At 47.4% G+C, this 72089-nt stretch overlaps 1 long non-coding RNA gene across 1 annotated transcript; it reads right to left on the minus strand.

Moving 5' to 3' along the window:
- Window positions 1-24236: 24236 nt before the first annotated feature.
- On the minus strand, window positions 24237-25702 carry LOC123094960 (uncharacterized). The gene is made up of 3 exons (XR_006446055.1): window positions 25407-25702; window positions 25124-25212; window positions 24237-24943 (listed from the first exon to the last, which is right to left on the minus strand). It is a non-coding gene; the product is annotated as an uncharacterized lncRNA (long non-coding RNA).
- Window positions 25703-72089: the final 46387 nt, after the last annotated feature.

The raw sequence follows: 72089 nt of genomic DNA on the forward strand, positions 1-72089 counted from the left end.
CTTAAGATCATCCAGAGTATATCCAATAGTAGCACGGTGCTTCTTTAGAGTTTTCAATAATCTTTCTTCTTCTTGTTCTGAAAGGTTAGCACTAATAATAATAGGATATATTTTCTTTTCATCAAGATAAGCATACTTAAGATTATCAGGTAATGGTTTGAGTTCAAACACGGGATCACCCTTGGGTGGAGGGGGATCCCGAAGAATTTCAACGGGAAGGTTATGTTTCAGCATAGGTTCTTGTTTAAGGAACACTTCATCTATTTCCCTTCTTTCCTTCATAAACATATCATTTTCATGGTCAAGCAAGTATTGTTCTAACGGATCAGTAGGAGGCACGGCAATAGAATCAAGACCAATAATCTCATCCTTACTAGGTGATTCTCTATCACGAGGTTATCTACAAAACTTAGCAAAATTAAACTCATGTTTCATATCCCCTAAGCCAATTTCAACAACATCCTTTTCGCAATCAATCTTAGCACTAACAGTGTTCAAGAAGGGTCTACCAAAAATAATGGGACAAAAATCATCTTGTGGGGAACCAAGAACAAGAAAATCAGCAGGATATTTGACCTTCCCACACAAGACTTCGACATCTCTAACAATCCCAACTGGTTTAATAGTGTCCCTATTAGCAAGCTTAATGGGGACATCAATATCTTCTAATTCAACGGGTGTAATGTCGTGCATAATTTCTTTATATAAATCATAGGGTATTGCAACTAGCACTAGCACCCATATCACATAAGCCATGATAACAATGATCTCCTATTTTAACAGAAATAATAGGCATGCCTACAATAGGTCTATGTATCTTAGTATCAGGTCTAGCAATATTAGCAGTGTCACCACAGAAATAAATAACATGTCCATCTAAATCATCATCCAAGAGATCTTTAACCATAGCAATACTAGGTTCAACTTTGATTTGCTCAGGAGGTGTATAAGTCCTAGTATTACTCTTACGAACAACAGTTGAAGTTTTAGCATGATCTTTTATCCTAACAGGAAAAGGAGGTTTCTCAACATAAGTAGTAGGAACAATAGGATCACTATAAGTGACAATCTTTTCTTCAACTGTAATAGGTGCAACTACTTTTACTTCAACGGGAGGATTATATTTAAACCACTTCTCCTTACGGATATCAACGTGAGTAGCAAAAGATTCACAGAAAGAAGCTACTATCTCAGAGTCAAGTCCATATTTAGCGCTAAATCCATGAAAAGCATCGGTATCCATAAAAGATTTAACACAATCAAACATAGGTGTCATACCTGACTCCTTACCATCGTCGGAACCCCATTCTTCAGAGTTGCCTTTAATTCTTTCCAATAAGTTCCATTTGAATTCAATAGTCGTCAGCATATAAGAACCAGCACAGGAAGTATCGAGCATGTTGCGATCATTGAGAGAAAGCCGAGCATAAAATTTTTGAATAATCATTTCTCTAGAGAGCTCGTGATTGGGGAATGAATATAACATTGACTTAAGCCTCCCCCAAGCTTGAGCGATGCTTTCTCCTTCGCGAGGCCAGAAATTATATGTGTAATTGCGATCATGATGAACAAGATGCATAGGATAGAACTTCTGGTGAAATTCCAACTTCAATCGTTTATAATTCCAAGATCCAGTATCATCACATAGCCTATACCATGTAAATGCATCTCCCTTCAAAGATAAAGGGAAGACCTTCCTTTTGACAACATCATCGGGAATACCTGCAAGCTTAAATAATCCACAAACTTCATCCACAAAGATAAGGTGTAAATCGGGATGCAATGTTCCATCTCCTGCAAATGGATTAGCTAGCAGTTTCTCTATCATAACCGAAGGAATCTCAAAGTAAATATTTTCAGTAGGTTCAGTAGGTTGAGGAGCAACTCTTTGCTCTTCTGGTCGGGGTGAAGATACCCCGAACAAGCCCCTCAAAGGATTAGTTTCCATAGTAACAAGTAACAGAAACTTTCAGCACACTATATAAATGTTTCCTTACCAAGTTCCACTCACCAAAAGTGCTACACTCCCTGGCAACGGCGCCAGAAAAGAGTCTTGATGACCCACAAGTGTAGGGGATCTATCGTAGTCCTTCCAATAAGTAAGAGTGTCGAACCCAACGAGGAGCAGAAGGAAATGACAAGCGGTTTTCAGTAAGGTTTTCTCTGCAAGCACTGAAATTGTAGGTAACAGATAGTTTTGTGATAAGATAAATTGTAACGAGTAACAAGCAATGAAAGTAAATAAAGTGTAGCAAGGTGGCCCAATCCTTTTTGTAGCAAAGGATAAGCCTGGACAATTTCTTATAATGAGAAAAGAGCTCCCGAGGACACATGGGAATTATCGTCAAGCTAGTTTTCATCACGCTCATATGATTCGCGTTAGGTACTTTGATAATTTGATATGTGGGTGGACCGGTGCTTGGGTACTGCCCTTACTTGGACAAGCATCCCACTTATGATTAACCCCTATTGCAAGCATCCGCAACTACAAAAGAAGTATTAAGGTAAACCTAACCACATCATTAAACATATGGATCCAAATCAGCCCCTAACGAAGCAACGCATAAACTAGGGTTTAAGCTTCTGTCACTCTAGCAACCCATCATTTACTTATTACTTCCCAATGCCTTCCTCTAGGCCCAAATAATGGTGAAGTGTCATGTAGTCGACATTCACATAACACCACTAGAGGAAAGACAACATACATCTCATCAAAATATCGAACGAATACCAAATTCACAAGACTACTAATAGCAAGACTTCACCCATGTCCTCAGGAACAAATGTAACTACTCACAAAGCATATTCATGTTCATAATCAGAGGAGTAATAATATGCATTAAGGATCTGAACATATGATCTTCCACCAAGTAAACCAATTACTATCAACTACAAGGAGTAATCAACACTACTAGCAACACACAGGTACCAATTTGTGGTTTGGATACAAGAGATGAACTAGGGTTTTGAGAGGAGATTGTGCTGGTGAGGATGTTGATGGAGATTGACCCTCTGCCGATGAGAGGATCGTTGGTGATGACGATGGTGATGATTTCCCCCTTGCAGAGGGAAGTTTCCCTGGCAGAACAGCTCTGCTAGAGCTCTAGATTGGTTCCGCCAAGGTTCCGCCTCGTGGTGGCGGAGTTTTGTCCCGTAAGCTTGCCCACGATTTTTTCCATGGTAAAAGCCTTCATATAGCAGAAGATGGACACCGGAGGGCCACCAGGGGGGCCAAGAGACATGGGGCGCGCCCAGTAGGGGTGGGCACACACGCCACCCTCCTGGCTAGGGTGTGGGCCCCTTGAGGTGTTTCTTCTGCTCAATAATTCTTATTAATTCCAAAAATAAGTTTCGTGGAGTTTCAAGACTTTTGGAGCAGTGCAGAATAGGTTTCCAATGTTTGCTCCTTTTCCAGCCAGAATTCCAGCTGCCGGCATGCCCCCTCTTCATGGTAAACCTTGTAAAATAAGAGAGAATAGCCATAAGTATTGATATATAATGTGTAATAACAGCCCATATTGCAATAAATATTGATATAAAAGCATGATGCAAAATGGACGTATCACCCCCTCCCTAGGATTGTAATCAAGAGGAAGATACCTGTTCTCAGGGGGATCCAGAAGGAGAAGACCACTCGTATTTACCCCCTGAGGTCTTCGCTCTAACTTGGCATGCTGATGTTGGTAATATCATGCATATGGTGCCTTGCATTGCTTACTTTATACATCAAATATGTCATCTGCTTAGTTTAGACATGCTTTGTGTGAATGTCGTCTGTTTAGTTTCTATATCATATATGTGAATCATGCAATGCCATCTTGTTTAGCCAGGCATCATATCTGTGAATTTTGCAACGCCACCCTGGTTAGCCAGTCATCTTATATGTGAATTATATCATGCCATCATTCTTTTATTACATATTAAATTTGTCAACAATTTTAGTACATTCAATTACTCTTAATGTGCATCAGCCATTCAACACGGTCATGGAAAAATCTGGAGTGGAAACAAGGTCTTCAGAGCAGACAATGTTATCTGACGAAGCGCATGTCTTGCTGGTTACGGATAGCTCCTTAGAGGAGGATTCAGAGACAGATGACTAGTCCTATTTCCCCCCGAAGGTGCATGCTCTAACTTGGCAGGGTTATATTGCTCATATCAAATATGTCTTGCTTAGTTTAGACATTCTTTGTGTGAATGCCACATGTTTAGTGTCTAATTACCATGTATGTGAATTTGGCAATGCCATCTTGTTGCAAGACATTATATATGTGAATTATGCAATGCTATCTTGTTGCAAGGCATTACGTGTGTGCATTATGCAATGCCATGCTGTTTAGCCAAGCATCATATATGTGAATTATATCATGACGTCCTTTTTTGTATTACTCATTGCATTTGTCGACAATGTTTGTATATTCAACTCCTCTTCCTGTGCATCAACCATTTAAATTGGTGATGGAGAAATCTGGAGTGAAAACAAGGTCTTCAAAGCAGACAATGCTATCTGCTGAAGCAGATATCTTGCTGGTTAGAGATAGCTCCTCAGAGGAGGACTCAGAGGTAGATGACCAGTCCTATTATCCCCCTGAGGTGTATGCTCAAACTTGGCAGGGTTATATTACTCATATCATGAATATGTTGTCTCTTAATGCTTAGTTTTTACATCATATACACAATACTAGATGTCATCTCCTTAGTTGACACATCATATATGTGATTGACCTCTGCTCACTTGCCTAGTATATAAATCATATAATTGAATTATATCATGCCTCCGTCCTGTCGTCCTGGTAGTCTTGGTCTTGTTGCACCAGAATGGAAACCTTTGGTTGATTCCTTGGGACTCCACACCTGTCGCTTGCCTCCTTTGCACCAAAGGGGAAACTGGCGCTCTGCACCCGCTGGTGCCCGCCTGGCGCCCGCTTGGCCTTGGTCGTCATGGCTCACATTAGCTGAGCCTCGCGAGGTGCGCCTTGCATAGAACTCTCGGCCCCTCAGGAGCCAGCCTGAGGAGGCTGATCCCCTCGAGGGTCTTGGCGTTGTCCGCCTGCGAGGCTTGGCCCCTCGCGAGGGTCTTCAGTTGTCGATGCTAAAGTTGCGCCGTACTAGGCTGCCGATGGAGCCGCACAGTGGGCCGCAGGCAGGCAAGTCTGGGTATCCCTGTATCCAGAACGCCGACAAACCTCATGAGGATCAACACCAAGATGGTACCTGACCGAGTCAAGTTGTAGTTGCATGCTCCTTTATATGTACTCTCACACTTTGATCTGCACTAACACTTTCCATATTCATTGTTGAACTAGAACCACGGCGCAAGCGAAAATAGACATCAGGGATAATGCTTGATAGATTAACAAAATCTAAAGGAGGAAGAATGGAGATCCATTTTGAGGTAGGTTTAAAAAGGCCACATGATGCTACAAATTCAGCCAAGTTAGTATCAGAGGCAGCCGTTGCCGTTAGGTGTCATGCACGTATCCTCCCAACATGGATCCAGTACAGGAATGACAAAGAAGATACCGAGTTTAAGACCATCCTTGACCATTTATCTGTAAGTAATGTTATTCATCACAATTTGTAATATTGTCTTGCTCTGTCCCATAATTTCTAGCTTCCTCCTAATAAGACTCACATTCTTTTTTTCAACAGATGAGGTTCAAGTTGGATCCGAAAGATGATGCAACTGAACAAGCATGCACTCATGTTTTTTAGTTTGCTCTGCGGCAGTATCGGTATCACCTTAGAAAACTCACTTTGAAGTCAAGGCTAACAATAAAATCGCCCAAACATCTCGAGTGGAATATATTACAGATGAAAACTGGACAACTCTTGTTAAACACTAGTCTGATCCAAAGTATCAGGTAGGGTATATGTATTTGATCAGATCACATATTGACTTGTATTTACATTTGTGCCTTACAAGTGTATCTTCTTCTAGGCTAACTGTTTGAAGAACAAGACCAACCAATGTAAAGTGAAATTCCAACAGACAACAGGATCTCGTAGCTATATTGCACACCGCGGGGCTCTTGTAAATAGCTGCTACTTCCTTATTTTTTGTGCCATATTATTGTATCTATATTGACTTGTTCCAAATACAGAGGAAAGCCCGTGTGGACCAAAAAGAATCTGAATAGATTGAGTGCAAATCTTCAAGGATTGCCACACGAGCAAGATGAAGGGCATGAGCACACCAGTTCAAGCCGTTGTTGTAAGTCCTTACTCCTCCTGCCTTTGAACTGCTTGTTATTGTGACGTGTTCATTTAACTAGGTTTGCAGCCAATGTTAGTTACTCTATTCACTTTTATACACAGTTGTCTTAACGTATCATTTCACCTTACACGGTTTAAAAGAGATGAAGGAAATTCTTTTGGTCTTGATCTGTAATCTAGTTGTGATGTTCACGTGCCCACTCAATAATACAATAGCCTATTTGTTTTATATCTGTTTGCCCATGATATGAATGATGTCATACTATGTTCATCCTACTTTAAACCATGTCTCTTTATCCTTACATGTCAATGAAGGTGAGGAAATAGACAATACAGTAGGCATGCTACACGGACATATGTTCCGAAAGTGATTTTATTATGTAGTTGGCACTACAATACATGCTAATGTTGTAACGCCCACGATGCGGCTATATCTCTCACGTGTCGAAGCACGACTTAGAGGCATAACCGCATGGTGGTTTTGTCGCAAGAAGGGTCATCTTCACACAATCCCATGTAATGAACAAGAATGGGATAAAGAGAGTTGGCTTACAATTGCCACTTCACACAATACATAATTAAGTTCATACATCATCCAAAATACACTCATAGACCGACTACGGTCAAATCCAAATGAAAAGAAGACAACCCCAAATGCTAGATCCCCGATCGTCCCGACTGGGCTCCGCTACTGATCATCTGGAAACGAAACATAGTAACGACCAAGGTCCTCATCAAACTCCCACTTGAGCTCGGTTGCGCCACTTGCCCTGGTATCCTCGGCACCTACATCTGTTTTGGTAGAATCTGTGAGCCACGGGGACTCAGCAATCTCACACCCACGAGATCAAGACTATTTAAGCTCATAGGTAGGAAAAGGGGTAATCTGGTGGAGCTGCAGCAAGCACTAAGCATATATGGTGGCTAACATACGCAAGTGAGAGCGAGAAGAGAAACAATGCATCGGTCGAGAAGCTAGAAGCGATCAAGAAGTGATCCTGAAACTACTTACGGTCAAACATAACTCAAACCGTGTTCACTTCCCGGACTCCGCCGAGAAGAGACCATCACGGCTACACACACGGTTGATGCATTTTAATGAAGTCAAGTGTCAAGTTATCTACAACCGGACATTAACAAATTCCCATCTGCCTCATAATCGCGGGCACGACTTTCGAAAGATAATATACCCTCCAGGGGTGTCCCAACTTAGCCCATCACAAGCTCTCACGGTCAATGAAGGATATACCTTCTCCCGGGAAGACCCGATTAGTCTCGGAATCCCGGTTCACAAGACATTTCGACAATGGTAAAACAAGACCAGCCAACCGCCCGATGTGCCGACAAATCCCGATAGGAGTCACATGTATCTCATTCTCAGGGCACACCGGATAGGTCAGCCTATGAGTAAAACCAGCCCTCGAGTTGCCTCGTGGTGGCCGCGCAGTCTGCCCGTTTCGGACCAACACTCGAAGGAGCACTGGCCCGGGGGGGTTAGAATAAAGATGACCCTCGGGCTCGCGAAAACCCAAGGGAAAAAGGCTTAGGTGGCAAATGGTAAAACCAAGGTTGGGCATTGCTGGAGGAGTTTTATTCAAAGCAAACTATCAATGGGGTCCCATAAATCACCCAACCGCGTAAGGAACGCAAAATCAAGGAACATAACACCGGTATGACGGAAACTAGGGCGGCAAGACTGGAACAAGACACCAGGCATAAGGCCGAGCCTTCCACCCTTTACCAAGTATATAAGGTGCATTAATTAAACAGGAGATATTGTGATATCCCAACATATCCATGTTCCAACAAGGAACGAACTTCATCTTCACCTGCAACTAGCAACGCTATAAGAGGGGCTGAGCAAAAGCCGTGACATAGCCAAAAAACGGTTTGCTAGGACAGGATGGTTAGAGGCTTGACATGGCAATATGGGAGGCATGATAAACAATGGCAGGTAGAGCTAACATAACGATAGAGCGAGCAACTAGCAAAGCAAAGATAGAAGTGATATCGAAGGTATGGTCATCTTGCCTGCAAAGTTCTCAGAGTTGTCGAAGGCTTGATCCTCGTAAGCGTTCTCAACAGGTTCCTCGTGCACGTACTCGTCTCCCGGCTCTACCCAAAGCAAGAACACAAGCAATGGAATCACAATCAAACATGGAGCAATGCACAAGCAACATGATGCAATACATGACATGATATGCGAGATGTGATATGCAATGCTTATGCGTGCTCCGGAAGGGAAATGATGAACAAGGCATCAACTTGGCAAACCAAGTATGCCGCTAGAAAGATGAGATGATTTCGGTTGAAATCGATATAAAGATCACCGGAAACGGATGCACGGTTTGCAAATGGCAAGCAAAACAAGAATGACACAAATCTGCGATTAACAGCATGATGCTACTTAGCATGCAACAAGAAACTATGCTACAGCACCCCAACATAAAAACAAAGCATATGGCAGTGATCTACAGGAGATGCTTGACAAAAGAGGAACACTGAGCTACGGCTAAATCACACCATAACAGGTTCAAACAAGCATGGCAAAAGTGCAAAAGATATCAGCTTGGACATGGCATAAACAGCATCAGGTAGCAATGTTCAGAGCAAGCAATCAACATGCTACAGGAACTTATAATAGCAAAACAAGGCATGACATGATTCTACTCAAAGCATAGAACAAAAGTCCCTTACTGACCATGAGCCAAAAAGGATCAGAAGAAATGATGGCACCCATGTAAACATAGCAAGTTTCGTTAACAGATTCAGCAAACAGGGCATGGCATTGACAGAATTATGAAGGCATCTTCGCGAGCTCGATTCACTCACCACAAGTCATTGCATGACAAGATAAGCATAGCATCAGCAAGAAGACATGTTTATGAAGCTATCCATGGCAATAACAAGTTCATAGCATGCAAGGATCAACTACAACAACCTTGGCAAAATTGAATAACATGTAAACAATCTGCCAGGAAACATTTTGTAGCAAAAGTAGAGCACGAAAATGACATGCTAGACTACTCCATAATTGCAAACAGGGGCATGAATGGATATAGAATAACCATATGTTCAAAACATCCTTACTGAAGTATCTCAAAATATGCATGGATCTCTCTGTAGCATCAAGTTTACATGGCATAAAAATAACAGGAGAAAAGGGACTGAAATCAGCAACATCACGAGGCATAGTTTACATGCTTGTTCTAGTCACCACATTGATCACAAAAATACATGGCATTCACCCCTGTAAAGATGGCATGGCATAGTTCAAAACATATGCAGGGCTCAAGTTCATAAGATGCACACATCAATCATGGCAAAAATGACAAAAGTGCATGTTCTGGTAAGAATTTGAAACTAACATCAAATAGCCCTCTTCCAACAGCATTTCGGGCATCAAGATGAGCTCAAATGAAAATGATGCAATGAGATAAAATGATGTACTCATTGAGGCGAACAATAGGTATGCTACACACCCAAAACAGAGCCACGGGTGCAAAGTTATGACACGATGAATATGGCATGATAATGTGTAGACTTAGTGGAAATTCGAAGTCAACCTAAGTTTTGACCCGATCTGGATCTGGCGCGTGGATCAAGGTCGGCCGGAGTTCCTCGCCGGAGATGGAGCCGGAGGGGAGGACGACGGTCGGAGGAGGACAGGTCGGCCGGATCCGGGCGCGGGAGGCGGCGGCTGACGCGGAGGCGGGGCCGGGCGGCGCCGGCGGCGATCCGGGCGACGGCGGCGCGGGGGAGCCGCGGCGGCGCGCGGGCGGGCGAGCTGCGGAACGCGGTGGCCGGAGGGCGACGCTGGGGCGGCGATGTGCGGGCTGCGGGGCGGCGCGGAGCGGAGGACCGGGCGGCGGGGCGCGGGCTTCGGGGGCCGGGAGCGGGCCAAGCGGGCCGACGGCGCGGGAGCGGCGGCGCTGGCCATGTGGCGGCCTGCGATTGGCGCGGGCGCGGCGGCGGACGCGTCCGGCCCGATCCGGACATGTCCGGCGGCGCGAGGGGAGTGGTAGCTAGGGTTTTTGCCCGAAAATCTCGGGGATGGGCACATATTTATAGGTAGAGGGAGCTAGGAGACTCCAAATGAGGTGTAGTTTTCGCCCACACGATCGTGGTCCGACGACGGAGAGCATGGAAGTGACTTAGATGGGTGATTGGGCTGTTTTGAAGGGGTGTTGGGCTGCAACTCAAAAGAGGCCTTTGTGGTTATGCGGTTAACCGTTGGAGTATCAAACGACCTCCAAATGACACGAAACTTGACAGGTGGTCTACCGGTGGTGTACCAAGGCCACTTGGCAAGCCTCGTCCATTCCGAGAACGTTTAACACCCACACACGAAAAGAGACAAGAGGGGTGCGCCGGTGCACGTGGGAGTGTCGGATTGCAAAACGGACAACGGGGAAAATGCTCGGATGCATGAGACGAACACGTATGCAAATGAGATGCACATGATGACATGATATGAGATGCATGACATGAACAAAATGCAAAACAAAAGAGCAAAATCCAACGACGGAGGGAATATCATAGCACATAGCCGAAAATGGCAAGAGTTGGAGTTACAAAGAAGGAAAATTACATCCGGGGTGTTACAACACTCCACCACTACAAGAGGATCTCGTCCCGAGATCTAGGACTGAAAGAACTCCGGATATTCGGAACGGAGGTGATCCTCGCGCTCCCAGGTGGCTTCTTGGTCGGAATGGTGTGAGCACTTCACTTTCAGGAATTTGATTGACTTGTTGCGAGTCTTGCGCTCGGTTTCTTCAAGAATAGCAACGGGATGCTCATGATAAGAGAGATCTTCTTGGAGGTCAATTTCTTCAAAGTTGATAGTGCGCTCAGGAGTCTTGAAGCACTTGCGAAGCTGTGACACGTGAAACACATCGTGCACGTTTGCAAAGTTGGATGGAAGCTCGAGTTGATAGGCGAGATTGCCTCTTTTGCCAATGATCTTGAAAGGACCCACGTATCTAGGGGAAAGCTTCCCTTTGATACCGAAGGGACGAGTGCCTTTCATTGGAGAGACGCGGAGGTAGACATGGTCTCCGATTTCAAAAGCCAAGTCACGGTGCTTGCTATCATAGTAACTCTTCTGGCGCGATTGCGCGGCTTTGAGATTCTCACGAATGACTTTGCACATTTCTTCGGCTTCTGTGATCAAGTCGTTGCCAAGAAGTTGGCGTTCACCTGTCTCGGACCAATTGAGAGGAGTACGACACTTTCTGCCATAGAGAATTTCGAATGGGGCCTTGCCCGAACTCGCTTGGAAGCTGTTGTTGTAGGAGAACTCGGCATATGGAAGACAATCTTCCCACTTCATACCGAAAGGAAATGACACAAGCCCTGAGCATGTCTTCAAGGATTTGATTGACTCGCTCGACTTGGCCACTTGTTTGAGGATGGAAAGTTGTGCTGAAACAAATGTTGGTGCCCATGGCCTTCTGAAAGGAGTCCCAGAACTTAGAAGTAAAGATGCTTCCACGGTCTGAAGAGATCAATTGTGGAATGCCGTGCAAGGAGACAATCCTGGAGGTGTATAGCTCTGCCAGCTGAGCTGCTGTGATAGATTCTTTGATAGGAAGAAAATGAGCCACTTTAGTAAGCTTGTCGATGACAACGAAGATAGCATCATTTCCACGCTTGGACTTAGGAAAACCAGTTACGAAGTCCATCTCGATATGATCAAACTTCCATTCTGGAATAGCAAGAGGTTGGAGGAGACCAGCTGGTCTTTGGTGTTCTGCTTTCACCCTTCTGCAGACATCACATTCATTCACGAATTGAGCAATTTCTCGCTTCATTCGAGTCCACCAATACGACTGCTTGAGGTCATGGTACATCTTCGTACTTCCAGGATGAATGGATAGGAGGGAATTGTGTGCCTCATTCATGATGACTTTTCTCAGATCACCTTTAGGAACCACAATTCGATCCTCGAAGAAAAGAGTATCTTTGTCATCCAAGCGATAGCACTTGTACTTGGAAATGCCCTTGCCGATACCACGTTTCACCTTCTTCACCATGGTATCCAGGAGTTGTGCCTCACGAATTTGATCTTCCAAAGTAGGAGAGACTATGAGGTTGGCAAGAAAGCCTTGAGGAACAACTTGAAGATTCAGCTTGCGGAAAGCTTCACAAAGATCCGGTTGAAATGGCTTGAGAATTAGGCTGTTGCAATAAGCCTTTCTGCTCAGAGCATCTGCAATCACATTCGCCTTGCCAGGAGTATATTCAATACTTGGATTGTACTCTTGAATCATTTCGACCCATCGAGTTTGCCTGAGGTTGAGGTTGGGTTGAGTGAAGATATACTTGAGGCTCTTGTGATCGGTGAAAATGTCCACTTGCCTTCCCAACAAGAGATGTCTCCATGTTATCAATGCATGGACAACTGCCGCCAACTCAAGATCGTGAGTGGGGTAGTTCTTTTCGTTGGGCTTCAACTGACGAGAGGTATAGGCCACAACTTTCTTCTCTTGCATTAACACAGCACCGAGACCTTGAAGAGAAGCATCACAGAAAACTTCGAATGGCTTGGATTCATCAGGAGGAGTCAAGACAGGAGCTGTGACTAGCTTCTCTTTGAGGGTGTTGAAAGCAACGTCACACTCAGGCGTCCAGACATACTTGACATGCTTCTGGAGGAGGTTGGAAAGAGGCTTTGCAATCTTAGAGAAGTTCTCAATGAATCTTCAGCAATAGCTTGCAAGACCAAGAAAACTGCGGAGCTGCTTGACATTCTGAGGAGGTTCCCAATTCACAACTGCAGACACCTTCGCCGGATTAACAGCAATGCCCTTGGCGGAGATGATATGACCAAGGTAAAGAACTTCATCAAGCCAGAACTCACATTTGGAAAACTTCGCATAGAATTGATGCTCTCTGAGCTTGTCGAGCACCAATCGCAAATGTTTGGCATGATCCGACTTATTCTTGGAGAAGACCAAAATATCATCGAGATACACCAAGACGAATTCATTGTGTAGGGGTTGAAGATAAAGTTCATCATTCGAGAGAAGTTGGAGGAGCATTGACAAGGCCGAAAGACATGACAGTATATTCATAAGAACCATAGCTTGTTCTGAATGTTGTCTTGGGAATATCTTGTTCACGAATGCGAATCTGATGATAACCCATACGAAGGTCAAGCTTGGAGAATACTTTAGCACCTTTGAGTTGCTCGAAAAGCTCATTGATGTTGGGAAGTGGATACTTGTTCTTGATTGTCTTCTTGTTCAATGGACGGTAATCGACGCAAAGTCGGTCTGTGCCATCCTTCTTCTGGACAAAAAGAACTCCACAACCCCATGGAGATGAACTCGGTCTGATCAAACCCAGACGCTCTTGTTCATCGAGCTGTTTCTTCAATTCCTTCAGCTCCTTGTGTCCAAGCTTGTAAGGATGCTTGCAAACGGGTTCAGTTCCAGGCTCAAGATCGATAACGAACTCGATTGGCCGATGAGGAGGCATACCTGGAAGCTCTTCTGGAAAGACATCTTGGTACTCACAAAGGACTAGAATTTGAGAGATAGCAGCCAACTCGCCCTTCTCATTGAGAGAGAACAACCGAATGGTTTCATCACGAGCGGCATAGATGACAACATCCTCAGAAGGGTGTGTCAATTGAATCTGCCTGACAGCACAGTCAAGCTGAGCCTTGTGCTTAGAAAGCCAGTCCATCCCAAGAATTAGATCAATATCCTAGTCACCAAGAACAACTGGAGAAGACAGAAATTTATAGTCGCCCATCTTGATATCGACATTTGGAACCATCAAACGAGAACTCATGTGCTTGCCCGGGGAAACAATTGCTAGAGTTCTATCCAAATATTCCGAAGTGAAATCATGCTTGGTAAAGAACAGCGTTGACATGAAACAATGCGATGCACCGGTATCAAATAAGACTTTTGCAGGAATATCATTACCTGAGAGATTACCCATTATCACATCAGAAGAATCCTCTTCTTGCGCTGCATTCATCATGTTCACCTTTGCATACTTTGGATTATGCTTGACCACTGCATTGCTTGAAGATCTCACAGGAGGAGGAGGAGGAAGGCGCCTTTGATTGAAGCATTTGTTTGCGTAGTGACCTTTCTGCTGGCACTTGTTGCAAGTCACTTCTGAGAGCGGACGATGATACGGAGCATTTGACCTTGGAGCTTGAGGCCGAGACTTGTTCTGATAGCCTGGGTTGGGTGGGTGGGAAGATCCACGACCACCTGAGTTCTTCTGCTGGTAAGGCTGACGAAATGGAGGAGGAGGAAGGTAGAACTTTTGCTGCTTAGCTGCCACTTGAGAGGAAGAAGAAGACTGAACTGCATCCCTGATTCTCTTCTTAGAAGCCTCACACTTGAGCTGAGCACCTTCTTGCTTGAGGGCCATATTGTAGAATTGATCAAACTGAGTAGGCTCAACAAGAACGAGAGCTAACTGCAGATCCTCTCTAAGGCCACCTCTGAATTGATAGATCATACTCTTCTCATCAGGAACGTCTTGTTTAGCGAAGCGAGCAAGTTTCTGAAACTGCTTGTTGTATTCGTACACTGACATGTTGCCTTGCTTGAGATTGCGGAACTCCTCACGCTTGCTCTCAACAACACTGGTAGGAATGTGGTGAGCTTTAAAGTCCCGACAGAAATCAGTCCAAGTAATCACTCGACCTCCTTTGGAATCCTTGTATTGCTGGAACCAATCAGCTGCTTGATCCTTGAGCTGAAAAGAAGCGAACTTGACGTAGTCCTCAGGCCTGACATTGCTGCATTCAAAATGCTTGTTGATATCCACGAGCCAATTGTCGGCGTCTGTGGCCTCGGCACAGTAGCTGAAAGACTTCGGCTGACTTGCAAGGAATTGGTTGAGGGTAGGAAACTGAGGCTGATGATTGAACTGCCCTTGACCTTGATTCCCTTGGTTGCCTTGGCCTTGGTTGCGCTCTTGCATCAGCTGAATCAACAACTGAGCGTTGGCGTTTGTGGTTGCCATCAAAGCTTGCCATGCCTCCGGAGGCGGAGGTGGAGGTGGAGGGTTCGCCTGACTCCCATCATTGCGTTCCGGATTCTGACGCATTGGCGGAGCCATCCTGAAGAGGGTGACATCCGTTAGCATCTTGATAGACAGATAGACAAGTTGAATCAACGGATAGAAATTGCAACATATAGTCTTCACAATAAACATTCGAACAAGGATGAACGAATGGATTCCCAAAGCTAACATCACACATCCATTAAGGTGAGAAGCCACTTGATAAGAGATTGATGAATGAAATAAACAAGGTACAACTGGAACAAATAAGTGGTAAGGATTACCCAATCACAAACCAAATATCTGCGGGAAGAAGTGCTAGAGCTACTTGAATCCCACCTATAAACTCCCGAAACTTTCCGGTTATGCAATCAGGTGTTGGGGATACAGGGGAAGCAATATATCTCACCCAAACTAACAATCCCTACATCCAGCTGTATCCATCCGTCAACACATAACCAAGAAACCTTCGGAAATCGTGTACCTCAACCTTCGAAAAGCATCCGTTATACGAGTCATGGCAATACTCCCGAACTCCCCAGTACTGGGTGACGTCGAGGTTATCTCACCAACAACTGCATAAAAGAGATTTTCGATGTCGGCAAAACTCAGGTATTCCAGAACTGCAACGATAAAATTGTGACGACAACACCTCGGAGCTCAACTCCCCGGGACACTGCCACAACCCTAAATGTCAGGAGGCACCAAGAACAATGTTCTCGTCACAAAACCATCGGAACGATTCCAAGATACCCGCGTGATCCTAAAATTTTTTAGTGAAATTTGAGGAGAGGAAAGTCAAAACATCTACGTCAGGAGACCTCACCAGAGCGACGAAGGGACTGAGGAGTAAAAAGAATCCTACTCTCCGATATATATAATCCTAAGACTCAAAACATTTTTTAGTTCTAGACTCAACAACGCCAGCAATCAATCAAGCAGGGGGCTCCTAAGTCGGGGATGGCTCTGATTACCAACTTGTAACGCCCACGATGCGGCTATATCTCCCACGTGTCGAAGCACGACTTAGAGGCATAACCGCATGGTGGTTTTGTCGCAAGAAGGGTCATCTTCACACAATCCCATGTAATGAACAAGAATGGGATAAAGAGAGTTGGCTTACAATCGCCACTTCACACAATACATAATTAAGATTCATACATCATCCAAAATACACTCATAGACCGACTACGGTCAAATCCAAATGAAAAGAAGATAACCCCAAATGCTAGATCCCAGATCGCCCCGACTGGGCTCCACTATTGATCATCTGGAAACGAAACATAGTAACGACCAAGGTCCTCGTCAAACTCCCACTTGAGCTTGGTTGCGCCACTTGCGCTGGTATCCTCGGCACCTGCATCTGTTTTGGTAGAATATGTGAGCCACGGGGACTCAGCAATCTCACACCCGCGAGATCAAGACTATTTAAGCTCATAGGTAGGAAAAGGGGTAATCTGGTGGAGCTGCAGCAAGCACTAAGCATATATGGTGGCTAACATACGCAAGTGAGAGCGAGAAGAGAAACAACGCATCGGTCGAAAGCTAGAAGCGATCAAGAAGTGATCCTGAAACTACTTACGGTCAAACATAACTCAAACCGTGTTCACTTTCCGGACTCCGCCGAGAAGAGACCATCACGGCTACACACATGGTTGATGCATTTTAATGAAGTCAAGTGTCAAGTTATCTACAACCGGACATTAACAAATTCCCATCTGCCTCATAACCGTGGGCACGGCTTCCGAAAGATAATATACCCTCCAGGGGTGTCCCAACTTAGCCCATCACAAGCTCTCTCGGTCAACGAAGGATATACCTTCTCCCGGGAAGACCCGATCAGTCTCGGAATCCCGGTTCACAAGACATTTCGACAATGGTAAAATAAGACCAGCAAAGCCGCCCGATGTGCCAACAAATCCCGATAGGAGTCGCACGTATCTCGTTCTTAGAGCACACCGGATAGTTCAGCCTACGAGTAAAACCAACCCTCGAGTTGCCCCGTGGTGGCCCCGCAGTCTGCCCGTTTCGGACCAACACTCGAAGGAGCACTGGCCCCGGGGGGGGTTAAAATAAAGATGACCCTCGGGCTCGCGAAAACCCAAGGGAAAAAGGCTTAGGTGTCAAATGGTAAAACCAAGGTTGGGAATTGCTGAGGAGTTTTATTCAAAGCGAACTGTCAAGGGGGTCCCATAAATCACCCAACCGCGTAAGGAACGCAAAATCAAGGAACATAACACCGGTATGACGGAAACTAGGGCGGCAAGAGTGGAACAAGACACCAGGCATAAGGCCGAGCCTTCCACCCCTTACCAAGTATATAAGGTGCATTAATTAAACAGGAGATATTGTGATATCCCAACATATCCATGTTCCAACAAGGAACAAACTTCATCTTCACCTGCAACTAGCAACGCTATAAGAGGGGCTGAGCAAAAGCGGTGACATAGCCAAACAACGGTTTGCTAGGACAGGATGGTTAGAGGCTTGACATGGCAATATGGGAGGCATGATAAACAATGGCAAGTAGAGCTAACATAACGATAGAGCGAGCAACTAGCAAAGCAAAGATAGAAGTGATATCGAAGGTATGGTCATCTTGCCTGCAAAGTTCTCAGAGTTGTCGAAGGCTTGATCCTCGTAAGCGTTCTCAACAGGTTCCTCGTGCACGTACTCGTCTCCCGGCTCTACCCAAAGCAAGAACACAAGCAATGGAACCACAATCAAACATGGAGCAATGCACAAGCAACATGATGCAATACATGACATGATATGCGAGATGTGATATGCAATGCTTATGCGTGCTCCGGAAGGGAAAATGATGAACAAGGCATCAACTTGGCAAACCAAATATGCCGCTGGAAAGATGAGATGATTTCGGTTGAAATCGATATAAAGATCACCGGAATCGGATGCACGGTTTGCAAATGGCAAGCAAAACAAGAATGACACAAATCTGCGATTAACAGCATGATGCTACTTAGCATGCAACAAGAAACTATGCTACAGCACCCCAACATAAAACAAAGCATATGGCAGTGATCTACAGGAGATGCTTGACAAAAGAGGAACACTGAGCTACGGCTAAATCACACCATAACAGGTTCAAACAGGCATGTTAAAAGTGCAAAAGATATCAGGTTGGACATGGCATAAACAGCATCAGGTAGCAATGTTCAGAGCAAGCAATCAACATGCTACAGGAACTTATAATAGCAAAACAAGGCATGACATGATTCTACTCAAAGCATAGAACAAAATTCCCTTACTGACCATGAGCCAAAAAGGATCAGAAGAAATGATGGCACCCATGTAAACATAGCAAGTTCCGTTAACAGATTCAGCAAACAGGGCATGGCATTGACAGAATTATGAAGGCATCTTCGCGAGCTCGATTCACTCACCACAAGTTATTGCATGAAAAGATAAGCATAGCATCAGCAAGAAGACATGTTTATGAAGCTATCCATGGCAATAACAAGTTCATAGCATGCAAGGATCAACTACAACAACCTTGGCAAAATTGAATAACATGTAAACAATCTGCCACGAAACATTTTGTAGGAAAAGTAGAGCACGAAAATGACATGCTCGACTACTCCATAATTGCAAACTGGGGCATGAATGGATAGATCATAACCATATGTTCAAAACATCCTTACTGAAGTATCTCAAAATATGCATGGATCTCTCTGTAGCATCAAGTTTACATGGCATAAAAATAACAGTAGAACAGGGACTGAAATCAGCAACATCACGAGGCCTAGTTTACATGCTTGTGCTAGTCACCACATTGATCACAAAAATACATGGCATTCACCCCTGTAAAGATGGCATGGCATAGTTCAAAACATATGTAGGGCTCAAGTTCATAAAATGCACACATCAATCATGGCAAAAATGACAAAAGTGCATGTTCTGATAAGAATCTGAAACTAACATCACATAGCCCTCTTCCAACAGCATTTCGGGCACCAATATGAGCTCAAATGAAAATGGTGCAATGAGATAAAATGATGTACTCATCGAGGCGAACAATTCGGTATGCTGCACGCCCAAAACGGAGCCACAGGTGCAAAGTTATGACACGATGAATATGGCATGATAATGTGCAGACTTAGTGGAAATTCGAAGTCAACCTAAGTTTTGACCCGATCTGGATCTGGCGCGTGGATCGAGGTCGGCCGGAGTTCCTCGCCGGAGATGGAGCCGGAGGGGAGGACGATGGCCGGAGGAGGACGGGCCGGCCGGATCCCGGTGCAAGAGGCGGCGGCGGACGCAGAGGCGGGGCCGGGCGGCACCGACGGCGACCCGGGCGGCGGCGTGCGGGCTGCGGGGCGGCGCGGAGCGGAGGACCGGGCGGCGGGGCGCGGGCTTCGGGGGCCGGGAGCGGGCCAGGCGGGCCGGCGGTGCGGGGGCGGCAGCGCTGGCCACGTGACGGCCTGCGATTGGCGCGGGCGCGCCGGCGGACGTGTCCGGCCCGATCCGGACGTGTCCGGCGGCGCGAGGGGAGCGGTAGCTAGGGTTTTTGCCCGAAAATCTCGGGGATGGGCACATATTTGTAGGTAGAGGGAGCTAGGAGACTTCAAATGAGGTGTAGTTTTCGCCCACACGATCGTGATCCGACGACGGAGAGCATGGAAGTGACTTAGATTGGTTATTGGGCTGTTTTGAAGGGGTGTTGGCCTGCAACTCAAAAGAGGCCTTTGTGGTTATGCGGTTAACCGTTAGAGTATCAAACGATCTCCAAATGACACGAAACTTGACAGGTGGTCTAACGGTGGTGTACCAAGGCCACTTGGCAAGCCTCATCCCATTCCGAGAACGTTTTAACACCCGCACACGAAAAGAGACAAGAGGGGTGCGCCGGTGCACGTGGGAGTGTCGGATTGCAAAACGGACAACGGGGAAAATGCTCGGATGCATGAGACGAACACGTATGCAAATGAGATGCACATGATGACATGATATGAGATGCATGACATGAACAAAATGCAAAACGAAAGACAAAACCCAACCATGAAGGGAATACCATAGCACATAGCCGAAAATGGCAAGAGTTGGAGTTACAAATATGGGAAGTTACATCCGGGGTGTTACAAATGTATTACAGTAGTTCACCAGAAATAAGTTTGTATAAACGTGAAACCTACTTTGTTTGTTTTTGTCTCATTAGTAACTTATCTGGTACACTAATCTACAAGTTCAAACTTTCAGCAAGCTATGGAACAAATGATTGAACAACCACAACCACCTAAAGGTGAGGAGGCTACCACAGGCACAATGTCACCTCTTGTTGCAGTGTGTCGGTATCTCTCCACTAACAGTGCAAAAAGCACCTTCCTCTGTAATTCTGGGTTGGTTGTCAAGGTAACCTCATCCAAATCGCCTACTGAACAAAATCTTCCGGCTAGACAGAGTGATATATCTGTGCTCCAGACACAAGTCCAATCCCTAATGGACGTCGTTTCGGAAAAAAAATAGTGGTTGACAAATGTCGTCAAGATGTGAATGGTTTTGAAACCAAACTATCAGACATTTGCTTCATTGTTCAAGAGCAATGGCGAAAAAAGGGGAAGATCATGCTGCTCCATCAGATTCTACAACCTGAAACATTAGCACTCAGGTCAAATGATATGTGCTTCTATACATCTGATGGTGCTTTTATCTACAAGGACTGAAAACTTTATGCCAACATGCCTTTTGTTGTATGGCTGGAATTTATTTTGTTGTGATACAACATTTATTGTGCTGCCAAAGGCTGTAGAAATTACGACGCTATTTTTGTATAGTGTAGGTTTATCTTAGTAATGTATTCAGCGAAAGCTTTGTAGGAGCCCAACGTGCCAACATTCGTTAGGCCCATTCCAATTGGGCTAAAAACGATTATGGGCCCTAATTTGCATGTAGCCAACTAAAAATATCTGGGCCTAAATCAGCATAAGCTTTCATATGTTTGGTAGGCATGCGCCCCTAGTGGGCCTTTAACAGGCCTAAACATAATTTGGGCCCTCGGTAACAATAGGTCGTTAACATGTGTAAATATCTCGAGCCCATAAATAACATGGGTCTTTAATAGGCCGAAAGTGAGATTGAGCCCCGATTGTGCCAAATAACCCACTGGTCATTAGCAAGCCGAAATGTATCTCAACTCATGGTGGCCCACTTACAATGCAGATCGTTCATAGGCCGAAATTCAGATGGGTCGTAAATGCACCGACCTACTACACGGGCCTTTAATAGGCTGGAAGTTCGGCCGGGCTTGATTAGTATCAGTTTTATATGGGTCGTTCATAGGCCCGATGTGATGCTGGGCCACACATGCCCCATGGATTTCGTCCGACGTTAACAGGTCGAAAATCACAAGAGGCTGGAAGTGGCCGAAATCTACAGTGGGCCTCTAACAGGACGAATGTCAGACATGACCGAATATGACCCAAATCCTTCACAGTCGTTTATGGGACGGAAGTTAAAATGGCTAATAAATTGGCCCAAATGAAGCAGGACCTTTAACGGGCCGGAAACACATCGGGCCGTAATTCGGCCCAAATACTTAGCGGACTGTTAACATGCCAGAAGTGACCATGGGCCACGATGATGACAGGTTTAGAACGGGCCGTTGATGGGCCGATTTGACAATAGTCGTACGGGCCTTAACTACGAATGGGCTGTCTGCAAGCAGCCCATTAATGGGCCATCCTGCTAATTTTGACTGGGCCAGCCTTTCTAACCTAAATAGGCGGCTGTTGGGCCTTTCCACATGTCGACGTATCATAGGCGCTCCTGTCCATTGGGAGGTTGACATATGTCCATTTCGAGTGCTGACACGTGGTTGCTATAGCTACGTGGAAAATCCTCATTGGTCCCAGCTGTTAACGGGTTATCGGATCCAAACCGGAACCCGATAGATTAACGGTGACCCATTACGGAGGATGCCACGTGTGGGTCACCCTTGACGAAAGCACTTCTATGACGTGCGATTTATCGTCATGGAAGTGGACACTTCCGTGATGATAATTTTGGTAATGTCATGGAACACTTCTACGACAGCACAGGTAATCGTCATGGATGTACATGCATGACAGAAAACGTGACCTACTGTGACAAACACGTATCATCACGGAAGTGGTTTTTTTTGTAGTGTGGAGGGGGATTCCCCCTCCTTGGCCATTGCAAGGGGGAAGGGAAACCTTCCCCCCTTGTGGCAGCCCCTCTCCTCTTCCCAACCTATATATACTAGAGGATTTGATGTTTTTTTACACATAGGCTTTGGAGCCACCTCTAGTTCTCTAGTTCTAGTTCTAGGTTGTCCTAGTTGATGAATTATAGTTTGACCTAGATCCCATAATACTCATATTAGAAGCCTAGTGTTGTTCTAATCTCCTCCTAATTCTCCAACGATGATTAGCTCTAGACGACGTAGCGCTGCCGGGTCGTGAAGACCGTAGGCTTGTAACTTGTAGAGAGGTCGTGCTTTCGGTCTTCTGTTCGAGGGGTTGTTCATGGGCAGTTCGCGAGATCATTCATCTATGGTTCGATGGACTCCAAGTACAATTTACACCAACTCGTCTTCTTTCGCTGCAACTCGGAGTCGGTAACGATTGAATGTGTAATGCCCGGATAATTAAGCTATAGTAATCCCTGTTAATGGTGTTGTGTCATCACATTACTGTTGCTAATCTTCATTTGTCCCAAATCGCGATTCAAATTCAAAACTGAGTTTAAAGTCAAAATTCAAATTTGTCAAACATGAAAACTAAAATGTTCAAAGTGTGGCAAATAATCCCTGGATATTTGTCCTGTTGAAACACATATTTTATAAAGTATTTAAATGCCCTTCAATGAATAAAACAGTGGCTAAAACAATTGTTTAATTTTTTAATAATAAACAAATATAAACTATTTATTAATGTGTCAAACTTTTTGTGGCAGTGGGTTAATTGGCAACACTAATTATGGAGCTAGTTTTACATTTAACTAGATCATGCCGGTGCGCGTTGCTGTGCCCGTCCACTTTTGCTATAAAATGGTAGGGATTTTTGCAAGTATACGAAGACATGAAACATGGAAGTTATATAGCATATTTCGTAAATATATGGAGACACGAAACATGCAAGTTAGATTTGCAATTTGGTATGAACTAAACTACGTATTGCGAAGTTAGCTCGAGTCTTATGGACAGTCAATGGACAAATGATCTGTAAAAGTCCTTCACCATCATTTTCATGTGTGACCAACTTCTCCTCGTCTTAGCCTGAACTCTGCATGTGTTAGACTGCGTTATACAAACATGTCACAACCTGCTTTGACTTCCCTTTAGCTACATGTACACATATTTGTAAAAGGGTTTCCTATTTAACTATGATTGTAATAATCATTTGCAAATCATAATAGCATGCATGAACTCTTGAAGAATCAAGGCGCGGTAGGAATACAAAACTAACCACGTATTGGTTTACAGGATATTGATTAATTATGAACGCAAAATCGAAGGATATTTCTTAATGTTCACAACTTATATATTCAAAATAAATCGCATTATAAATAATTTACGCCATATATATTCTGAGATCTTTACTGGATGTATATTCAGAGTAATTCTCATCACAAAAAATAGAGTATATGGCGTGGCATTTGGTTGGTAACACAACTGAGAAGTGCAAGTCAGCTTCATTAGTCAAAGCTACGTACAGATTCTCAATCTTTCAGCTTATCCCACACACCGTCTATAGTACACATCAGAGCTTCAACCTAGTACTTCTATTTTTCTCCAACCGCATAAATAATTAAGAATGAAAATATTACCTTTTTATGTTTTTTCTCCAGCCTAGATAAATAAGTAAGAACGGAAATAATACCTTTTTATGCTTGTTTGTAGTTGTCATCAAAAAGTCCACAGAGTTTTCCTTGAGCTCGCCACGACATCCTACCAACTCTCCTAATTCCTGTGATTAACAAATTTTTTTGAAGCTAAACGCCCTCTCGCACTTTATTCAATAGGTGCAAGCATGTCTCACTGGAAAAATACAGTCAACCAGCCAGAGATTACATCAAAGATTACAGCATGCATATCTATAACTAAAGCTTCCTTAGCTAGTCGGTAGGCCGCCAAGTTAATCTGACGACCCGAGTATCGAAGCTCGAACCCCTGTAGAAGATCACTTATTTCCTTCATCTCACCTAAGATATGAACACCCACCGATTTCTGGGGTGCACTCCACAGACTCTGAATCTCATGAGAATCTGTTTCCACTATCACTCTTTGCAGTCCCATATTGCGTGCTAATATCATCGCGTCGCGACAGGCCAGTAACTCAATGGATAGCAGGTCAGTAACTCCAACTTACTTAGCACACTTCGCTCGTAAGAACGCCCCTTGATCATCCCGGATAATGATCCTCGCACCTCCACGACCGTTCACTGAATCAGTGAATCCATCTGTATTCATCTTAATCCAACCTGCACCTGGATATTGCCATTTTGGCTTAACCGCGCTCGGAGCCTTCTCCTTCAAAGGTAGCTCGAGTGCTCGGTTTTTCATGTTCTCAGCCATGAAGATGGCACAGACTGAAACCATCAGCGATTGATCTCACCATAGGTAGGTTCTTGGCAAATACAAGATCTACAGGAAACAATAAGAATATGGCCACTGAATTCGACACCCTCCAGTAATATAATCACATCTCGGCTGGAAGGTTGATGTATGCAAAATAGAGTAGCAACAATTAAAACATGCTAGATAGGGTGCAATTATTTTAAAACAATTAGAGAAAAAACATATCATATGATTAAAAAGCACATAGACACAGATATTGAGGTTAGGCATAATTTTAGTTAAACGAGGGCATAAGAGAAAACTCATACTAACCCATCTGTTAGCCATTGGATACTGACAAATTCAGCTGGAAAAAGGTAAGAAACCCAACAATATGTGCTCGAATTCGTCTTGTACATAACCTGTAGTTTTTTCATGGGCACGAAGAACAGCATCAGTAAACAAAACAAATTTCAAAGATGAAGGGAGAATTGGGGGGAGAGGAGATGCAGGAAGGAGGGAGAATTGGAGACCTGAGAATCACCAGGGGCACTGTTGGGATTATATAGGCGTGTATAAGTTTAATGAAAATTATGAATTACCAACTGTAACTGACCTACAATAACCAGCAGTCTGCGCATTGACTGGTAGTAATGGCTGATTAAACTCTCAATCAATCTTTGGATTAGCAATAGTACTTCAAAGGGCGGATGCATGTGTTGCCGCCACAATCCATCCTGCCGTGTTGTGTAACCAAACAGATCGAGCTGACCCTGTGCCCCATCGCTCGGCGAGGCGCTTCCCGAACCAGCGCGGTCGTCATGGATCCGTTGCTCTAGCCCGGCATCGGTCATCACCCAGGTCGGTCGCATATGGAGTGAGCCGCCCGGCGAAGGGATGAGAGGCACGCGATTCTGCCGATCGAGATAATGTATTTTTTTATGCTGGTATACATGCCTTCAAGAGGGGAAGGCCCATTAGGCTGAAGTTTACCATAGAGGTGGAAAAATGTGAGCGGAGCAGCGGCCCATAACGGTTAGCCCTCGTTAACAATGGACTGAGGCTGATTAAGGGCGACCCACAGCAAATCTGATAGCCACAAACGCACTAAACTAAGGATCCAATGGATGAAAACGCTAATGGTTTGAGAGGGCAGGAAAAGTGCTAAGTTATAATGTATCTAAATAAAACAAAAATTAAAAAGAAACTAAAAATAAAACATGAGTTTTAAAAAGAAAAGCAAAAGAACAAAAATAAAAAGACGACCCCACGCCACCCCACTGGGCCATGGCCTAGGTAACCCCCAGGCCAGCCCACACGGCCCCTCACCCCCTGCTTAACCACCACCCCCACTAAACCTAGCCACGATCCCCCACTCCCCCACAACTTCTCCCCCTCACATCTCCCTCCCCCTCGCGCGCCACCGTCGCAACCCGACGCCACCGCCATCACCGGAATGCCCCACCATCGCTGCCTTGCTACCGCCTGCGCCCATCCCCGACAGCCATAACGAGCCTCGCCGCCCCGTACGCCTTCAACGAGGGTGAGGACCCCTTTTCCTTTCTCCCCTGTCACCGGACATCAACGCGCCCCGCTCCATGCCCGACCGCACCTCGCCTCGCCGCGCGCTGCGCTTCGGCTGTAGCCCCGCTCACGCGCCGTACATGGCCGCCCGCATGTGCTCGCCTAGTCGCTCGCGCCCGTGCACACGGCCGGCCATGCGCGCCCCGCGCCTACTGCCGCACCTAGTCACGTCGCCCGTCGCGTGCCTCACCCATGTACCTCGCCATGCCCTGCCACCGCGACATCGCTCGAGTCCGCCTGCCTTCGCTAATCGCCCCCTCGTGTGGCCTCCCCTGCTCGGCCCGCTTGCGTCCACCGCTGCCTCGCGTCCCCATGCAGCTTTGCGCCCATGCCGCCTCTGCCCCACTTTGCCGCTCTTGTCGCACACAGCGGCGACCATGCCCCGCGCCGCACGTGTACGCGCCTGCCCTCGCCCTGCTACTTCCCCGTGCAGTCCCCGCCATCGTAGCTCGCTGCTCCTCCCCTGGCCACCGCCCTTCCCTCCCGCCACTACTGGAAACAGTTTCTTTGCTGTCCGCCATGGCAGACGGCAAAGGCATAGATCCCGGATGTCAAAAATCTTTGCCGTCCACCAGCAAATGGCAAACTGTCTGTCTGAACAGGTGCCAGCAAAGGCCTTCTTTGATGTCTGCTTCCACGAAACGGACGGCAAAGGATTGTGTCGTCCGCCGTCTCAGGCCAGCAGACGGCAAAGACAACGAACGACAGTGGGGTGGCATCAGAGCCGTTAGGGCGCTCTTTGCCATCCGCCAGCAAACGGCAAAGATTCAAAGGTCTTTGTCGTCCGCCAGCGGATGGCAAAGAGCTCAGTTAGGCCAGCACTGGGAAGCTGCCACGTGGCTAGCTATGCCGTCCACCAGCAGACGACAAAGATTCAAAGGTCTTTGTCGCCCACCAGCAGACGACATAGCTGACCAAATAGGCAGCCAATGTTCCCAGTGTCTACAGGAAGCTACCACGTGTACTCTTTGCCGTCTGCTAGCAGACGACAAAGCTCTTTGTCATCCGCTAGCAGACGGCAAAGAGGCTATATATCCCCTGTTTTCATTTATATCTATTTAATTTCACTGGAATTCACACACAGATATACATATATTTTTTTCACAGGCACATCAGACATATGATCTAGATGACACATAGCTCCATCCATGACAACATATATACATACATAAGAAACACAGTTTCATCCATACATCTTACACTACTATCACAATGTTCATCCAATACATTGTTCCATGCATCCATATAACAAGTTCCACATTATTCTTCGATAAAAACAAAAAGAAGAACAGAGAAACTATTGGAAATATGCCCTAGAGGCAATAATAAATTAGTTATTATTATTATATTTCCTTGTTCATGATAATCGTTTATTATCCATGCTATAGTTGTATTGATAGGAAACACAGATACATGTGTAGGTACATAGACAACACCATGTCCCTAGTAAGCCTCTAGTTGACTAGCTCGTTGATCAATAGATGGTTACGGTTTCCTGACCATGGACATTGGATGTCGTTGATAACGGGATCACATCATTAGGAGAATGATGTGATGGACAAGACCCAATCCTAAGCCTAGCATAAAGATCGTGTAGTTTGTATGCTAAAGCTTTTCTAATGTCAAGTATCATTTCCTTAGACCATGAGATTGTGCAACTCCCGGATACCGTAGGAATGATTTGGGTGTACCAAACGTCACAACGTAACTGGGTGGCTATAAAGGTACACTACGGGTATCTCCGAAAGTGTCTGTTGGGTTGGCATCAATCGATACTGGGATTTGTCACTCCGTGTGACGGAGAGGTATCTCTGGGCCCACTCGGTAGGACATCATCATAGTGTGCACAATGTGACCAAGGGGTTGATCATGGGATGATGTGTAACAGGACGAGTAAAGAGACTTGCCGGTAACGAGATTGAACAAGGTATGGAGATACCGACGATCGAATCTTGGGCAAGTACTATACCGCTAGACAAAGGGAATTGAATACGGGATTGATTGAATCCTCGATATCGTGGTTCATCCGATGAGATCATCGTGGAACATGTGGGAGCCAACATGGGTATCAAGATCCCGTTGTTGGTTATCGGCCGGAGAGTTGTCTCGGTCATGTCTGCATGGTTCCCGAACCCGTAGGGTCTACACACTTAAGGTTCGATGATGCTAGGGTTATAGGGAATAGATGTACGTGGTTACCGAATGTTGTTAGGAGTCTCGGATGAGATCCCGGAGGTCACGAGGAGTTCTGGAATGGTCCGGAGGTAAAGATTTATAAATGGGAAGTCTTGTTTTGGTCACCGGAAAAGTTTCGGGTGCTAACGGTAACGTACCGGGACCATCGGGAGGGTCCCGGGGGTCCACCAGGTGGGACCACCAGCCCGAGAGGGCTGCGTGGGCCAAGTGTGGGAGGGGACCAGCCCCAGGTGGGCTGGTGCGCCCCCCCCCCCCACTAGGGCCCAAGGTGCCTAGGGTTTGGGGAACCCTAAAAGGGGGCGCCCCCCTTGCCTTGGGGGGCAAGGCAACCCCCCTGGCCGCCGCCCCCTCCTCAGATTGGATCTGAGGGGGCCAGCCCCCTCTCCCTTGCCCCTATATATATGTGGGGGGGGTGGGAGGGCAGCCGCACCCAAGTTCTGGCGCAGCCCTTCCCCTCTCCCAAGTCCTCCTCCTCTCCCGCGGTGCTTGGCGAAGCCCTGCAGGATTGCCACGCTCCTCCACCACCACCATGCCATCGTGCTGCTGCTGGACGGAGTCTTCCCCAACCTCTACCTCTCTCCTTGCTGGATCAAGGCATGGGAGACGTCACCGGGCTGCACGTGTGTTAAACATGGAGGTGTCGTTCGTTCGGCACTAGGATCTTCGGTGATTTGGATCACGACGAGTACGACTCCATCAACCCCGTTCACTTGAACACTTCCGCTTAGCAATCTACAAGGGTATGTAGATGCACTCTCCTTCCCCTTGTTGCTAGATTGCTCCATAGATTGATCTTGGTGATGCGTAGAAATTTTTTGATTTCTGTTACGTTCCCCAACAGTGGTATCAGAGCCAGGTTTATGCATAGTTCCTATGCACAAGTAGAACACAAACTTGTTGTGGGCGTAGATGTTGTCAATTTTCTTGCCACTACTAGTCTTATCTTGCTTCGGCGGCATCGTGGGATGAAGCGGCCTGGACCGACCTTACACGTACACTTACGTGAGACAGGTTCCACCGACTGACATGCACTTGTTGCATAAGGTGGCTAGCGGGTGCCAGTCTCTCCCACTTTAGTCGGATCGGATTCGATGAAAAGGGTCCTTATGAAGGGTAAATAGCAATTGGCATATCACGTTGTGGTTTTTGCGTAGGTAAGAAACGTTCTTGCTAGAAACCCATAGCAGCCACGTAAAACATGCAAACAACAATTAGAGGACGTCTAACTTGTTTTTGCAGGGTATGGTATGTGATGTGATGTGGCCAAGAGAATGTGATGAATGATATGTGATGTATGAGATTGATCATGTTCTTGTAATAGGAATCACGACTTGCATGTCGATGAGTATGACAACCGGCAGGAGCCATAGGAGTTGTCTTAATTTATTGTATGACCTGCGTGTCATTGAACAACGCCATGTAATTACTTTACTTTATTACTAAAATGTTAGCCATAGTAGTAGAAGTAATAGTTGGCGAGACAACTTCATGGAGACACGATGATGGAGATCATGGTGTCATGCCGGTGACGATGATGATCATGGAGCCCCGAAGATGGAGATCAAAAGGAGCAAAATGATATTGGCCATATCATGTCACTTTTTGATTGCATGTGATGTTTATCATGTTTATGCATCTTATTTGCTTAGAACGACAGTAGTAAATAAGATGATCCCTCATTAAAATTTCAAGAAAGTGTTCCCCCTAATTGTGCACCATTGCGAAAGTTCGTTGTTTCGAAGCACCACGTGATGATCGGGTGTGATAGATTCTAACGTTCACATACAATGGGTGTAAGCCAGATTTACACACACGAAACACTTAGGTTGACTTGACGAGCCTAGCATGTACAGACATGGCCTCGGAACACAAGAGACCGAAAGGTCGAGCATGAGTCGTATGGTAGATACGATCAACATGAAGATGTTCACCGATGATAACTAGTCCGTCTCACGTGATGATCGGACATGGCCTAGTTGACTCGGATCATGTAATCACTTAGATGACTAGAGGGATGTCTATCTGAGTGGGAGTTCATAAGATGAACTTAATTATCCTGAACATAGTCAAAAAGTTTTTGCAAATTATGTCATAGCTCGCGCTTTAGTTCTACTGTTTCAGATATGTTCCTAGAGAAAATTTAGTTGAAAGTTGATAGTAGCAATTATGCGGACTAGGTCCGTAAACTGAGGATTGCCCTCGTTTCTTCGTAGAAGGCTTATGTCCTTAATGCACCGCTCAGTGTGCCGAACCTCGAACGTCGTCTGTGGATGTTGTGAACATCTGATATACACGTTTTGATAACTACGTGATAGTTCAGTTGAACGGTTTAGAGTTGAGGCACCAAAGACGATTTCGAAACATCGCGGAACATATGAGATGTTTCGAGGGCTGAAATTGGGATTTCAGGCTCGTGCCCACGTCAAGAGGTATAAGACCTCTGACGATTTTCTTAGCCTGCAAACTAAGGGAGAAAAGCTCAATAATTGAGCTTGTGCTCAGATTGTCTGAGTACAACAATCACTTGAATTGAGTGAGAGTTGATCTTCCAGATGAGATAGTGATGTTTCTCCAAAGTCATTGCCACCAAGCTGCTAGAGCTTCATGATGAACTATAACATATCAGGGATAGATATGATGATCCTTGAAATATTCGCGATGTTTGACACCGCGAAAGTAGAAATCAAGAAGGAGCATCAATTGTTGATGGTTAGTGAAACCACTAGTTTCAAGAAGGGCAAGGGCAAGAAGGGATACTTCATGAAATGGCAAATCAGTTGCTGCTCTAGTGGAGAAACCCGAGGTTGAACCCAAACCCGAGACTAAGTGCTTCTATAATAAGGGGAACAGTCACTAAAGTAGAATTACCCTAGATACTTGGTAGATGAGAAGGCTGGCAAGGTCGATAGAAGTATATTGGATATACATTATGTTAATGTGTACTTTACTAGTACTCCTAGTAGCACCAGGGTATTAGATACTGGTTTGATTGCTATGTGTTAGTAACTCGAAATAAAAGCTATGGAATAAACGTAGACTAGCTAAAGGTGAGCTGACGATATGTGTTGGAAGTGTTTCCAAGGTTGATGTGATCAAGCATCGCACGCTCCCTCTACCATCGAGATTGGTGTTAAACCTAAATAATTGTTATTTGGTGTTTGCGTTGAGCATAGACATGATTGGATTATGTCTATCGCAATACGGTTATTCATTTAAGGAGAATAATGGTTACTCTGTTTATTTGAATAATACCTTCAATGGTCTTGCACCTAAAATGAATGGTTTATTGAATCTCGATCGTAGTAATACACATGTTCATGCCAAAAGATATAAGATAGTAATGACAGTACCACCTACTTGTGGCACTGCCATGTAAGTCATATTGGTATAAAACGCATGAAGAAGCTCCATGTTGATGGATCTTTGGACTCACTCGTTTCTGAAAAGATTGAGACATGTGAACCATGTCCATTGGTATATACGCATGAAGAAACTCCGTGCAGATGGACCGTTTGGACTCACTTGATTTTGAATCACTTGAGACATGCAAATCATACCATACGGGAAAGATGACTGAAAGCCTCAGTTTCAGTAAAATGGAACAAGAAAGCAACTTGTTGGAAGTAATACATTTTGATGTATGCAGTCCAATAAGTGCTGAGGCACGCAGTGGATATCGTTATGTTCTTACTTCACAGATGATTTGAGTAGATACTGAGTGTATTTACTTGATGAAACACAAGTCTAAATTATTGAATGGTTCAAGTAATTTCAGAGTGAAGTTGAAGATCATCGTGACAAGAGGATAAAATGTCTATGATATGATCATAAAGATGAGTATCTGAGTTACGAGCTTTGGCACGCAATTAAGACATTGTGGAAATTGTTTCACAATTAATACCGCCTGGAACACCATAGTGTGATGGTGTGTCCGAACATCATAGTTGCACCCTATTAGATATGGTGCGTACCATGATGTCTCTTATCGAATTACCACTATCGTTCATGGGTTAGGCATTAGAGACAACCGCACTCACTTTAATAGGGCACCACGTAATTCTGTTGAGACGACACCGTTTGAACTATGGTTTGGAGAAACCTAAGTTGTCGTTTCTTAAAAGTTTGGGGCTGCGACGCTTATGTGAAAAAGTTTCAGGTTGATAAGCTCGAACCCAAAGCGGATAAAATGCATCTTCATAGGACACCCAAAACAGTTGGGTGTACCTCCTAATTCAGATCCGAAAGCAATAGGGATTGTTTCTTGAATCGGGTCCTTTCTCGAGGAAAAGTTTGTCTCGAAAGAATTGAGTGGGGGGATGGTGGAGACTTGATGAGGTTATTGAACCGTCACTTCAACTAGTGTGTAGCAAGGCACGGGAAGTTGTTCCTGTGGCGCCTCCACCAATTGAAGTAGAAGCTTATGATAGTGATCATGAAGTTTTGGATCAAGTCACTACCGTACCTCGTAGGGTGACAAGGATGCGTACTACTTCAGAGTGGTACAGGAATCCTGTCTTGAAGGTCATGTTGCTAGACAACAATGAACCTACGAGTTATGGAGAAGAGATGGTGGGCCCGGATTCCGACAAATGGTTAGAAGCCATGAAATCCGAGATAGGATCCATGTATCAAGACAAAGCATGGACGTTGGTGGACTTGCCCGATGATCGGCAAGCCATTGAGATAAATGGATCTTTAAGTAGAAGACGGACGTGGACGGTAATGTCACCGTCTATGAAGCTCGACTTGTGGCGAAGAGTTTTTCACAAGTTCAAGGAAGTTGACTACGATGAGATTTTCTCATCTGTAGCGATGCTTAAGTCCGTCGGAATCATGTTAGCATTAGCTGCATTTATGTAATCTGGCAGATGGATGTCAAAACAAGTTTCCTTACCAGTTTTCGTAAGGAAAGGTCGTATGTGATACAATCAGAAAGGTTTTGTTGATCCTAAGGATGCTAAAAGGTATGCTAGCTCCAGCGATCCTTCCATGGACTAGAGTAAGCATCTCGGAGTTGGAATATACACTTTGATAAGATGATCAAAGATTTTGGGTTTATACAAAGTTTATGAGAAACTTGTATTTCCAAAGAAGTGAGTGGGAGCACTATAGAATTTCTGATGAGTATATGTTGTTGACATATTGTTGATCAGAAATGATGTAGAATTTATGGAAAGCATATAGGGTTATTTGAAAAGTGTTTTTCAAGGGAAAACTCGGATTAAGCTACTTGAACATTGAGCATCAAGATCTATAAGGATAGATCAAAAACGCTTAATGGTACTTTCAAATGAGCACATACCTTGACATGATCTTGAAGGTGTTCAAGATGGATCAGTCAAAGAAGGAGTTCTTGCCTGAGTTGTAAGGTACGAAGTTAAGACTTAAAGCTCGACCACGGCAGAAAAGAGAGAAAGGACGAGGGTCGTCCCCTATGCTTTAGGCATAGGCTCTACAGTATGCTATGTTGTGTACCGCACCTGTTGTGTGCCTTGCTACATACCTAGCAAGAGGGTACAAAGGTGATCAAGGAGTGGATCACCAGATAGCGGTCAAAATTATCCTTAGAGAAATAAGGATATGTTTCTCGATTATGGAGGTGATAAGGAGTTCGACGTAAAGACTTGCTTCGATGCAAGCTTTAACACCTATCCGAATGACTCTGAGTAGCAAACCGGATACGTATAGTGGAGCGACCATTTGGAATAGCTCCAAGTGGAGCGTGGAAGCAGCATTTACAATATGACCTAGAGATTTGCAAAGTACATACGGATCTGAATGTTGCAGACCCGTTGACTAAAACCTCTCTCACAAGAAAAACATGATCAAACCCCAGAACTCATTGAGTCTTAATCACATGATGATGTGAACTAGTTTAGTGACACTAGTAAACTCTTTGGATGTTGGTCACATGGCGATGTGACCTGTGAGTGTTAATCACATGGCGATGTGAACTAGATTATTGACTCTAGTGCAAGTGGAGACTGTTGGAAATATGCCCTAGAGGCAATAATAAATTAGTTATTATTATTATATTTCCTTGTTCATGATAATCGTTTATTATCCATGCTATAATTGTATTGATAGGAAACTCAGATACATGTGTGGGTACATAGACAACACCATGTCCCTAGTAAGCCTCTAGTTGACTAGCTCGTTGATCAATAGATGGTTACGGTTTCCTGACCATGGACATTGGATGTCGTTGATAACGGGATCACATCATTAGGAGAATGATGTGATGGACAAGACCCAATCCTAAGCCTAGCACAAAGATCGTGTAGTTCGTATGCTAAAGCTTTTCTAATGTCAAGTATCATTTCCTTAGACCATGAGATTGTGCAACTCCCGGATACCGTAGGAATTCTTTGGGTGTACCAAACATCACAACATAACTGGGTGGATATAAAGGTACACTACGGGTATCTCCGAAAGTGTCTGTTGGGTTGGCACGAATCGAGACTGAGATTTGTCACTCCGTGTGACGGAGAGGTATCTCTGGGCCCACTCGGTAGGACATCATCATAGTGTGCACAATGTGACCAAGGGGTTGGTCACAGGATGATGTGTTACGAAACGAGTAAAGAGACTTGCCGATAACGAGATTGAACAAGGTATGGAGATACCGATGATCGAATCTCGGGCAAGTACTATACCGCTAGACAAAGGGAATTGAATACGGGATTGATTAAATCCTAGACATCGTGGTTCATCTAATGAGATCATCGTGGAACATGTGGGAGCCAACATGGGTATCCATATCCCACTGTTGGTTATTGGCCGGAGAGTTGTCTTGGTCATGTCTGCATGGTTCCCGAACCCGTAGGGTCTACACACCTAAGGTTCGATGACGCTAGGGTTATAGGGAATAGATGTACGTGGTTACTGAATGTTGTTCGGAGTTCCGGATGAGATCGCGGACGTCACGAGGAGTTCCGGAATGGTCCTGAGGTAAAGATTTATATATGGGAAGTCCTGTTTTGGTCACTGGAAAAGTTTCGGGTGCTAACGGTAACGTACCGGGACCATCGGAAGGGTCCCGGGGGTCCATTAGGTGGGGCCACCAGCCCCAGAGGGCTGCGTGGGACAAGTGTGGGAGGGGACCAGCCCCAGGTGGGCTGGTGCGCCCCCCACCAGGGCCCAAGGCGCCTAGGGTTTGGGGGAACCCTAAAAGGGGCGCCCCCCTTGCCTTGGGGGGCAAGGCAACCCCCCTGGCCGCCGCCCCCTCCTCAGATTGGATCTGAGGGGGCCGCCCCCCTCTCTCTTGCCCCTATATATATGTGGGGGGTGGGAGGGCAGCCGCACCCAAGTTCTGGCATAGCCCTCCCCCTCTCCCAAGTCCTCCTCCTCTCCCGCGGTGCTTGGCGAAGCCCTGCAGGATTGCCACGCTCCTCCTCCACCACCACATCGTCATGCTGCTGCTGGACGGAGTCTTCCCCAACCTCTCCCTCTCTCCTTGCTGGATCAAGGCATGGGATACGTCACTGGGCTGCACGTGTGTTGAACACGGAGGTGTCGTCCGTTCGGCACTAGGATCTTCTATGATTTGGATCACGACAAGTACGACTCCATCAACCCCGTTCACTTGAACACTTCCGCTTAGCGATCTACAAGGGTATGTAGATGCACTCTCCTTCCCCTCGTTGCTAGATTACTCCATAGATTGATCTTGGTGATGCGTAGAAATTTTTTTATTTCTGCTACGTTCCCCAACAGAAACAAGCACTCCATCCGTGCAAGCTTCCATATAGTGAATTAAATCTGCAAAATGGGAAACAAGAAAGTTAGAAGAAGAAGAGGAAGAAAACTAGAAGAAGATGAAGAAGAAGGAGAAGAAGGAGAAGAAGACTAGAAGAAGGAGAAGAAGACTAGAAGAAGAAGAAGAAGAAGAACTTCTTCTTTTCTTCCTATTCCTTCTTTCCTTACTCTTCCTTGACTTTCTTCATCTTATTATGTCATTTGTGGACTAAATAGGCTAAATTATGTCATAAATGGACTAAATAGGCTAAATAAGAAGAAAAATGTCATTTTTGAGCTAACGTAGCAAATTATGCCATTTTTGACCTAACTAAGCTTATTGTGTCATTTTAGAGGACAACAAGCTAAGTATATGACATTTATGAGGTTAGGAAGGTTATGATGCCATTTACGAATAATAACATTTCTTCCTATTCCTTCTTTCCTTCCTCTTCCTTGATTTTCTTCATCTTATTATGTCATTTGTGGACTAAATGGGCTAAGTTATGTCATAAAGGGACTAAACAGGCTAAATAAGAAGAAAAATACCGTTATCACGGAGGTGTAGGAATGGTCGGGGCTGCGGCATTGGCAGACAGAGGTGAAGGACCGGTCAGGGATCCGGCATTGGCAGACGCGGAAGGATTGGTCAATGCTTGTCGGGAGCCATGCTGAACCAAAGATCACTTCCAATAATGTCTCGTTAGCATGATGCAAACTCAAATATGAATAGTAGTAACTAAGGACCATTCAAATCGAACTCACTGTGCCTGCCGGAGCAATCTAGGGCATCGGCGGAGGGGCCTGACCGTTTTTCTCGCACATGGTCTGCACATTTGGTTCTCACGAGTCAGTCATATTAGTTAGTAATGCGAACATTACGTGCATGATTGGGCTAATATGCACAAGAAACGTACCATGATGAGCTCATATAGGGCCCGGTGAGACGCCTCGTTCCGGCTCCTCTCCTCCTCCAACAGCTTAGTCGTCTTCTCCTCCCTCTCCCTCTCTCTCCGCCGCCTCCCTTTTTGCCTCCTCCAAAAGCGCCCGGGTCTTCAATCTCTCTTTCTCAACCGCTGCCTGCAACACAACACTCCTCGTTAGCATTGTAATCATCGACAGATGCACACACAATGTAATGGAGGAAAGGTCAGAGAGTCTGTATAACTAACCGCCATAGCCAGCTCCGCGGGCCGTGCACGAGGCGTTATCTCAGGATCAGAGCTACTCAGACGCTTCTTGATCTACGGGAGAGTCTTAGGACAATGTATCAGTCCATCACCAATGGCTTGAGAGCCACAGGACCTCCCGCCACCAGCTCTATATCAAAAGGATCCTGGCTCGGGTTAAAGTCCTCCCCTTTCCTCGTCTTCCCCTCGTCTCTGTACTTCACAAGCTTGTGGTGGGAGGAGATGTTGGTGAAGTTCTCTGGATTAGGTCAGACTCCGTGAATGCCTTGGCCTTCTTGTACGAGGCCATATGGGCCATGCCATAGATGTCGAACAAAGTAGGCACAGGCTTCTTGTGGTACTACGCCCGAGAGAGAGGAACAATATATTAGTTAATTAGGGCTCAAGCTAGCATTAAGAATGATATTACTATGTAAATAGGTCATTTTGGAGCTAAGATAGGTTATTATGTCATTTTCGAGGAAAATAAGCTAAGTTTAGGTCATTTTGGAGCTAAGAAAGATTATTATGCCATGTTTGACCAAAGTATGCTAATTATGTCATTATTGAGCTATCGAAGGTAGTTATGCCTTTTTTAACTAACTAAGCATATTAAGTCATTTTGGAAAGGATAAATACTACCATGAAGAATGAAATTGCATGAATCATGTAGCAAACCACATACCTAGTTATCCCCGTACTCAAACAAGTTGGAGCTCCCTTGATGGTGTGGCACACCTTCCATTTGGTCGCGCTTATCTTTGGCCCTTTGGTGTTCAAGCCGCCATTGGGGAGAGCACCACACATCCACCAACGCCTCCCGACAGTCCATCTTATCGACACACCATCTTGGGGGGACCTAAGTGAGTCAAGAGAAATTTCAGAGCTACGAATCAAATCAAGAAAACTAAGTTCAAGGCCTTAAGAATAGGTATAATTGCCACCAAGTACTTCTCCCTACTCAGAAACTTGTTGTGACACTTCTTCTTGGCCCTCCTAATACCCTGCGAGGCGTAGTAGTCTCGAACGGCCTGCACCCGAGCCTCGTGCCGTAAGTTCTGAAGTAGGCACTTGCACTCGGCTTCGACAACCATAGCCGCGGCCTCCTATTCTCCCTCTGAAACCCTGTAGAAGGTCTGCAATCAAAGAAGACAACAATGATTAGTATAATCACTAGCTAGGTAGTGTTCATTTTTAATTCTGTAAAGGAGAAATTACCCAAAACCGGTGGAACACAATGTCGGCCACCCTCTCGCACGCGACACCGGCGACCATCTCCCCTGGAGGGGCCGAGGCAACAGAGTACAGCTCCCATCTCGGTGCTAGCTGTGAAACCTGACCCTCACCGGGCATCGTGACCCACCCAGGGAAGTGTTGCCGGCAAAGCTTGCCAAGGACCTGGTTGGGCCTGCAGACACCATGGTCACGGGGGTATACCCAACCCCTGCAGTATGACAAGGCCAACACATTAGATATTAATTTGAAGGAACATGAAGGCAAAAGGTTAAAAAATAGTAAATGCACTTACTTCAACCCTTTAGGCGCAATCAACCACCTCTGGTCGGGGGTCGTCGGCACGGGCGGGAGCTTTGTACAGCCACGCTTGTAGAACTTCTTGCCCTTCTCAACCAGCTCGTTGTCGCTGTAGCTATCATCTGAAAAGGTGTCCTCGCTACCATCCTCTGAGCCACTAGCCTCCGGAGTCTCGTGGGAAGAAGACGGCGGGACTAGAGTCTCGTGGGAAGAAGACGGCGGGACTGGAGTCTTCTGGGACAAAGACCCCGTGACCGAAGTCTCCTGGGACGAAGACCCTGTGACCGAAGTCTTCTGGGACGAAGACTCTAGGACCGGACTCACGTGGGGTGAAGGATGGGTGACCCGAGTCTGGTGGGGCGAAGGATCAGCGACCGGAGGCTCATGGACCGGAGTCCGAGACGGGTCCATGTCAGACGGAGTAGTCCTGTGGTCGGGTGAATCAGCTGAGGGTGGCGGCGAGGAAGGCGTAGCAGCCTTCCTACCTCTCCCGCTGCCACGTCCACCTCTACCAGCCTTCTTCGTCCTCCCCCGACCTCTCCCAGCCGAAGTAGAAGAGCCCACCGCAGTTGTCTACATACTATCTAGCAGCGCTCTCAGGAGGGACTGGGGTGCAATAATGGAACCACCCCTCACAGTAGCGCTCGCGGGAGGCTCGGGGCGCTCTGGACCCTTGCCCACCATCCTATCAACACCTGCAATGACAAAAAGTAAACGAAATTAGTACAACATAAAAAATTGGATACCTGACATGAGCATAATAATATGTATATAATTTAAGTGTATCATCATCATGAACATAATAAAAATATACCCGATCAACACAAATATATATGATGTTTTTGTATCATCATCATGTCCGGGGTCGATCGGGGTGTCAGGGTGTCGGGGTGTCAGGGTCAGGGTGTGCTGTCAGGGTGTCAGGGTGTCAGGGGTCGAGGTCGGGGTTGGGAGGGTCGGGGTGTCAATTGTCGGGGTCTCAGGGTGTCGGGGTCGGGGTCGGGGTGTCGGTGGTCGGGGTCGGGGTCGGGGTGTCGGTGGTCGGGGTGTCAGGTGTGGGGGTGTCGATGGTCGATGGTCGGGGTCGGGGTGTCGGGGTCGAGGTGTTGTGCTGGGGTGTCGTGTCGGGGTTGGGGTGTCAGGGTGTCGGGGTTGGGGTGTGGGTTGGGGTGTGGGTTGGGGTATGGTGTCGGGGTGTCGGGGTCAGGGGTAAGGGTGGGTGTGGTGTCAGGGTGTCGGTGGTCGGGGTGTCTGGTGTCGGGGTGTCGGTGGTTGGGGTCGGGGTCGGGGTGTGGTCTCAGGGTGTCAGGGTGTCGGGGTCGGGGTGTCGTGCCGGGGTGTCATGTCGGGGTCGGGGTGTGAGGGTCTCGGGGTCGGGGTCGGGGTCGGGGTGTGGTGTCAGGGTGTCGGGTGTCGAGGGTCGGGGGTCGGGGTCGGGGTGTCGGTGTGTCGGGGGTCGGGGTCTCTTTTTTCCTTTTCTTCTTCTTCTCTTCTTCTTCTTCTTCTTCTTCTCTCCTCTTTCTTCTTCTTCTTCTTCTTCTTCTCCTCTCCTCTTTCTTCTTCTTCTTCTTCTTCTTCTTCTTCTTCTTCTTCTTCTTCTTCTTCTTCTTCTTCTTCTTCTTCTGCTTCTTCTTCTTCTTCTTCTTCTTCTTCTTATTCTTCTTCTTCTTCTCCTCCTCCTCCTCCTCCTCCTCCTCCTCCTCCTCTTCTTCTTCTTCTTCTTCTTCTTCTCCTCCTCCTCCTCCTCCTCCTCCTCCTCCTCCTATCTCCACTTCTTCTTCTTTTCTTCTTTCTTCTTCTCCCTCCTCCTCTTCCTCCCTCCTCCTCCTTCTACTTATTCTTCTAAAACAAAACTAAAATTAATCTAAAATAAACTAAACTAAAATAAACTAAAACTAAAACTTATCTAAAATAAACTAAACTAAAACTAAACTGAAAGTAAAACTATAACTAAAACAGAATCTAAACTAAAAGAAACAAAAAGAAACTAATTAAAAAAGGGGGGAAGGAGCTCACTTGCAGGAGGAGGCGGTGACCCGGTGGAGGGGGAGGCCGGACAGCCACGGCGGCCGCTGGAGGAGGCGGCGACCCGGTGGAGGGGGAGGCCAGACGCCGCGGTGGAACGGGGCGGGGACGGCCGCGTCGAGACGAGGCAGGGACGGCCGCGGCGTGGCTGGCCGATGTGGAAGGAGCAGCGGGGCCATGGTGGAGGTCGGGGAGGGGTGCGGGGCGGCTAGCTATGCTGGATGGGGTCGGCAGCGGCGGTGTGGGCCGGTGTGGGTGGGGGATGGCGATGGAGGGGAGGGGTGGGGGCGGGGCGACGTGGAAGGGCGGCGGGGGTGCGGTGGAGGTCGGGGCGTCGTAGGGGAGGGGTGCGTGGCGGCGGGGCGGCCGGCTACGGCAGACGGGGTCGGCTGAGGCAGCGCGGGTGTGGGTGGGGAGAGAACGAGCGAGAATGGATAGAAGAGACAGAGGACGGGGGCGGGACGGCCGTTAACGTACTGCCTCTTTGCCGTCCGCTTGCGGACGGCAAAGAGGTGGGGCCGGTGGGCTTGGGTTGGTTACACAATAACTAGACCCACCAACCTCTTTGCCGTCTGCTAGCGGACGGCATAGTTTCTTTGCCGTCAGCCAGCGGACGGCAAAGAGTTGGCTGATGGCAAAGACCTTGTTTGCCATCAGCCACTTCTTTGTCGTCCATTTTCGTTTGGCTGACGGCAAAGAGTTGGCTGACAGCAAATAAGTTAATTCCAGTAGTGCGCGCCGCTTGAGGCCACCTCTGCCACCGCCTCCGCTGGGCCAGCTCTCGTGCCGGCGGCCTGTCGCCCTCGGTTGCCTCGCCCCGCAACCTCTGGCGGGTTCGGCCTCCGCCCAGGCAACGCCCACGCCCGCTGCCTCTTAGCGCCCTGCACCCGCTTTGGCCTGGGCCTATGACAACGGGGGCCAGCACCCTTGTAATAAAAAACGAAATGTAAATGCAAAAGAATTAAAAAATACTAATTAATTAACTTATTTAACTAATTAACAAGCTAATTAGTCTAATTAATTCTGCTAATTAGAAAAAAGTCAGTGACAGGTGGGTCCCCCACGTCAGTTTGACCAGTCAACACATTGCTGACTCACGTCAGGCTGATGTCATAATTCTGTTTTTTGAATTAAAATAAATAATAATAATTTCACAAATTGAATAAAACTTTGAAAATAAATGGAAAATAATCTATAACTCAGATGAAAATACTTTGTATATTAAAGTTGCTAAGAAAAATCCAACGAATCTGAATTCGCACTCCGTTTTTTGCCACACGTCCCTAGCATAGCGAACATGTAACTGTCCCCCTCCGTTTCATCTCTCCAAAAATGTCAAACTTCAGGAATTCATCACCGGATGTTTTCCCCCTTCGCCGGTATCGCGTAATACTGCGTTATAACACCCCTAGCACCACATGTTGTCTTGTCATGCATCTGTTTGCTTGCATTTACTGTTTCTTCCCCCTCTTCTCTCCGGTAGACCGCGAGACCAATTTTGCTACCGTTATTGTTTGCTCCTATTCTGATGCATAGTCTACTTTTGAAACCTATTGGTGTACCTTACATGCTTATCCTTAACTGCTTAGTATAGGTTGGTTTGTGATCCACCAGTGACCCCTCACCTTGTCCCAGTAGCCCCGGCCTGATGACTGATGACTCGATCATCTCTTCACTTCCTAAGCCGGCAATATCATTTGTGATGAGAGCAAGCCTAGAATACATTTCAGCGACTCCTTCACCATCCTTCATTTTGAACTTGTCAAGTTAACTTTTAAGCACATCCAATTTGGATTCCTTGACGGACTCGGTACCTTCGTGCATCTAAACCAAAGTGTCCCAAATTTCCTTTGCATTCTCAAAGTAGCTAATTTTGTTGAATTCTCCGGGGCACAATCCATTGAACAGGATATCGCAAGCTTGAGCATTGTAGTGCAACATCTTCAATTCTTCCACGATCACTTCACGATTTGGTTCTCTTCCGTCTTCGAAGAATTCACCTTGCAAATTAATACACACAATAGCCCAAATGGCGGGGTTATGTCCAAGAATATGCATTTTCATCTTATGCTTCCAACTAGCAAAATTAGTACCATCAAAGTAAGGACCTCTACGGTGGTAATTTCCCTCGCTAGACGCCATACTCTCCTAGGTTGTGAAACCAAGGCTATGACCACCAAAGCTATGGAAATCAAGGAAAATGGTTACCAAAGCTCTTATACCACTTGTAGGATCGAAAGTAGGTCTAGAGGGGGTGTGATTAGACTACTTGACCAAATAAAAATCTAGCCTTTTCCCAATTTTAAGTCTTGGTAGATTTTAGCAACTTAGCATAAGTCAACAATCAACCTACACATGCAACTCGAAGAGTGTAGCAGCGGAAAGTAAAACATTGCATATGAAGGTAAAGGGAAGGGTTTAGAGAGAGCAAACTTAATGTAGACACGAAGATTTTTGGTGTGGTTCTGATAGGTGGTGCTATCGTACATCCACGTTGATGGAGACTTCAACCCACGAAGGGTAACGGTTGTGTGATTCCACGGAGGGCTCCACCCACGAAGGGTCCACAAAGAAGCAACCTTGTCTATCCCACCATGTCTATCACCCATGAAGGACTTGCATCACTTGGGTAGATCTTCATGAAGTAGGTGATCTCCTTGCCCTTACAAACTCTTTGGTTCAACTCCACAATCTTGACGGAGGCTCCCAAGTGACATCTAACCAATCGAGGAGACACCACTCTCCAAAAGGTAATATATGGTGTGTTGATGATGAACTCCTTGCTCTTGTGCTTCAAATGATAGTCTCCCCAACACTCAACTCTCTCTCACAGATTTGGCTATGGTGGAAAGATGATTTGAGTGGAAAGCAACTTGGGGAAGGCTAGAGATCAAGATTCTTGTGTTTGGATTGGAAAGTCTTGGTCCCAACGCATGAGTAGGTGGTTCTCTCTAAGAAAATGAGTAGTGGAAGTGTAGGCATGTTCCGATGGCTCTCTCTTGAATAGAGAAGGGGTGAAGGGGTATATATAGCCTCCACACAAAATCTAACCGTTACACACATTTGACCCAACTTGGTCAGACCGAATAGGAGAACTCGGGGAGACCGATTTAGTTCAAAATGTGAATGTTAGGATTCTCGGTGGGACCGACATCTTCAACTCGATGGGACCAACATCATCAACTCGATGGGACCGATGTGCTAAGGTTAGGGAAAAACCTCATCTCGGTGTGACTGATTGCATGAAGTCGGTGAGATCGATTTTAGCAATGAGCAAACAGAGAGTTGGTCAGGCAAACTCGGTGGGACCGATCACTTATTTCGGTAAGACCGAAACGTTACGAAGGGAAACATGGAGTTTGCATTGCAAACTCAGTGGGACCGATCGCTCATTTCGGTAAGACTGAAACGTTACAAAGGGAAATAGAGAGTTTGCATTGCCATCTTGGTGAGACTGAGATCCCTATCGGTGAGACCGTATTGATTAGGGTTTCTGGCAGTTTTGGCTATGTCAAAGGAACCCAGTGGCGCCAGATAGATCAAATCGGTGGGGCCAAGTTTGACTTTAGGTTCTGGACATATTTGGAATTGAGAAAGTGGTTGAGGGCTTTGGAGCATATCACTAAGCACTTTGACCAAGTAAACCATTAAGCAACACCTCATCCCCTTTTAACAGTATTGGCTTTTTCTATGGACTCAATGTGATCTTGGATCACTAAATTAGAAAGGAAGAGTCTTGAGCTTTTGCCAATCTTTGTCCTTAGCATCTTGAGGGGTCCACATCTCTAGTACATGCCATGCCAATCATTGAACTTTTTGAAATATTCAACTTGAATGGATATTAGTTCAATGAGCTATATGTTGTTACCAAAACCACCTGGGGATTAGTTGCACTTTCAATCTCCCCCTTTTTGGTAATTGATGACAACATATAGATCAAAGTTTTGACAAATGATAATATGATTGAAATACATCGTCGCTTTGAGAAGTATGTGATAAGCAAGAGCTCACCCTAAATTTGTGCATTATTTAAAATTTGGTTTTGAATGCAAATGCACAATCGATTAGGATCATGGGTCAATCTTCCATGTCACATACATCTTGGTGGAGCGCTCAAAATGATAGAATATAAAGAGTATGCACTCATCGCCAAGGGAAACATGATTGATTATACATAAGTATTAAGATATCATCATTCAAGCACACATTAAAGCATAATATGATCAAACACATGATCATAAGAGTATCTCACACACAATCACAAATAGTAGCAAGCAAATGAACAAATAGCAAGTAACAAGAGAAGCAAAAAAAGGCAAAACACACTCTCTCTCGAAGCCTAATGATCTATACACTTTCTCCCTCTTTGGCAACAAGTTACCAAAAAGCTTGAAAATGTATAGTGCTATGCGGTACACTAGGCACGATCTCCGAGACCTCCGGTGTGCGAAGATGGCGCGGAGAGGACAAAATCTGCAAACGCTTCCGAAGATGTCTGAGGAGCTGGAGGATTTGCAATTGGAGGAATGACTGGGGCAGTTGCTGCAGGTGCTGAAGTGGTAGTCCTTGTATCACTGACAACTGGCACAGTTGCAGATCTTTGTTCCCTTGGCACACGCTGAAAAGTGTTATTGGTTAGTCTGTCACTCATGTCCTCAATATCTTCCTGTAGCTTCTCAACAGTGGTCTGGATCTCGGTGACCTTCACATCTAGATCATGAAGTTTGGTCTCAAAGATCCTCTCAAGGCTCTCTGGATTTCGAGTCAGGGTGGCTAGTCCTTTCTCTATTCTCACTGTTGCCTCAAGCAGATAACTGAGTTGATCTTGCTTGGTCTTGAGATTGACAACTAAGGCTTCTGGCATTGTGGAAGTCTTTGTTGCCTTTGCTTTCTCTCGCTTCTCCTGAGCCTCTACAGAAGTAGGATGTGATGCATCCATGACAACCACATTGTCCTCAAAGTATGGCCTCAGGGGAATATGCTCTTTGGTCAAAAGATATGTCCATGTCCCCATCTTGGAGTTAATCAACATCTTAATGTGAGGGTCATATCCACATAATGTTTTCTGGTCTGCAGCAGTTCTCTTCACAGTTTCAACAATCAAACTCATCACCTTGAACTTCTCTGGCACATCAAACATATGAAGCAGGTTGAATGAGTGACCACGGATCTTCCTATGATCTCCTAACTTGGGCAACAGAGTGTGCCTCAATATAGTGTTTATAGTGGTCAGACCTGACAGCAGATAGTAGATGGATCCAAACTTGTGAGTCTCTATGGCATCATCAGGAATTTCCTTGTACATATGAGCCATGGAGTTATGATCCTTTCTAGGCTTGGCATATACATCTATGTCATCCTCAGCTTCTTCAGGGGCATTGATCAACCTGGCTCATTCTGCAATTGATGATTGGTACCTTGTGCCTTCAGTCATCCAGACTATCTTTCCATCTAGATAGAAGTGGGCAGTTGAATAGAATTGCATGACCATTTCATCATTCCATTTTGTCAACTTTTGACCAACAAAAGAGTCAACTCCATTCATTCTGAAACTCTCATGAACTCCTGGGAAGTAATCTTCATTGTCATCAATGAATTTTCAGTCAATCCATCTCATGTCACTTACTATGGGCTTCTTGTCAAATAAGACTGTCTCATAGAAATCTTGTTGTTCCTTGGTGTGAAAGCGATAGTCCACATCAGTCCTTCTCCTCACAGCATATGGAACAGTTTGTATCCACAATCTGAGACCTGCATCCTTTCTTAACTTCATATTCTCAGCAACTGGATGATTGTCATCATGATCTGGAATCTTGGGTTTTAGCTTTCTGAGCACTTCTGCTCCTCATCCTCTTGAACTTCAGGTACTAGGGCCTTGTTCTTCTCTGCAACTAGAATGTTTATGGTGGATCTCTTGGGTGCAGATGGTTTGGGGGCTTGAGCTTGAGCGGATGGCTTGGGAGCTGTCTTGGGCTTAGATGAAGCAGCCCCAGACTTGATAGCATCCCCCATGAGCTTCTGAAATTTTGGCACTGGCTCTTCCTCCTCATCATCATCTTCATCAGACTCTTTCATCATGGAAGGTTTTCCAATCACTCTGGCCATAGTCTTCTTGACTCTTTCCTTCCTTTTCTTTCCTCCAGCAACCTCTTCCTCTTTTGATTTCATGGACTCTAGAGTGGAGGCTCTGGCTTTGGACATGGGCTTCCTCTAGGCAGGAGCCTTCTTCTTCATACCAGGCTTGATTCCAGTAGCAACTTTCTCTATCTTGAGCACCTTCTTCTTTGAGGTGACCTCCTCATCAACAACAAATTCCTCATCTTCAGAATCTGAGGTTCTCTTCTTCCTTTGCCTAGTAGCAGCCTTAGGCAAGTTTCTTGGGTGCTTCTACTACCATCATCGTAGCTGTTGTTGGAGGGACTAGTGCCCTCACTAAGATTTACCTACTCCTCTGACTTTTTTGACTATCACTGTTGTTTGACATCTCTGACACTGACCATGTGAATAGATAGGTATAGGTAGAGTAGATGAGGATCAGAAAGCACAACTATTTTGGCAAAAAGTTGACACAAAAACTTAATTTTAGTTCTCTGTAGAAAGCATTTTAGAGCTACCAATATGACAAACTCAGTGACACTGAAGCAACTTTAGATTCTAAACATACAGTTTTGGTCAGACTGAAATGCAGTTCAGTGACTCTGATATGCTGGGGTTTCACAGAGAAAGTGAACTTGGTTACACCAACTTGTACACTTCGGTCAGACTGAGTAGTACATGTGCAATGGCCTGGGCCAAATCGGTGAGACTGAATTCTTCAAATTGGTCAGTCCGACGTGAGTTCGGCGGAAACCTAACCCTAAATTTTTGCATCAAATCTATTCTAGTGGAAGTTTTAGGTGGATAGATTGATCTCAATCGTGGCTAGAAACATGGAATTAATCTTTGTGCAAGAATCAAAGTTAAAGATAGCACAAAGAAATCGAGTCAGTACCCTAACTCGACGACGAACTTGCTACGGTGACAACGGCGGCGGAGAACAGCAGCAGGAGGGCGATGGCGATGACGAAGGCGATCTGGAGACCAGGAGGGGTGGCAGAGCTGGGTAGGCGCGGTTGAGAGTTTGAAGGAATTTCCAAAATTCAACCTGCGATATATATATACCCAGTCACTATCGGTGTGACCGAGTGGAATGACTCGGTGGCACCAAGATGCAGAATCGCAAGCGGTTACAACAACTCGGTGAGATTGGACTGTTCTAATCGGTTGCACTGAGGTGAAAACCTAGATCAACTCAATGATTTCGGTGAGACCGAAAGGAATGAATCGGTTAGACCGAAAGCCATTAAGAGGTTTTGGAAGTTTAAGCCCTTGACGGATCGGTGGCTCCGAGTGCCCCTCACTTGGAGGGTCAGAAATCGACTTCATCAAACGTTGTGATGTAGCATGAATAGAGTTTGAGACGAGAAAAGCACAGATAGCTAGAGGGAGTTCGTAGGTGTTCTTTTCCATCCATTTGGCAAAAAGAAAAGCCAAACAATCAAAACAACAAATGGATGTCCTTGAATGGGAAAAAATATGCAACCAACATGCTCACACAATAAGATAGCAAATGAAATATGTGGCAAAACATACACAAACACTCTAGCATCTATCAAGCAATTGGCGATGACTAGGTCATCTATATATGAGTATATTGACTTAGGAATCAAATGAGAACATTTAATGATAGGTCATACTCATCGTTTAAGCACAAGTGGGGTTACCACTTTTACATAAAGCATTGTTGTGTTCACACCATTAGAGTTGCTTTAGCTCAATTCTTAGAGCAAAGCTCCCCCTAGATGTGATATCCCCCCTAAGAGGGATGAACTAACCTTGGGTTTTGTCAATGATGACTTCACGTAGGTGTTGAAGATGTAGATGCTCAATGTCGATGTAGACCATTTGGAGCAATCCATTGGAGTGAGTTGCACTTTCAATACCTACATGGGTTAGTCCCACAAGGAACATACACGGATATCCATAGACATAGAGTGAAATACACATATGATGTTGTCCATGAAAGCATTAGGTTACCTTGTCCCTTGTCTTACCAACAAGAGGGTTTGTGACTCCTTGAACTAGTGCAAGATGTGAAAGTTGATTGCACTTGTCCTTGCCAAAACAAATATCAGTGAAGTATGTTGGCGGAGTCGCCCTCAAGAACTCTCTAGTTCTTCTTCTTTGTGACACACATCAATTTGATGGGAATCCTTGGAGTTGTAGTCGTACTTGATGAAGTAGAACTTGATGTAGTCTTGGGAACCCACTTAACCAAGGCCTTTGGATCTTCTTCAAATGAATCAATCTCTTCTTGAAGCTTGTCCTTGCCTTTTAGCTTGTGGTCTTGTGGTGGAAGATCATCTTGAGCGTGTGTTCCCTTGAAAGAAGTGGGGTCATACTTCTCTTGTTGAGGAACAAACTTCGTCTTGGGGTATTGATCTTCTTCCCACTCAACTCCGTTGGCATTAAACTTGCGTTCAAAACCAACACCCTAATTATTCCGGTGCCTTCCTTGCTTGCGTACAATTTCCTCAAATTTCTTACTTCCAGCAAGGCTCTTGTAAACACCTTTCTCTATAATTCCCTTCAATAAGCTATTTTCTTGCTCACGTGTAACTTGGCTAAGAGAATCATTAGTGGAATCAATAAAACTACTAGAAGCAACAATATTGGATTTAACATGATTATTGTTACTACTAGAAGAAGAATCTTTCTTGCTCTTGTTGCTAGATTTTACTTGTGGCGTGTAAGTAGACAAGAGTAAACGCTCTTTGATGACTTGTCCTTCCTTTCTGAATCCTTGCTTCTGCGAGAGGGTCTTCGTTCATAACGATCATCTCTGCTCCTTCTCTCTCTCTTGGTGGTGATTCCTATCTTTTACTTCTCCTTTTAGGTGAGTCTTCTCTTCTTTTTTAGGGAGCCGTGCACTCACTATAGTAGTGTCCGGGTCTTCCACAATTGTAGAAATTGCGATCACGACTAGAAGATCTTTCGTCATTGTAGGACCTTGACTTGGAACTTCTCTCTTTGTTTCTACTCTTGTATAACTTGTTGAAGTTCTTCACCATTAGGCTCAATTCTTCATTGAAGGCTTGTTTCTCACTTGATATTGTAGGGGCATCACATGAAGCTTTGAAAGCACCACTAGACATGTTGTGAAGCTCTTCTTTATCCTTAAGTGACATCTCATGAACAACAATTCTACCAATGACTTCTGTTGGCTTGAGATCTTTGTCATTGGGCATCATTTGGATCAAGGTGCACACAGTATCATATTTTGCATCCAAGGCTCTTAGGATCTTCTTGATGATGAATTTGTTGGTCACTCTTCACTTCCTAAGCCGGCAATCTCATTTGTGATGAGAGCAAGCCTAGAATACATTTTAGCGACTCCTTCACCATCCTTCATCTTGAAGTTGTCAAGTTGACTTTGAAGCACATCCAATTTGGATTCCTTGACGGACTCGGTTCCGTCGTGCATATCAACCAAAGTGTCCCAAATTTCCTTTGCATTAGGCGTCTGATTTTGTTGAATTCTTTGGGGCACAATCCGTTGAAGAGGATATCGCAATCTTGAGCATTGTATTGCAACATCTTCAATTCTTTTGCGGTCGCTTCATGATTTGGTTCTCTTCCATCTTCGAATAACTCACCTTGCAAACCAATACACACAATAGCCCAAATGGAGGGTTATGTCCAAGAATATGCATTTTCATCTTATGCTTCCAACTAGAAAAATTAGTACCATCAAAGTAAGGACCTCTACGGTGGTAATTTCCCTCACTAGACGCCATACTCTCCTAGGTTGTGAAACCAAGGCTATGATCGCCAAAGCTATGGAAATCAAGGCAAATGGAGACCAAAGCTCTTATACCACTTATAGGATCGAAAGTAGGTCTAGAGGGGGGTGATTAGACTACTTGACCAAATAAAAATCTAGCCTTTTCCCAATTTAAGTCTTAGCAGATTTTAGCAACTTAGCACAAGTCAAGCAATCAACCTACACATGCAATTCTAAGAGTGTAGCAGCGAAAAGTAAAACATTTCATATGAAGGTAAAGGGAAGGGTCTGGAGAGAGCAAATGAAATGTAGAAACAGAGATTTTTGGTGTGGTTCTGATAGGTGGTGCTATCGTACATCCACGTTGATGGAGACTTCAACCCACGAAGGGTAACGGTTGTGCGAGTCCACGGAGGTCTCCACCCATGAAGGGTCCACGGAGAAGCAACCTTGTCTATCCCAGCATGGCCATCGCCCACGAAGGACTTGCCTCACTTGGGTAGATCTTTACGAAGTAGGCGATCTCCTTGCCCTTACAAACTCCTTGGTTCAACTCCACAATCTTGACGGAGGCTCCCAAGTGACACCTAACCAATCTAGAAGACACCACTCTCCAAAAGGTAATAGATAGTGTGTTGATGATGAACTCCTTGCTCTTGTGCCTCAAATGATAGTCTCCCCAACACTCAACTCTCTCTCACAGATTTGGCTATGGTGGAAAGATGATTTGAGTGGAAAGCAACTTGGGGAAGGCTAGAGATCAGATTTCTTGTGTTTGGATTGGAATGTCTTGGTCTCAACACATGAGTAGGTGGTTCTCTCTAAGAAAATGATTAGTGGAAGTGTGGGCACGTTCTGATGGCTCTCTCTTGAATAGAGAAGGGGGTGGAGGGGTATATATAGCCTCCACACAAAATCTAACCGTTACACACATTTGACCCAACTCGGTCAGACCGAATAGGAGAACTCGGTGAGACTAATTTATTTCAAAATGTGAACATTAGGATTCTCGATGGGACCGACATCATCAACTCGGTGGGATCGATGTGCTAGGGTTAGGGCAAATCCTCATCTCGGTATGACCGATTGCAAGAACTCGGTGAGACCGATTTCAGCAATGAGCAAATAGAGAGTTGGTCAGGCAAACTTGGTGGGACCGATCGCTCATTTTGATAAGACTGAAACATTACGAAGGGGAACAGAGAGTTTGCTTTGCGAACTCAGTGGGACCGATTGCTCGTTTCAGTAAGACCGAAACGTTACAAAGGGAAACAGAAAGTTGCATTGCCATATCGGTGAGACCGAGATCCCTATCGGTGAGACCGAAATGATTGGGGTTTCTAGCAGTGGCTATGTCAAAGGAACCCGGTGGCCCCGGATAGATCAAATCGGTGGGGCCGAGTTTGACTTTAGGTTCTGGACATATTTGGAATTGAGAAAATGGTTGAGGGCTTTGGAGCATATCACTAAGCACTTTGAGCAAGTAGACCATTAAGCAACACCTCATACCCATTGAATAGTATTGGATTTTCCTATGGACTTAATGTGGTATTGGATCACTAAAATAGAAATAAAGAGTCTTGAGCTTTTGCCAATCTTTGTCCTTAGCATTTTGAGGGGTCCACATCTATAGTCCATGACATGCCAATCATTGAACTTTCTGAAATGTTTAACTTGAATGGATATTAGTTCAATGAGTTATATGTTGTTATGAATTATCAAAACCATGGGGATTACTTGCACTTTCACCAGTTCAGCATTGTGGGCTTGTCGGGCCAGTGCCATCTAGGATGAGGTGGTGCTCGTCCAGGCTCGTCGCACAATGACCCAGAGTGCAACGGGCGATGGGCCCAAAACCCCGGAGTGCTTAGGATGTTGACCGGCGAAGACCTCTCTGCTCAGCCTGGGTAGGGCTGCGACATGTTGACCTTTCGAGGCTGGGCATGGACCCAGGAAAGTGTGTCCGGCCAGAGTAATCAAACATGTTGGGTAATGTGGTGCACCCCAGCAGGGAAGTTTTCTATTCGAATAGTTGTGCCCACGGTAACGTACGCTCTGACTTGTATCCTGATCTATTACAACTAGAAATGGTTACTTGATATATGTGATGGATATGATGGCTTTGGGATTGCTTTCTTGCAAGGAGTCGAGGAAGGATCTCTGGGCATTAATTCTACAACATCCTTGTTAATTATAAATTGCTATCATGTACTCTTCTAAATGCTGCAAGATGCTTGAAGATGCTAGTCGTTGATAGGCTAGGCCTTCCCCTCTATTCTGACATTCTGCAGTTCAGTCCATAGATACAACCCTTCCATTTGATACTGATGAATAGTTAGTATAGATCTAATGTAAGTCTTGCGAGTACTTTGGATGGGTACTCACGGTTGCTTTGCTACCTCTTTTCCCCTATACCTGGTTGTTGCAATCAGATGGTGGATCCCAGGAGTCAGATGCCACCACCGACGTCTACTACTCCCCGACAGAGTCTACTTCTACGTGGAGATCACCGAAGACCAGGAGTAGTTAGGAGGTCCCAGTCAGGAGGCCTTAACTCTTTGATCGTTGTTGCTTTTATGCTAGCCTTCTTAAGGCATCCTTGTTTAACCTTATGTCTGTACTCAGATATTGTTGCTTTCGCTGGCCCTCTTGTGTTCCGAGCTTCTGTATTCGAGCCCTCGAGGCCCCTGGCTTGTAATATAAAGCTTGTATTATTTCTATTTGTGTCCAGTGTTGTGTTGTGATATTTTCCCATGAGTCTCTGATCTTGATCATACACATTTGCTGTATGATTAGTGTACGATTGAATCGGGGGCGTCATAGAATCCAAACCATTAATGCATCTTCATATTATTTTTGGGTGATCATAATCTGCTATATTTCCCAACAGTGGCATCATGAGTGGTTCTATGAGTAGATGCAGGTTTTGATCTAGATCACATGTGGATGTTAAGTTCTTGCTATGATTTCCTCAAGTGTTGCTTTGGTCTAGTTCATTGATGATGTAGCTTTTCACAAAGTTCTGATAATCGATTGGCTCTGGTTGTCGGTGATCTTCTAATAGTTCTTTGGGCTTCATCGTAGTCAAGAATAGCGAATTGTCACAAACACAAGAGGGCAATTCATATGTTCCATCTTCTAGGGGGTCACATGTATTGATGAAGTTTAGTGTGGGGCTAGAGATGTTTAAATAAGTCTCTTCCCTTACACACCCTGAAAGTTAATCTAGCAACAAGAATTATCGCCTTGATGGTGGACATAAGTAGCTAGTGTTATCTAGAAACCCTAGAAGCCATGTAAATAAAATTTGCCCAACCAATTAGAGGATGTCTAACTTGGTTTTGCAGGTTTGCATATGATGTGGTCTAGCCTTCGTCATGATAATGAGTTTATGTATGAGATGGTTAGATGTTATAACGTTAAGTGGCTTGCGCCTCACGTCATGATGGCTGGAGCCACGAGATTGCCACTTTAATGTAATAGATGTAGAGATAGCCTATAGGTTACACGGAGACCCAGAGCTTCACCAAGCATAGGAGAACAAAATTGTTGCCACGAAGACAAATTCCAAAATTGTTACCACGACACCGTTTTCGGAGAAATTTTCATGAAGACCTTGGAGGATCATGGAGATGTTACTGGCTCCCAGGGCTATATCATATCATGCTTTTATTAATTATCTGAGATGTTTATCACTTTGTTTTTTGCACCCTTTGATTGTGCAATACTCAATTATTAGGGTGATCTCTCATAGTAAATATCAAGTTAAAAGGTGTTCTTTACAGTGTTGCTATCGTACATGACACGTAGCATTTCGGAGTATGTCATGTCCACATGAGTACAAATGGATTGTGATGTGTGTAAGACATGTCGATGGTCATACCATGTATGCGGATAACACTCGAATGACTTGAAGTCTGGCAGAATCATTTTGAGCTCGGAGCACGAAGCATCGAAAGATGAAAAAAAGTCATATGGAGATATGATCGGCAAAGTTTGCCTACCGGTCAAAATTATCATCATGAGTGATGTCCACATCAATAGCTGGGAATAAGATCAGGATCTTGAATCACTCACTTTCAATTATGAGAGATATTGATTTGAGTGGGAGTGCACTTTATACTAAAATTTGTTTAAACACTAGTGCATATTAATTATGAACTATATCAAAGTGAATTGTGTTCATTGTTGTATATCCATGGCTCGTGATAGTTTCAATTTAACACCTCTGTTTGAGAAACATAAGTTAACTATAAATGGTGGAAACTATGAGGATTGGGCCACACTCTGAGATGTGTTCTCGAAAGTGCTATGTGCTGGATCAACCACTTGGTGATTTCTAGGCGCCAGGAGCGTCCCAAGATGTCATCAATGTGTTTATATCTAGCAAGAACGATTTTAGTATTATGAAAAGTATTATGCTATCTTGCATAGATCATGTGTTACAGAAACATTTTGAACACCTCAGTACTGTCAAAAATTGTCGAGGCACTGGAAGTTCTGTATCACAAAGAACCATCTGAAGTTCATGAGATTGTTAGATTATGGGTTCCGCAAACCCTTGAGAGGTTCGAACTCTGGGGTACATGCAAAGATCTCTCTCCCTGGTCTGTCGACTCACTAATCTCACAGCCTAACGCGTCGAGCTCGAAGGAAACATGACACAGCAGTTTACCCTGGTTCGGGCCACCTTGCGGTGTAAAACCCTACTCCTGCTTTGTGATGGATTTTCCTCGAGGGGCTGAGGAAGAACTAGTACAATGGAGAACAACCTCAGGAGGCGTGTTCTTGGGCTCAAGTGAGCTGGTGAGCTAGTGAGGGTGGAATGGATCTGATCCCCCTCCTTAATGGTGGCTAGGTCCTATTTATAGTGGCCTTGGTCCTCTTCCCGAATGGAGGCGGTAAGGGATCCCACAACGGCCAAATTTGAAGGGAGACGGCAAGTATATCTTATCCTGACTAAAGAGGTCTTTGCCTGCAAAAGCCTCTGGTCGTGATGCTGCAGTGGGCTCGGCGATGACCTCTGTCCCGCCGTCCTAGCGGTCTTGGTCTTGTTGCACAAGAATGGAAACCTTTGGTTGCTTCCTCGGGACTCTGCACCTGTTGCTTGCCTCCTTTGCACCAAAGAGGAAACTGGCACACTGCGCCCGCTGGTGCCCGCCTGGTGCCCGCCTGTCCTTGGTCGTCATGGCTCACGTCATCTGAACCTTGCGAGGTGAGCCTTGCATAGAAATCTCTGATCCTCAGGAGCCGGCTTGAGGTGGCTGGTCCCCTTGGAGGTCTTGGTGTCGTCCGCCTCGCGAGGGTCTTGAGTTGTTGATGTCGAAACTGGGCCATACCAGGGCGCCGATGGAGCCACGCCACGGGCCATAGGCAGGCAAGTCTGGGTACCCCCGTATCCAGAACGCCGACAGTAGCCCCCGGGCTCAAGGCGCGCTCGGACCCCTAACCGCCAGCGGCCTTGGTTGGTGCGTGGCGATTGATGGGACGTGGGCGTCTCCACTTCCCCATGCCACTTTGAAATCCCCTAGGCCTGGCAGCCGCCCGTTGCTAGTGCAGTCTGCCCCCATTGATTGTCGCGCTTGGCCTTGGCTCCTTCTCTCCCCCACTCGCAATCCTTCTCGCGGACCCGGCGTCAGCGCTTTCCCCCTCCTTGCTTCTGCCATGGCCCCGCAGCAGAGGAAGAAGAAGGGGAAGTACCATGCTCCGGCCGAATCCCCGCCGGTCTTGGAGCCTGCTCTCGAGCGGTCGACGGTGATCAACCGAGAGGGGCTGGCCAAGGCCTGCCTAGCTCTTGTCGCCGATTCCAATGAGTGGAAGGTGATGATTGCCTAGCCTGCATCTTGGTCCATGGGTGACATGAATGCCACCAAGATTCCTATCCATCTTCACGCCCTCTTCGCGGGGCTGATTCCTCCTTTCTCCCCTTTCTTCAATGTCATAATCTCGCACTACCAGATCCATATGCTGCACCTGGATCCCCGCTCCATCATCCCACTTGCCATCTTCGCTTTCCTTTGCGAAGCATGGTCGGCATCGCTCCTTCCGTAGCCTTGTTTCGCCATTTCTTCTTCCATCGTATGGTCGACGCCCGCCAGTGCTCGGGGTGTGTGACCTTCCAGGCTGTTGCGGTGATGGTTGGCTCAGGGATTGACTTTGAGCTATCGCCAGATGCGGAGGGGTTCTGGAAGCAGTAGACGCTGGCGCATGCAGCCCCCTACTTTTCACCCCTCGAGCGCTAGCGGTGCCCAGCTCCGGTTGGCGGCATGTGAAGCTTGTCGACCGTCGGCTTGCCCGTGTCTGGACTCGGTTGACCAGGCTGAAGAAGCTCGGTGTGACGGCGCCGATGGTAGTGCAGGAATTCATCCAGTGGTGCATCGCCCGCTCCAGCGTCATTCCCGCCCAATGTGGTCCTTCACCGGCGCAAGGACTCCATGAGGCTCCAATTGCCCGTGCTTCCTTCCAAGACACCGTGCAAGGTGCTCGAGCTTTTGACGGACGACCTAGAACCCGCCGCACTTCCGGGGGAGGGCTGCCTCCTGTACCAGTGCTCAAACAAGGTGGACTTCATGAAGTAGATGCCCCCTTTCGACGAGTGGGGGTTGTGCCCGGTAGGCCTTGAAGGGCCTCATGAGAATCCTATCCTCGTAGCTCCCTTGCTTCTCGACCCAGTGGCACGTGCCCCGAATGTGGAAGCGGGGGGAGGCGCACGCCACCGGATGCCACTGCAAGGACCCCCGAGGGTCAGGCACCACCGATGGCCCAAGAGGTCGATGCTCTTAAGGTCCTAGTGCGGGCCCCGGAAGGGGCCACCGGGGGGCTGGCGCGACCCGATGCCCTTGAGGCGAGCACCACTGAGGCTCGGGGGAGCGGTCCCGAGGCGGTGGCTGAGGGGCAAGTGCTGAAGGAAATATGCCCTAGAGGCAATAATAAAGTTATTATTTTTTTCCTTAATTCATGATAAATGTTTATTATTCATGCTAGAATTGTATTAACCGGAAACTTAGTACATGTGTGAATGCATAGACAAAACCTATAGTCCCTAGTATGCCTCTACTTGACTAGCTCGTTAATCAAAGATGGTTATGTTTCCTAACCATAGACATGTGTTGTCATTTGATGAATGGGATCACATCATTAGGAGAATGATGTGATGGACATGACCCATCCATTAGCTTAGCATTATGATCGTGTTAGTTTCATTGCTACTGCTTTCTTCATGACTTATACAAGTTCCTCAGACTATGGGATTATGCAACTAGGGAAGGGGGAATCCTACTCCCAGTGTGAGTAGGACTCCTCCAGGGCGAGCCATAGAGGGCCGGCCCTCCCCATCCTCCACTCCTTTATATACGGGGGAGGGGCACCCCATAGACACACAAGTTGACATTGTTTAGCCGTGCGGTGCCCCCCTCCAAGTTACACACCTCGGTCATATCGTTGTAGTGCTTAGGCGAAGCCCTGTGTCGGTAACTTCATCATCACCATCACCACACCGTCGTGCTGACGAAACTCTCCCTCGGCCTCAACTGGATCAAGAGTACGAGGGACGTCCCCGAGCTGAATGTGTGCTGATCGCGGAGGTGACGTATGTTCGGTGCTAAGATCGGCCGGATCATGAAGGCGTACGACTACATCAACCATGTTGTCATAACGCTTCCGCTTTCGGTCTACGAGGGTATGTGGACACACTCTCCCTTCTCATGCATCACATAGATAGATCTTGCGTGATCGTAGGAAATTTTTTGAAATTACCGCATTCCCCAACACGTACCTCCTGGTGCCCCTGAGGCTGCCGCCCGGGGAGCCCTGCCGAGCGCTCCAGCTGCTGAGGATCGCTCCTCTAAGCCCGACCGGCTTCGCTTGAATCTTGAAGCACTCCGCAAGAGGAAAGGGTCTCTGACCTGCAATGGTGACGCCTACCGGCCGCTGAAGCAGAGGAAGTACATAGTCATGTACAAGTAAGTACCTTATTCAAGTGATTTCTTGCGTGTCGTGTCTTTCCCTAACTAAGGCTCCGGAGGATCCCTTTGGCTGCGGCGACGGGACCTCAGGAGAGGCGTTTTCCGGGGGGCCCAGGCCTGCTCTTGACTCCGAGCCCCCCGTGCCCGACTCTTGCGCGAGGCAAGGGGACAACACAAGTGGCTGACGCGCCGCCGGCGGGGGCAGCCTGGAGCTTCCATCATTCTTGCTTTACGGCCTGACCTGGGGTGCGAGAGGCATGCCAAGGGCCCATCCGTTAACCACCTCCGATGGTTGGGCACCCTCGGTGTTGGCCCCGTCTTCAAGCAGCAGCACCGCACCTCCAAGCCCCCAGCAGGAGGCATGTGAGACGCTCCACGCCCCTCCGTCAGCCCCCGGCACGGAGGGAGGGCCTGGTCGCGCGCTGGAGTTCGCACGTGGGCGCAGCACTGTTCGCCACGAGCTTCTTGGCCAGGCAATGTGCGTGCTACTTCAACTTGGAGGAGAGCTTGCTGACGTCGACGCCCGCCTGGAGACGGAGAATCTCCGCCTGGCGCGCGAATGGCACCGACTGAAGGTTGCCATTAACCTTGGGCGCCTTCAGCATGAGCAAGCAAGCGCCAGCGCCGAGGCATCCCTTGCAATTTCCTGCGCAGCTTGCGCTCGGGCTCAGGAGGAAGCCAGGGCCGTTGAGGGAGTCCTGGATTAGGGGGTCCTCGGACAACCGGACTATGTACTTTGGCCGGACTGTTGGACTATGAAGATACAAGATTGAAGACTTCGTCCCGTGTCCGGGTGGGACTCCCCTTTGCGTGGAAGGCAAGCTTGGAAATTCGGATATGTAGATCTCCTTCCTTGTAACCAACTCTGTGTAACCCTAGCCCCCTCGGGTGTATATATAAATCGGAGGGTTTAGTCCGTAGGACAACAACAATCATAATCATAGGCTAGCTTCTAGGGTTTAGCCTCTATGATCTCGTGGTAGATCAACTCTTATAATACTCATATCATCAAGATCAATCAAGTAGGAAGTAGGGTATTACCTCCATCGAGAGGCCCGAACCTGGGTAAACATTGTGTCCCCCGCCTCCTGTTACCATTAGCCTTAGACGCATAGTTCAGGACCCCCCTACCCGAGATCCGCCGGTTTTGACACCGACATTGGTGCTTTCATTGAGAGTTCCACTGTGTCATCACCGTAAGGCTTGATGGTTCCTTCAATCATCTACAACGATGTGATCTAGGGTGAGGTTTTCCTCCCCGGACAGATCTTCACATTCGACGGCTTCACACTGCGGGCCAGCTTGCTTGGCCATCTGGAGCAGATCGATAGCTATGCCCCCGGTCATCAGGACAGGTTTGGAAGCTTGAACCACACCGCCGACATCCGCGGAGACTTGATCTTCGACGGATTCGAGCCCATGTCAGGTGCGCCGAACAGTCACGACGAGCATGACTTAGATCTGCCATCGGACGGTGTTCGGGAGATCACACATGTGGCTGCCCCGGCCCTCAATCCGGAACAGATCAAGCCATCCGAGGACGGGTTGATGGACCCTGCCACGGAGGCCGCACACTCAGCAGCGATAGAGCCGAACACAGACTTCACCTCCTATGAGGCCTGTGTCATCAGACCCTCAGACTCATCTCCAGCCATAGGCTCCAAACCGTGTGTCCGTGCCTATCGAATCTGATTGGGCACCGATCATGGAGTTTACCTCCGCGGATATCTTCAGCACTCGCCCTTGGGTGACGTGCTAAATTCATTGAGGTCTCTCTCCTTGTCAGGAGACTCTTGGCTGAACTATGTCCGGCTGGAGTGGGAAGCGAACGACGAAGAAATTCGTTCCCCACCCACCACCCACTTAATAGCCACTGTCAACGACTTAACTGACATGCTTGATTTCGACTCCGAAGACATCGACGGTATGGACGATGATGCTGGAAAGGAACATGAACCACCGCCCACAGGGCGCTGGACAGCCACCTCATCATATGATAAATATATATGGTGGACACACCCAAAGAAAGCCATGGCGATGAGGCAACGGAGGATAATCCCCTTGAAAAGCAATCTAAGCACCGGTGTCATCGGCGCCACTCTAAGCCTCGTCACAGCAAAAATAGCAATACCGGCACAGAAGACAATAACGCTCCGGATAATGCCGAGGACGAAAACAATCCCGCCGAGCCAGGCTTCGAGCAGGTCGAACGGGAGGATGGGCAAGTTATCCCTAAGGAACAGGCAATGGACGGAGAATCAGAGGACAACAATTACATGCCCCTCTCCGAAGACGAGGTGAGCCTCGGCGACGAAGAATTCATCGTGCCGGAGGATCCCGTAGAGAAGGAGCGCTTCAAGCGTCGGCTTATTGCCACTGCAAAAAGCCTGAAGAAAAAGCAGCAGCAGCTTCAAGCTGATCAAGATCTGCTAACTGACAGATGGGCTGAGGTCCTGGCGGCCGAGGAATACGGACTCGAGCGCCCTACCAAAAGTTACCCAAAGCACAGGTTGCTACCTCAACTCAAAGAGGAGGCATTAAAGCCTACACTACCAGCGCATGATGCGGCTGACCGGCCACCTCGTGGCCGAGACAAAGCGGCGTATCAGCCTGAAGTCTAGCCCGCACCCCGGCGCCAAGCAAGCAAAAACATGAAGGCCCGGGGCTACACGCATGACCTACGAGATAAACTAGAAAACAAAGCAGATCAGTTTAGTATATCCGGCATGACGGTCATCGTCACGCGTTGGGGCACGCCCCCGTGATCCGTAGATCGATCTTGAACAAATCCGGCCGGGCCAAATACAGCAGACCAAACTCATTTGAACTACGTCATGATGTAGCCCGGCATAGAGGCGCCGCACACCCCCTATGCTTCACTGATGAAGTAATGGATCATGAACTCCCAGAAGGGTTTAAACCCGTGAATATTGAATCATACGATGGTACAACAGACCCCGCGGTATGGATTGAAGATTTCTTTCTCCACATTCACATGGCCCGCGGGGACGATCTACATGCCATCAAATACCTCCCACTAAAACTCAAGGGATCGGCCCGGCATTGGCTGAATAGTTTGCCGGCAAACTCCATTGGAAGTTGGGAGAACCTGGCAGACGCATTCCTGTATAACTTCCAGGGCACTTATGTGCGACCACCGGATGCTGATGATTTAAGTCACATAACCCAACAGCCCGGAGAGTCAGCCAGGAAATTCTGGACTCGGTTCCTAACTAAAAAGAACCAAATTGTCGACTGTCCGGATGCCAAAACCCTGGCGGCCTTTAAGCATAACATCCATGACGAGTGGCTTGCCCGACATCTTGGCCAAGAAAAACCAAAGTCCATGGCATCCCTCACGACACTCATGACCCACTTTTGTGCGGGCGAGGATAGCTGGTTGGCTCGTAGCAACAGAACAGCAAGCAATCCTGGCACATCAAAGGCCAGAGATAGCAACGACAAGCCCCGACGCAACAAACACAAGCATCGCAATAACGGCAATAACGCTGAAGACACGACCGTCAATGCCGGATTCAGTGGCTCTAAGTCCGGTTAGTGGAAAAAGCCATTCAAAAAGAACAATATGTGCCCGTCCAGTCTGGACCGCATACTCGACCGTCCATGCCAAATTCATGGCACCCCAGGAACACCAGCCAATCATACCAACAGAGAATGCTCGGTCTTCAAACAAGCTGGCAGGTCAGGTGCCGAAAACAAGAAGAAGGAGTCTCAAAGCAATGATGACGACGAGGAGCCCCGATCATCGAATATAGGAGGGCAAAAGAAATTTCCCCCGCAAATCAAAACGGTGAACATGATAAACACCACCCACATTCCCAAGCTGGAACGGATGTGCACTCTTAGGGATGTCGACTTAACGGAACCAGTCGCCTCACAATATAAACTATGGCCGATCACCTTCGACCGCACAAATCATTCGGCTAATACCAATCAGGGCAATTCAGCCGCACTAGTCCTCGACCCAATAATTGACGGGTTCCACCTCACACGAGTCCTTATGGATGGAGGCAGCAGTCTAAATCTGTTGTATCAAGACACAGTGCGCAAGATGGGTATTGATCTTTTGATAATCAAGCCCACTCAAACCACCTTTAAAGGTATTATAACAGGTGTGGAGCACCGTTGTACAAGCTCCATCGCTCTCGAGGTAGTCTTCGGATCACCGGACAATTACCGTACCGAAGAGTTAATCTTCGACATCGTCCCCTTTCGCAATGATTATCAGGCACTGCTCGGACGAACCGCGTTCACTCGATTCAACGTGGTGCCACATTATGCCTACCGTAAGCTCAAGATGCCCGGTCTGCGTGGCATCATCACGGTTAATGGCAAGGCCGAACTCCCCCTCAATGCCGAAGAGTATACCGCCGCTTTAACAGCAGAAGCAACAAGTGGCATCTTTCAATCGAACCTCGAGTCGATGGCCAAGCTCCTGGACACCGCCAAAGGAGTCCGAACTACTTCACGGCAGGATAGCCCGGCTCGTCCGGAGCTCAGTTAAAACACTCCCGCAAAAGCTAGGACAAGCCACACACTGCGGCTCAACCGCTCTGTGGCACACAAACATTTCTTGCATTTTCTTTGGAGGTTCACCTTTGCATAGGCCAGGACTGGCGACACGGAAACAGCTTGAACGCACAAGGGAACCCTTAGATATTCCCCTCGACGACCATCCGACTACACTCCGGATCCGCACACAGTTTCCTCCCGCCTGGTCTCAGTAGGTTCCGCACTCATATTTCTTTTTATCACATTACCTGTACTCATACGCATTGTCGTACTATTCAAATACAACATGTGGCTTTATATGACGCTTATCTGCTGTTATTTCTTATTGAAACTCTTTTGTCAAATGGCATATGTACACCGCGATATGCCTTAATATGCCAGGGGCTTTATTGTACCCATAATACGGCAATAAAGTCTGAAAACCTTCACGGTCGTTTGGCACCCTGAACTTATAGCATTATATGCATCAGCTCCGAATCATGTCTTGGGTCAATAGTTGGGTTTGCCCGGCTCCCATGTTTTGCTGCCTTATGTTCCGCTATATCGGCTAAGGCGGCACAGGGAGAACTACTGCGATTGTGTCCCGGTTCTTCCGAACGAGCGCCTCGGTAGAGAAAACAGAAAACTGACTGTCATGATATGGCAAGAGCTGGTCAGCTGTTTGAGAGGTTGTAAAATCTTTAAGGATTTCTTCCGCATTATGCGATAACTAATGCAGCGTGCGATGGATTGGCTTTTCTCCCGATCAGGTGCTTATAGAGCCCCTCGTGCGGTCTTCCAAACACCAGGGGCTGCGCCTACCTTCCTTTTGTCAAGCTCCTATGGCTAAGTGAGAGTGATAAAGCCTTATAGTCCGATTGCCTGGTTCATTGTGCGGAACACCTCCTTCAAGGACCCAAAACTGGGATAAAGAGTGCTCAGGTTTATCCCAAACACCCCTGTTCTTCCCACGTGGGGGCAGAAGCCGACGGTTGGCCAACTCTCAGCATTAATATATAAAACAGCCGCGCAGGAGGATTTTTTTCAAATAACAGGCAATCAATAATAGAAACGACCTTGTTTAACATTACAAAGGACAACATGATTTTATTCATGGAAATATATTATCCTTGGTACATTGCTCTGCCGCAAGGCGGGATCCTTTCAGGACACTATCATAATATAACTCAGGCTTGCGGTGCTCCTTCCCCTCCGGCGGTCCCTTGGTCATCAGCTTTTCAGCATCCATCTTCCCCCAGTGCACCTTTGCATGGGCGAAGGCCATTCGCGCGCCCTCCATACAGACCGACCGATGATGACGTCAAGTCGAGGGCAGGCACTCACAAGCCGCTTCACGAGCCCGAAGTAGCTGCTTGGAATCGGCTCGATGGGCCATAACCAGATAATTAAATCCTTCATGGCTAGCTCGGCCGCCTTATGCAGTTCGATCAGCTGTTTCAGTTGATCGGCAAAAGGCACCGGATAATTCGGTGCCAAATACTGCGACCAGAAGAGCTTATCTGCAGTGTTCCTTTCTTCGGCTCTATAGAATTGGGCGGCATCAGATATGCTGCGTGGCAGCTCCGCAAATACCCCTGGAGAAATCCGAACTCAAAATTAGAAACATGATTTTCTCCTCAAATACTTGCTTTACATGGAAAAAGCCTTATCCGCTGCGATCTTCCTCGCCTCTTGGATCTCCTGCAGGGTGCCTTGGGTTTCCCCCCGGGCATCGCGTGCGGCCTGATGAGCTTTGGTGAGTTCGAATTCTTTCTCCGTTAAACTCTGCTCCAAGGCCTCGCATTTCTTCATGGCCTCTTGAAGCTCTTGCTCAGCTTCAATAACCCTGGCCTCGTGCTTCTCATGAAGAGCCTGCTCTGCGGCTGCCTTTTTCTCAGCCTCGGCCACAACCTTCTTAAGAGCCTCGACTTCGGTCATCGCCTCTAGAGCAAATCATGAAACATATTTTTATCATACTAAAAACTCGTTCGCACTAAACGCGAGCAAGGTTTGTGCATACCTTGTTTATCCTCCAACTGCCTTTTCAACTAGTCAAGTTCTTCTTTGGCCCGCTCCAGACTTTGATTCAGTCCGGAGACTTCTGCAGTATGAGAGGCAGCAGTCGCTACAGACGCCTGATTATAAAATAAGAGAGATAGATGCCATCAAGTGAGTCTCCTGCGAACATAAATTTGATCTTTTTCCGGTTCTTTCTTTCACTGAACAGTGTATCAGGGGCTACTATCTATATTATGACACTCTTCGAAACCTCATAAAACATACCTCAAAGCCTCTTATAAGGCCGATGCAAGCTTCATTCAATCCACTCTCAGCAGACTGAATCTTCTCAATCACCGTCCCATAAGGGCACGGTGTTCTTCAACGATGGAGGCGCTCTTCAGCACCGCCAATAAAGTATTCGGCACCTCTGGTTGGATAGAGGTTGCCAACGGAACAGGTGCACCCCATCCAGTCGAGGGAGGCTACCTACTTGATTCTGGAGCCGTACCGGTCTCCGGAATTGTGTCCGGCCGGCGGCCAAATTCGAGATAGCCCCCGCCGTCGACGTCCATGGGAGCCTTTTCTCCCGCCGGTCCGGCCCCGGAAGTTTAACCTTCTGGTACCGCCTTGACGATCTTTTCCCCCTTCTTGGCCTGGGTCCCTCTGTGACGATACCTCGATGTCGTTCATGTGTTTTGGGGAAGGGGCCTTCGGGAGCGTTTCACTGTCCATAGCATCCGAACCCAATAAATCCTCTAATGAGGATCGTTCGGTGTGGGACCTCGCCGGACTACAAAAAGTATGGCTCAATGATTAAAAAGTCATGCCATAGTGAGTCCGGATGCGTAAATGTGTTCGAATTTTATATACTCATGAGTTCACCAGGGGCTGGGCCCTGGGATCCCACTCCGGGCTGCTGTCGGCGGCGGCGGTGGACTCCTCCGAAAGAGGAGTTTTTCCCCTCTTAGGCGACTCGGCCTCCAAGGATGTGGATGCTGTCCTTTTCTTTCTTCCCCCCGCTGGGGATTCATCTTCCTCCTCCTCCTCCTCCTCTTCGGAGGAAGAACGAGCATTGGAGTCTTAGGATATTGTGTCCGAGGCGCCACGGTGGCGGAGGCCGCCCCTGGTCTTTTTGGCCTCCTTCTCGGCCTTCTTCTTCGGCGCCTTGTAAGGCGCCGGGACCAGCATCTTCGTCAGAAGTGGACCGGCCGATTCTTCTGGCAGTGGGGCCGGACAGTAGATCCGCCCCGCCTTCTTCTTCCAGCCCTAGGAGAGTTGTGGAAAACACATTAAGCATTTCCCTTGGGTTATGCGAATAAAACATATAATGACTTACCGAACTTGCAGGGCGGGATAGTTGATACCCGCGGTCCTCGGCTGAGTCCGGCCATGATTTGCCGGACCTGAAAAGCACCTTCCAGATGTCTTTGTGCAAGGAGCCAAAGAGCTCTTGCAGGGTCTAGTGCTTGGCCGGGTCGAATTCCCATAAATTGCAAGCCCGGTGTTGACAAGGAAGGATCCAGCAAACTAACATCACCTGGACTACATTGACAAGTTTGATATTCTTGTCTTCCATATCCTTGACGCGCGTCTAGAGCACCGACAGCTCGTCGGGCGAAGACCAGTTCAGGCCCTTCTTGGGCCAGGACGTAAGCCGCAGGGGGGCTCCGGATCGGAATTCAGGAGCAACGGCACATTCCGTGCCGCGTGGCTCAGTGATGTAAAACCACTACTGCTGCCACTCTTTGATGGAATCATTGAAAGTACCTGTTGGACATGTGATGTTGGGCATCTTTCTCACCATCGCGCCTCCGCACTCGGCGTGCTCGCCGCTCACTACCTTGGGCTTCACATTAAAGATCTTCAGCCATAAGCCGAAGTGTGGTGAGGTGCGGAGATAGGCCTCGCACACGATGATGAATGTCGAGATGTTGAGGAAGGAATTGGGGGATAGATCATGAAAATCTATCCCGTAATAATACATGATGCCGCGAACGAATGGGTGGAGGGGAAACCCTAGCCCGCGGACAAAATGAGGGAGGAATACAACCCTCTCGTGGGGTTTCGGAGTAGGGAAGATCTGTCCCGCCGTCGGAAGACGCTGGCTGATTTTCTTGGCCAGATACCCGGCCCCCCGGAGCTTTTTGACATCCTTCTCCCGGACGGTAGAGGCCATCCACTTGCCTCCTGCTCCGGATCCGGACATTTTCGGAAGGCCTTTGTGGGCGGAGAAGACGAACACTTGGGCGCTGGGGCTCGAGCGAAGGGGAATGGATGAGCGGAGGAAGAAGAAGGCGTGGGTGAAAAAGGGGAGTCCTTATCTCCTTGTAAAGGCAGTAGGGATCCTGTGCCTCCCCACTTGCCCGGTAAACTCGCTTATTTCCCAAGCGCCACGTTGATGGCGCGGTTGGGTTACCCACACCCTTATTGATGAGAATCCCGAGATAGGGGGACATGATCTCTGCTTCGACAAGACGTGCCGATAAAACCGCCTCGCAATATGCGCAGTAGCAGGTTGGGAAAGAATGGTTCGTATAATGACCAGGCCGCGGCGTGATGTCATGCTATGAAAAATTGTCGGCAGATTAGATTTGTGGAATATTGTGCTCTCTACGGTGGTAGGTGGAAATTGTTTTGCAGAGCCGGACACGATCCTTGTGTTCAAAATCTCCTATGGAGTATTCGGAGAAGGAACCCACCTTGCAATGTCGAAGACAATCTGCACGCTGGACTCATCATAATTGAAGCCTGGTTCAGGGGCAACTAAGGGAGTCCTGGATTAGGGGGTCCTCGGACAGCCGAACTATGTACTTTGGCCGGACTGTTGGACTATGAAGATACAAGATTGAAGACTTTGTCCCGTGTCCGGGTGGGACTCTCCTTTGCGTGGAATCCAAGCTTGGCAATTCGGATATATAGATCTCCTTCTCTGTAACCGACTCTGTGTAACCCTAGCCCCCTCCGGTGTCTATATAAACCGGAGGGTTTAGTCCGTAGGACAACAACAATCATAATCATAGGCTAGCTTCTAGGATTTAGCCTCTACGATCTCGTGGTAGATCAACTCTTGTAATACTCATATCATCAAGATCAATCAAGTAGGAAGTAGGGTATTGCCTCCATCGAGAGGGCCCAAACCTGGGTAAACATTGTGTCCCCCGTCTCCTGTTACCATTAGCCTTAGACGCACAGTTCGGGACCCCCTACCCGAGATCCGCCGGTTTTGACACCGACAGCCGCCGACCGTCGTCGCGAGGCAGTTGAGGAGCACGAGCGGGAACTCCATGCCTCAAACGCTGCCCTCGAGCGGCAGGTTGAAGCATGCGGGGCCGCCCTGGCTACGTCACCAGGCAAGGTGCCTTCTGTCGAGGCCCGGAAGCACGAGGAGGAGCTGGCACTGGATGTTGTGGAGTGCAGCCTAGATCTTGAACTACTGGAGGTGAGGGAGTGCTAGGTGGCCACCGTTGAGGATGTCGTTGCCTCCCGAGAGGCCAGGGTTTAGCATGAGGTCAATCAGAAGGTGGCGGGGGTTCGTGTGGCTCTTGCGGATGAATATCGCCTGAAGCTGGGGCTTCTGGAGGCCGAGCTTAAGGGCAGGACCACCACCTTGAAGACGAAGCTGGAATCTGCGGAGCAGTGCGAGAGAGGCACCAAGGAAGCTCTAACCTCCTCCGAGTCCGCCTTGGCCTCTGCTCGCACTGATCTGTCTTCTCTTTAGCAGCAGATCAGGGACATCACGTCTCTTGCGGAGAAGACCACAGATGAAGTGAACCGCCGCCGGACGATGCAGCACGAGCACGCCTTGATGCTCTAGGACCTCAGAGTCAGAGCCAACCGAGTCTTGGGCACCTTTTGTGATGAGAGTGCCCCTCACCTGCACGAGGACGACTACGCCAGCCACCTCTGCTTCTTCACCGACGTCGTGACCCGCCTGGAGGATCGGGCCGTGAGGGCTCGCGAGCTTGTTGAAGAGAGGAGTCGGGGCCTTCTTGGTCGCATGTTCTCGCGCGTCTTCAGCCACCTCCTCAACCGTGATCCTCACTTTGACTTAGACGCCATGATAGCTCCCGTGCATGTGGTCGTCTAGGACAACCTGGCCGGTTGGGTGGATGATAATGTGGATGCCTTGGTAGCGGAGTTTGCTCCCGAGGATGATGCTGTCGTGATTGCAGCTGACGGAGACGGCATAGGTGGCGAGGATGAGGGGGATGATAGCGCTGATGGAGATGATGGAGACGGCGCATCCAACTAGGCCTGCATTTCTTCTTTACTTTGACCTGTATGAAAAGAAACTCCAAACATAGCCTTGTGGGGTGTGAGAGCATTTTTAAAGGGGGGCTTGTGATGTATGGAATGATGTAATGTTTTGAAGTAGGACCCAGAGTGCGCCCCAGCGAGCCTGCGGGTTCCGGAGTGGGGTAATTACCATGACTTATCTTTGGTTCTGCAGGTCTCGAGCGGGTCCTGATGTCGTAGTAGCATTCTTTCCCGAGGTGAGCATGCTGCGGGCTCGCGAGGTTTTAGGCCTCCCGAGGAGCCTGCTGACCTGCCCTAGGGTGCCTCGCGAGGAGCCAGCTACCGGGTCACGGTAAGGTATGCGCGTAGTGGCCGTATTCCTGACCCCCGGGAAGGGCCTTAGCATCTTCGGGGCTGGCCCAAACACGCTTGGAGCACGCGTACCACACCCAGCACCCGCTCGCGTGGCGCTCGCAGGGGGGGCAGCAGGTGCGAGCCTTGCTTTTAAACACGAAGCCAGAAAGAGAGAAAACCACACGAGTCAAGAAAAGTTACCCCTGTTTTTCTTTTGATAAGCACACGAAATTTCAAATTCTTTCCAAGAGACAGCAAATTGGGTTACAAAGAAAGGGGCAAAAGCAAATAGCCGCGTCCGGCGCCTAGCTAGTCTTTTGGTCTTCTCACCAGCGCGGAACTAAGTGCTTGCACTGGATGTGGGCATAGTCATTGGGGGACAGTGTCGACGGCCAGCATGGAGCATGGTGCTTCCACTTGGACGTGGGTGGGATTCCCTGTGAGGCCCCAGGGCGGCACTCAGGAGACTGCGGGGCATGTACAGCCCCACTCATTATTACGTGAGTGTCACGAGTAGAGACCTTCACAGGCATAGGGCCTTGCTTCATGTCGCCTGAGGAGGGCCTGCACTGCACCACCCCCGACCACCATTGGGGCGTCCGGAAACCAGGACGAGACTAAGGGGCAAGGAGAACGTGGCGGCACCCTCGGCGATCGTAGGCCCCTTGGGGGGAAAGGGCTCGCCGGCGCCTTCCCCGGCAGAGGACCTACCTCCATGATGTGCCTTGATCCATGCGGCGCGGGGGAGGCCCCTCTCCTGGGCTCCCCTCACGTTACCCCCAGGGCTCTCCTCCCACGCGCGGCGGGGCCATCGCCCTGAGGGCCCTGGCAACGGCTGCGGCTGGGTTCACCTGCGGTTCATGGTTAGCATAATTGCACTCCTGATGTATCGGCTGTACCCAGTGACTATCGTCATCAAAGGCGTTGGTGAAGCTCTGGGCGGCTCGTGGAGAGCTTCAGCTTCATGCGCTTCCAGCACCCAGCCTAGTGCGGGGAGCCGGATGGAGCCCTTCCTTCACGTGTATCGCAGATCCATTGCGGTTGGTACGTAGGCCTCTGGGCTGACTGCGCTCGAGCCTCTGCCTATGTGCCTCATGCCGCTGACCTTCGGGCCTAGCTCCAGGTCCCGAGGGGCGCGGGCTGGCGCCCCGGCGCGACCCCAGGGGAGGCCGCCCGGGTCTGCCTCGCCCTAAGGCGGCGCGGTTGGAGGAGGATGGGTGACGCCGAGAGGCCCCCCAGGAGCTCCAGGGGGTGCGTGGTTATGGCGGGGGGGCGTGTGCGCCCCCGCCACAGCCTGTGATGTAGGCAGGGCGTAGAATGGTGCTGCTCCCTGGCACGCGGCGTCCAGCAGCTCGGTGACCTGTTCCAGCAGGGTGTCGCGGCCGCCTTCCGCCAGCCTGCATCTTAGCAGCTCCTGGGCCACGATGAGCGCGGCTCGCATGTTCGCCTGCTCCCGACGAGTGTGCGGCGCCGTCGCCGTGGCATAGCTCGAAGATCACACAGCAGCGTGGTTGCGGCGCGGCGCGAGGGAGGATGACGGCGGCCCACTCCATCCACGGCCAACGGCGCCTGGTGGCGCGCAGGCCGTGAGCAGCGCGGAGTGGAGATCTTCCTGGTCAGTTGTTGCTGCCTGGGCTGGCCGAACAACCCAGTGATCAATGAGATCTCTTGGAGCATCAGCCATGGAGGCAGTGAAGCGGTGGTGAATCGATGGACGGAAGAGAAGCTCCGACGCACCCCTACCTAGCGCGCCAAATGTCGGATTACGGGTTTCGAAGACCCTTGAGAGGTTTGAACTCTAGGGTGCGTGCGAAGATCTCTCTCCCCTCAGTCTGCCGACTCGCTAATCTCACAGCCTAACGCATCGAGCTCGAAGGAAACGGGGACACGGCAGTTTACCCAGGTTCGGGCCACCTTGCGGTGTAAAACCCTACTCCTGCTTTGTGGTGGATTTGCCTCGAGGGGCTAAGGAAGAACTAGTACAATGGAGAACAACCTCAGGAGGCATGTTCTTGGGCTCAAGTGAGCTAGTGAGCTAGTGAGAGTGGAATGGATCTGATCCCCCTCCTTGGTAGTGGCTAGGCCCTGTTTATAGTGGCATTGGTCCTCTTCCCAAATGGAGGCGGGAAGGGATCCCACAACAGCCAAATTTGAAGGGAGACAAC

Source organism: Triticum aestivum, chromosome 4B, assembly GCF_018294505.1.
Source record: "Triticum aestivum cultivar Chinese Spring chromosome 4B, IWGSC CS RefSeq v2.1, whole genome shotgun sequence".
Taxonomy (NCBI): Eukaryota; Viridiplantae; Streptophyta; class Magnoliopsida; order Poales; family Poaceae; genus Triticum; species Triticum aestivum.